This window comes from Tachysurus vachellii, chromosome 5 (assembly GCF_030014155.1).
Source record: "Tachysurus vachellii isolate PV-2020 chromosome 5, HZAU_Pvac_v1, whole genome shotgun sequence".
NCBI lineage: Eukaryota > Metazoa > Chordata > Actinopteri > Siluriformes > Bagridae > Tachysurus > Tachysurus vachellii.
In genome coordinates, this window is record NC_083464.1 from 28,428,317 (window position 1) to 28,499,759 (window position 71,443).

A 71,443-nucleotide genomic window follows, 5' to 3' on the forward strand; every position below is an offset into this window, starting at 1 on the left:
CCCGGAGACGAACAATAACCAACCACCAGCTGTTATACTGCTTCCTACTGCTACTACTTCTACATCCAACCAACGGACAGTTTACTCTCCAGCAGGATGTTGGAGTTCAGCTCTCGAAGGTGTGAGACCAGATGATCCTCTTTCCTCTTTTTTTGCCCTAAGAAATATCGAAGGGAAATCAAGAGGCCTGAGGTTTGGACGGGTCTGGGATGGGTGAGCACCCAGGGAGGGTAAGTCTGACTCTTTTATGCAATGCAAGGAAGAAAAGCTTAAGCTAACTGTTCCATTTCCACCTGTTACTCAATGCCTAGCAAAGAATCAAAAGTTTGATATTATATCTGTGAATGAAAGCTATGCTAAATATAATAAGCCCAGGTTTAAAGAAATGCCTGTGATTACATTACTAGTCGAACAAATACCGATACAGTTTCTAGTTGACTCAGGAGCAGAGCACTCTCTGATATGATTGTGTAAATTTTCTATTTCACCTAAAATGAGTAATCACTCCCTGTTTACTACGTGAACATCAGGAATGTCAGTCAATGAGACATTCTCAGTGCCCTCAGATTCCCGCCTCCACCTTGTGTGTGTGGAGTTTGCATGTCCTCCCTGTGCCTCGGGGGTTTCCTCCAGGTACTCCGGTTTCCTCCCCCAGTCCAAAGACATGCATGGTAGGTTGATTGGCATCTCTGGAAAATTGTCCCTAGTGTGTGATTGCGCGAGTGAATGAGTATTTAGTGTTTTTGTCAGCAAAATGTTTACTTTTTCCTTTTTTTCCTCTGCATGCTCTTTTAATGAGTCCAATTTTTCCACAATTATGGCACTGTGCACTCTTGAAATGACACACCTGCAGGCTGTGATCAAAATGGCTCTTTAAAATGTTCACAATGTCTTTGTATGACTTATCTTTTGGCTTTTCTAGTTGTACCAAGTTCCTCGGTAAACCGTAGGTTGTTGCTCTGGAGGAAAAAATCACAAACATGACCTTTAAACTAGAACAAGAACTAAACCTCTCGAGGTCACATGTCTCATTCAGATTCACGTGATTAATTCTGAGGTACTGGATTGTAGTTTTTGAACAAATATTTGCTAGAATAATAATACGGAGGTAAATTTACCGGTTTGTTTGATTGTTTTTTTAACTGTAGATGTCATTTACAGCCTCTCGGTTGAGGGTGATCATGAGGTTAAGATCTGTACGCAAAGACTTGAGTCTCTCTTTCATACCTGAGGCTCTTCTTGCTCGTTTAGGGTGAGGCAGGGACGCACCAAACACAACCGGCTCTGTTTCACCATCTCACATGGATTTATTTGAGTGTGTTCTGTAGAATTGATAAGTGTGCAGTAACCTGAAGTCTTTATTTATGTTTTCTACAAAACAATGAGATGAGATCTGAGTGTACAACTGTTCTGGATATACTGTATACAAACAGTCTAATCCCAGTCTATTCTACTATAATATACACAGTGTTTAATACACACCATGAAATCAGATACATGTAATCAACAAATGAGTGTGTGTATTAAGTTAATAACTTGTAGGTATTGTGTGTCCCTTTGCTGGTGTCAGGTTAAAGGTCACATGATCATTTATGCAGAAAGTGTTGTGTTTAGTCTTTTCTCTGCCTCCACCTTGGATCAGAACCTGATTAAAGCTTGATCTCTTTTCACTGTGTTTAGGGAAAGTCCCAACACAATCCCACAGGGGTTAATAAAGGACTACTGTGATTATTTTTTATGCCAAAATATTTGATGAGTCATGTCCTACCAGGAGAAGAGAATTCAACACATTCACATACACACTTAAACACACACTGACTGATACCACTGCATTAATAAATGCAGCTGAAGCTTGTAAATCCTCAAAGGTGTTTATAAGAAGTCTGATAAATAAAGAGACTGATAATCTGAGCTCTTCTACCGTACAGTATGTGCTCTATCTACATGATGTCCAGCTTCACCACATGTTTTGCTTTTCCCCAGTTCTTACACATGCCCAAGAAGTTAGTGAAGTCATGAGAAGTCTTGGGAAGCTAATAGGATAGAAAGGTCAAAATACAGGTGACAGAAATAAACCAGGATATTGCACAATTATTAAGTGGAGCGACAAAAAGGAAATCCAAGAAAAGCTGTAAGCAAAGCCACTGTTTTTTTTTGAGGCTGTAAGTGAAGTCACGTGCCTGTGGGTGTAGCGTAACCTCACGCCACCTCGTTCCATTCTGTCACCACATCAGGCCATGTTACGCTGTAATACAAAAAAGGAAACATAGACATGTTAACAAGAAGAAATGTCATTATTTATAATCGCTTCAAAATAAATCATTCTAACATGTGTACAATCTCACTGTTTCTTCACTCTTTATGATATCAGCTTTTAACCCATTTTTTCAGTTTCAGATCTAATTCTGGCAGACGCATATCATTGAACACAATTGTGGATTGAGCTGATTTATCCAAATTATAATTGGAATAATTATTTTGTGATATCTTGCTTTAAGGCTGGGTTTAATACAGAGGTAGTGTTTAAAGTATTTAAAAAGCCTTTGTTCTCTGTTATATTTCCAACCTTTCAATCTCATTTTTCATCTCATTTCCTGGTTACACTTTCTTTTCTCACACCTTCTTCTTATTCTTTTCCCTTCAGGGGTAGCCACAGTAAATCATCTCTCTCCACCTATCCCTATCTTCTGCATCCTCAACACTTGCACCCACTAGCTTCATATCCTCATTAATTACTTAATTACTACGTAATTCTTAAAGTAAGTCTTACTACGACTGACTTTCATTCATCTTCTCTTCAGCACACACCTCCACCTCTCCAGGTTTTCCTCCACCTGCTCCCTGCTCTCACTACAGATCACAATGTCATCTGCAAAGATCATCGTCCAAGGAGACTCCTGTCTGACCTCCTCTGACAACTGGTCCATGACTATAGCAAACAAAAAGGGGCTCAGAGCTGATGCAGACCCACCTCCACTTTGAACTCCTCTGTCTGACCTACAGCACACCTCACCACTGTCCTGCTCCTCTCATACATGTTCTGCACCACTCTGACATACTTCTCTGCTACTCCTGACTTCCTCATACAGTACCACAGCTCTTCTGTTGGCACCCTGTTATAAGCTTTCTCCAAGTCTACAAACACAGTGCAACTCCCTCTGACCATCCCTATACTTTTCCAGCAAAATTCTCAGAGCAAAAATTGCATCTGTTGTGCTCTTTCTGGGCATGAAGCCATACTGCTGCTCACAAATTTCCACTACCTTCTGTAACCTAGCTTCCACTACTCTTTCCCACAGCTTCATTGTATGGCTTCTTTCTGGGCATGAAGCCATACTGCTACTCACAAATTTCCACTACCTTCCTTAACCTAGCTTCCACTACTCTTTCCCGCAGCTTCATTGGCTCATCAACTTTATCCCCCTATAGTTGCTGTAACTCTGCACGTCACCCTTATTCTTAAGGATCGGCACTAACACACTTCTTCTCCATTCCTCAGGCATCCTCTCACTCTCTAAAACCCTGTTGAACAAACTAGTTAAAAATTCCACTGCTGCCTCTCCTAGACACTTCCAGACCTCTATCGGGATGTCATCAGTACCAACTGCCTTTCCACTTTTCATCCTCTTCAAAGCCGTCCTGACTTCATCCTTTCTAATCTTGTCTACTTCCTGTTCCACAGAGTTCACCCCTTCTACTCTTTTTTCCCTCTCATTTTCCTCATTCATCAGCTCCTCAAAGTATTCCTTCCATCTCCTCTGTACACTCTCCTCACTTGTGAGCACCCTTCCATCTATATACTTAATAATTCTAACTTGCTGCACATCCTTCCCATCTCGATCCCTCTGTCTAGCTAACCTGTACAAGTCCTTCTCTCCTTCTCTAGTGTCTAACCTAGTGTACAACTCGTCATATGCCTTCTGCTTGGCCTTAGACACCTCCCTCTTCACTCTGCACTGTAACTCCTTGTATTCCTGTCTATTCTCTTCAGTCCTGTCCATGTCCCACTTCTTCTTGGCTAATCTCTTCCTCTGGGTACTATCCTGAACTTCCTCATTCCACCACCAAGTCTCCTTACCTTCTTTCCTCCTTCCAGATGACATACCCAGCATCTTTCTCCCTGATCACTTCTGCTGTAGTTTCCCAGTCATCTGGCAGCACTACCTGACCACCCAGAGCCTGCCTCAACTTCTGTCTAAATTCCTCACAACATTCCTCCTTTTTCAGCTTCCACCACTTGGTTTTCTTCTCTATCTTTGACCTCTTCGTCTTACAGACCATCAGAGTCTGTAAGACGGACATGTTTTACGCCGGATGCCCTTCCTGACACAACCCTATTTATCCGGGCCTTGGGACAGGCACTGTCTGTCTGTATCTCTCTCTCTCTGTCTGTCTCTCTCTGTGTCTGTCTGTCTGTCTGTCTCTCACTTTGTCTGTCTCTCTCTCTCTCTGTCTGTCTCTCTCTCTGTCTGTCTGTCTCTCTCTGTGTCTGTCTGTCTCTCTGTGTCTGTCTGTCTCTCTTTCTGTGTCTGTCTCTCTCTCTCTGTCTCTCTCTCTCTCTGTGTCTGTCTGTCTGTCTCTCTCTCTCTCTTTCTCTCTGTGTCTGTCTGTCTGTCTGTCTCTCTCTCTCTTTCTCTCTCTGTGTCTGTCTGTCTGTCTGTCTCTCTCTCTCTCTTTCTCTCTGTGTCTGTCTGTCTGTCTGTCTGTCTGTCTGTCTCTCTCTCTTTCTCTCTGTGTCTGTCTGTCTGTCTCTCTCTCTCTTTCTCTCTCTGTGTCTGTCTGTCTGTCTGTCTCTCTCTCTCTCTTTCTCTCTGTGTCTGTCTGTCTGTCTGTCTGTCTGTCTCTCTCTCTCTCTCTCTTTCTCTCTGTGTCTGTCTGTCTGTCTCTCTCTCGCTCTCTCTCTCTCCTCTCTCTGTGTCTGTCTCTCTCTCGCTCTCTCTCTGTTTAGGACTGCGTAACATACTAAAAAAGGTTGAGGTGTGAAGTAAAGAGAGGTAAAAACAAACAAAAAAGAAGGTTTAAATCACTAATCGGTGCAATACCAAATAATGAATCGATTCAATCCAATAGATTCGAATCGATTCACTTGATTCACCTGCCGTCACTGAAATAGGAAGGCGCGTCTCGCACTGTAGACATTCAACAACACCGTCTCCTAAAGTAAAGAGGTCTGAGCACCAACATACAGACATGCAGCTTTTAAAACCCCTCTTGGCTCTCGGTGAGTATTCAAGCTTGCAATTTAACTTGTTTAAAACAACTTCATGGATCTGTAGCACTTTATAAACTAAAGTTTATGCATTAATAACCAAGGCTTTTGGTAGACTCGCTTCCGGAGACTAGACTTTAGGAATGTCGTGTTGCGCAGATATTGCGCAGGCTATTAATATATCATTATAAAGTCATTATCGTCTTTACGGAGACTTAAGGACAGGAGAGAATAAATAAAAAATATATATTTAATTAATTAGAAACTCCGGTTTCCTCCCCCAGTCCAAAGACATGCATGGTAGGTTGATTGGCATCTCTGGAAAATTGTCCGTAGTGTGTGATTGCGTGAGTGAATGAGAGTGTGTGTGTGTGTGTGTGTGTGTGTGTGTGCCCTGTGATGGGTTGGCACTCCATCCAGGGTGTATCCTGCCTTGATGCCCGATGATGCCTGAGATAGGCACAGGCTCCCCGTGACCCCGTGACCCCTGTCAGATTTTTCTTCATCTCGTTTTCACAATGAAAGTTTTTCATTAATATTTATAACGGATATTTCTAATTTTACTGAAAATAAAATTAGAAATATCCGTTATAAATATTAAGGAAAAACTTTCATTGTGAAAACGAGATGAAGAAAAATCTGACAGGTTTTCCTTCCTTTAGCTTTCCTGGGTCTACAGTTATGTGAACTTTATTTCTAGACACACTAAAGTTAATGCTTGCAAGACAAAAAAGCAACCACAACTTCATAAACAAACTATTAGTATGTTGCGGCCACAAATAACAACATATCAAATTATAACTACTAAAACAAATTATTTTAATTTTGCCAAAGTAAATGTCAGACATGTTGTAGAAAATGGCTTAGCATTTCTCTTGTGTTTGTCTGTGTTAGCATGTTTCAGGAGGTCTGAATGGTGAGCACGAATCTCTGCCTTACAGAACCGCCACAAAGCTTTTCTTTTATCACCAACAAAGGGATGAATCCAGTCTTAAAATTCTTTTCCCTTTTCCCAGTATATTTTTTTTTTCATATTTTTTTATTTGGATCACTTTATTGGCACCATTCTTATTAAACTTGAGATTGAGTGTGAATGATGTGAATAATCTAGTTTCTAGATCAGTTTCTAGATTTTCTGCTCTATAAGTCACGAGATTTGGGGCTAAACCCTTTTTTAATTGCTACTGGGGTCTAAACAATATCCAGATGTATTGACAGAATTGTTAAGATGGCCACAGTTTCAACTGTTATGAGTTTTAGGTTGTAAATCAGCCGTAATATCTCTACCAGCAGTCACCAGGACTTGTTTATTGACTCGCCTCTTTACATATCTTGTAGTTACAAGCTAGTAACAAGTTAGAGAAAAATCAGAGTTTGTAATAATGCCTTTATGAAGAAGTGAAATTATGTCAACTTGTTAACACTGATACTACTCAAACACTTCTACTGCTTTCACTGCACCAGAGATAGCGGTGTTAGCTCAGTAACATTTTCATTTCGAAAGGTAACAGAAAATCAGAAAGTTCAGTGAGTCATCACAAACACGGCTATCTACAGAACAATCAGCTAAAAAAAGCTGGTAAAATAGCTTTAAAAAAAGAACCTTGGGGACAAGACATGAAATTACTGTAAATTACGATAACGATAAAGAGGATATTATTTACACATTACACGCTACATTATCTCTATTTTGTGGTCTGTAATGTTGATACATCAAACATGAAATAAAACACACCCACATTAGGTTACACAATCTGTAATGTGTCTGTTCAAGTAATGATAAAACACTAATCCCTTACATTCCTCCCTGTAGTTTACTCTCTGCTACAAGTGGCACAAGTGGTCTCTGATTACAACTTCCAGTGCATCGTGAATGCGTTGGAGAACGGATCTGTGTCCTACACGCTGAATGACACCATTTCTACTGACTGGACCACACAATGGACCAAAAACGTACGTAAGACTTTTACTGCTTAGCATAATTAAAGTGGCATTTATTTATTCACACACCCGAGGGAAACGCTCTGTCTATCGTGTCTTAACACGATTCAAACAGCTTAACATTCACTGTTCTTTAAACAAACACTGTCAAGAAATTTTTCTGTTTCTGAATTTGGAAACCATTCACTTCGCTCCAGGTTCGTGTATACACACACACACACACACACACACACTTTTTTGTTTTTTGTTCCACTGTTAAAGCCTATGATGAAGTCATCCAGCACTTCGACCAGTGTTACATTACATTACATTACATTGTTATAGTACACAGTAACTTCCTGCTAACTGTCAGCTCTTAAAAATAGATTAGAAGGAAACTTTAGGTAAACATTTTAGTTCAACTCATATCAAATCAAATTTTATTTGTTACATACACATACATACAGAGTACGACATGCAGTGAAATGCTTTTTGCATCTGTCTGGTATTCAAGCATAAAAGGAACGCAATTAGGGATAGAAAATAAAACCTAAAGGAGGTAGATAAATAAAAAGTATAAACTATATAAAAACTATATAAAATATGAAATATTCGTGATTAATAATGTGGTCCAGTGGCAGGATCCCATGCTCTCAAACATGTTCACTTTGTGTGTTTGTGTTTGTTTGTGTTTATTTGTGTCTAGGGTACAGTTATTGTAAGTGAGGAAGGAGAAATGCATACAGACTACATTGTGCATCCAGTAAAAGATGGTTATATCCTGAGGGAATGTTACAACATGGTTGTGTGTACCATTGAGTACCCTCGGAAAGGGGTGTGTCCGTCAGATTACATTCATTTTCTTCAAATTTCACCTTCCTAACAGTCTTTACATTCTCACATTAACACTGTTGTTCATTTTAAAAACAGATTTCCAAGAACATTCCATGTACAGGTAATTTATTATCACTATCTCCAAAATCCTTCTGAGGTTTCCCTCAAAACCACAAATGATTAAAAAGAGCTTGTTTGAGGATTTGAATTAAAAAGGCTGAAAGATTTTGAAAATGTTTAATATAATAAAGAATATATTCTGTTTTTGTTCCTGCAGGTGACTGTAACATCTCCGCAAACACATCAGGTACTGTTTCAGTTTTCACTCGTGTTCTGGGTTGTGGGGGGGACAGTCACCGGGAGGCAGAGTTCAGTAAGGAAAATGCTGTTCCTCAGTCTACTGTTTTTGTCCAGAGGTGCCTACCGGAGCGAATGGGGACAAACTGTCTAAGGGCAGGGTGGGAGGAGTTTCCTTCCTGGAAGTAAAGATCCTGTGATGTGATGTGATGTGATGTGATGTGTTGTGATGTGATGTGATGTGATGTGATGTGATGTGATGTGCTGTGTGGTTTTCACCATGCATTGCAGTGCCTTGCGGTCAGTTGCTGTGCAGTTCCCATAGATCCATGCACAGGCCTGCAGTCATGAGCAAAGATGGAATAGAGGAATGGGCTCAGCACTCAGCCCTGTGGTATACCTGTGTTAAAGGGGATGGTGGCAAAGTGAATGTGGCCTGACATGCCTGGGTCTGTTGGTCAAAACATTTACTTTTTTCGCATTTATCAGACACCGTGACCAGAGTGACTTACATTTTATTTCAATTTATACTACTGAGCAATTAGGTTAAGGGCCATTGAACTTATGACATTTCTTCCAGTAGTCCAACTCCTTAACCACTAGGCTATCATAATCCTGTGACAGAGGGAGGAGTTGATGCCTAGATCCCAAAGTTTGGTGATTAACTTGGAATGGATGACGGGATTAAATGCTGAGCTAAAGTCCTCAAACTGCATTTGTGCATATGTGCTATTATTGTCCAGATGTGTGAGCACAGAGTGCAGTGCTAAAGAGAGTGCATCCTCTGTGCTCCTATTGCTGTGGTAAGCAAACTCATGGGGGTCCAATGTGGGTGGAAGGCAGTTATTAAGGTTTGCGAGGACCGGTCACTCAAAGCACTTCATAATATTGGGTGTGAGTGCTACTGCACGGTAGTAATTCAGGCACATTGGGTTGGAGTGTTTCGGGAACTGGAACAATGGAGGTGGATTTGAAGCACATTAGCACAGTCGCTAGGGCAAGGGATGAAGATTTTACAAGTCCATAAAAACCCATGCGAGCTGTTCTGCACATGCTCTAAGCACACGTCCGGGATGCCATCTCATCCAGCAGCCTTGCGTGTGTTGAACCTGCCAATTGCAGCATAGGCTTTGGAGGAGGTGTGTGTGTGTGTGTTATTTATTTATTTATTTATTTATTTATTTATTTTGGGGGTGTCTGGTGGGTTTTCGGCTGGTCTGGTTTTTGTGGCCGCCCCTCTGTTGTTACATAAGTTATTTAGCTCGTACAGGAGTGACACGCCTGTGGTTTATGGGGGAAGTTGCTGGGCTTAATAAACACCAGTGGTTTGGTGTAAGATATCAGGTTTTAAGTGCTTAAAATATCAAAAAGTGAAATGTGTTTTCTGTGTGTGTTTGCCACTTCACACCACAGGGTTTGATTCTTGTTTCTCTTGAACAAGAACTTGTGTTTATATTATATTGAATTTGTTTATATTGTTATTATTAGCTCTTAGCAACTTTTTTTAAAAAATGAGATGAATTCCGTGACCCTTACAGAAGAGCGTACTCAGAATACTCCCGGAATACTTATCAGATTAATGTAGCTTAATTGTGTGTAGTATATTATTGTATAGTCTCTCTCTCTCTTTTAGCAGATGGGATCTCTTCAATCAACATCGGTATCGTTATAAGTATCTGTGTCATCTTCTCCATCTTACTCCTCACTCTCATTGGTTTCTTGGTTTGCAAGTACTGTCAAAGGTATAACTATAACACACACACACACACACATAGCAAACACTCCCACAAAATCACTGCTATCTAGTTCACTATGTAGTCTGGGAGATGCGTGCATGTGTGTGTGTGTGTGTGTGTGTGTGTGTGTGTGTGTGTGTTTCAGTAATCACTTTATTTATCAGTGATTAAACTCTTTCTATTTCTCTGTCCATTACAGGAGCCATCACATTGTCAACAGCTCTGATGTTGAAATGCAGTGAGTTCAAATGATGACCCAGAACCAGACATAAAACCAGGAAGATCCAGACATTGGATCATAATGACATATTATATCCATATATTTATATATCTACATATAAATGAGTACAATCTATAAAATATATATGTGTGTATACATATATATATATATATATATATAGTACATATAAAACTCTATGGAGAAAAGTATTGGGACTTGTCAGCATTACACCTACAGGGACTTTAATCACTTCACATATATAGTGCATATATATACATGTGTTGGTCCCCTGTGTACAGCCTTCTATAAGATTTTGGAGTGTTTCTGTAGGAAGTTTAACCCTTTCTCATAGTAGAGCGTTTTTGAGATCACGCACTGATCCAATGCTGGAATAGAACAGGACCTTCTCCAAACTCCTCCCACAATGTAGGAGGAATAGAAATGTCTGAAATGTCCTGGCAAGCTGAAGTGTTAATTTTTTTATTGCAGAGGTTGCGTACCATGTACCATGTACGGTGCTTGATTTCATACACCTGTGGCAGTGGGTCTGTTTGAAACACATGAATTAAACTGAATAATTAAGAGGTTTGTCACAATACTTTGTCCAAATGTGTGTTGTGTGTATATATATATTATCTAACATTATTATCTAATATTTTATATTATTACTTTATATATTATATATTATAGTAATTTATAACACTCACGTGCAGTGAGTAAAAGTATTGAATAATATTACCATTAATAATATGATATTTGTGAGTATTTCCCTTCCATGTCATTAAAAATATAACAGCAAATATTATGTAGCAGTTGCATGAAATAACATGCAATATTTAAAAAGTAAACTTTGAGGATTTTGCAAACCTCTGATTTGTCAGATCTCGGGTTCACTGTCAATGTTTAGCAGTTCAGATGTTTCTTCCTGATGAAGATTTGTCTCTATTGTAATGCTGTTAATTTTGAACACTTTGTGAAAAGGTGTTTCTGGGGCCAATATACACATACATATACAGTCGTATGCAGAAGTTTAGGAACCCCTGACAATTGCCATGATTTTCATTTATAAATATTTGGGTGTTTGGGTCAGCAATTTCATTTTGATCTACCACAGATGTTCAATGATATTCAGGTCTGGGGACTGGGATGGCCATTCCAGAACATTGTACTTGTTCCTCTGCATAAATGCACGAGTAGACTTTGAGCAGTGTTTTGGGTTGTTGTCTTGTTGAAATATCCAGCCCCGGTGTAACTTCAACTTTGTGACTGATTCCTCATTATTCTCAAGAATCTGCTGATATTGAGTGGAATCCATGCGACCCTCAACTTTAATCAGATTCCCAGTACCGGCAGTGGCCACACAGCCCCACAGCATGATGGAACCTCCACCAAATTTTACTGTGGGTAGCAAGTGTTTTTCTTGGAATGCTGTGTTCTTTTGCTGCCATGCATAACTCCCCTTGTTATGACCAAATAACTCAATCTTTGTTTCATCACTCCATAGCACCTTATTCCAAAATGAAGCTGGCTTGTCCAAATGTGTGTTTGCATACCTCAAGCGACTCCGTTTGTGGTGTGTGTGTGCAGAAAAGGCTACTTTCACATCACTCTCCCGTATAGCTTCACCTTGTGCAAAGTGCACTGAATTGTTGAACGATGCACAGTCACACCATCTGCAGCAAGTTGATGTTGTAGGTCTTTGGAGGTGGTCTGTGGTCTCTCCATCCTTCACCTTTGCTTCTCCAATATTTTACGTGGCCTGCCACTTCTGGCTTTAACAAGAACTGTGCCTGTGGTCTTCCATTTCCTCACTATGTTTCTCATAGTGGACACTGACAGTTTATATCTCTGCGATAACTTTTTGTAGCCGTCCCCTAAACCATAATGTTGAACAATCTTTGTTTTCAGGTCATTTGAGAGTTGTTTTGAGGTCTCCATGTTACCGGTTACAGGTATTCAAATCAACAAAATGGCATGGGTGCCCGAATTTATGCACCTGTCTAATTTAATTTTGATGCATATTGCGCATTTCTGTTAATCCAATAAGCCTCATTTCACTACTGTAACATTAATGTGTCCTTCAGTTATTTGATAGATCAAAATGAAATTGCTGATCCAAACAACCAAATATTTATAAATGAAAATCACGGAAATTGTCAGGGGTTCCTAAACTTTTGCATAACTGACTGCACAGCTGTTTTGAACACGTGTTCAGTTTTGTCTACATGTGAACATAAACAATGTCCCCTGATCACACAGTTTTGAAAATATTCAATATGAATTGTACTTACTTAATTTTGTTGCCTTATACTTATTGCCTTGTACTTATGTACAATCAATTTAAATCGAATTTGGAGATTAAAACTCAAACTACAGCCACCAATACTATACAAATACTAAACATACTGTAATAATAGACATGTTTACAACAAGAAATGTCATTTTTATAATCGCTTCAAAATAAATCATTCTAACATGTGTACAATCTCACTGTTTCTTCACTCTTTATGATATCTGCTCTAAGACAGAGATTATAAAATAAACACAACACACACAGGCCTGTATATCCAGGTTTCTCTTTTATTGCTCCTTCTTACCCTTCCACCTTTCTTTCCATTCTTTCTTCACTTCCACAGTTCACTTTTCCACCTCCGTGAAGTTGGCACCCCATAAAAAGAAATAATCACCAAAACTATGCCATTCGTTTGTGCTGATTTGTGCCGCAAAAACGAACGTTTGTGCTGGTTTGGTGTTTGAGATATTAAACATTATTTTTTTGACCGTGTGACGTCACTTTCCACCCCACATCGCCCAAATCGCTCAAAACCGGCTTAGTTCGTTTGTGCTCGATTTGTGCCGTTAAAACAAACACTGTATCTGTTTTCCTTCCTGAGATATAACCAAAATATTTTCGGGAACCGTGACGTCACTCTCCACCCCAGTTCGTCTAAATCACACAAAACTGGTGTCATTCGTTTGTGCTCGATTTGTGCCGTTAAAACTAACCTGGTATCTCTGAGCCCTTCTTAAATATAATGGGAAAAATACTTGTTTGGGACTGTTACGTAACTCTCCACCCACTATCGTCTAAATCGCTCCAAAATGGTGTCATTCGTTTGTGCTCGATTTGTGCCGTTGAAATGAACGTCATGTATATTTCCCCTTTTTAGAAATAACAAAAACAATTTGGAGCTGTGACGTCACTCTCCACCCCGTGCCGTCCAAATCGCTCAAAACCGGCTTAGTTCGTTTGTGCTCGATTTGTGCCGTTAAAACACTGTTTTCCTTCCTGAGATACAACCAAAATATTTTCGGGAACTGTGACGTCAATCTCCACCACAGTTCGTCTAAATCACACAAAACTGGTGTCATTCGTTTGTGCTCGATTTGTGCCGGTTCGCGCCGCTAAAATAAACATTGAATCTTATTCTCTTCCTTATGTAGCAGAGCGGTCGGGGGAAAAAAAGAAAAATGCGCGTGTGTACGCTGATAAAAGTTTACATAACACTGCAAAAAGGCCCGTAAGGGCACCAAATTCGACTACGCCACCCCTTATAAGGGGAACAGTCCCACTAGGACACAGGTTCGTTACCCAATAAGACTGAGCAGGAGACGAGGGCAAGAGAATAACAAAATGAAGCTTTATTATGACAGTTGTGCAAGATTAAGATTTTCAAAATGAATATAAAATCCGTCACTTATACAAAAACAAAACAAAACAAAAAAAAAAAAAAAAAAAAAAAAAATTCTTGTAATGACTAGGCCTCTCAGGGAGAAGATGAAAATACCCAACCCAGCTACAGCACAGTGTCAAGCCACACCACTCACGTGTGAAAGGTTCACATCAACCACAGCACCCAATGTAAAAGTCACCCTGGATAGGTACAATCACTTCCTTCCCCTCCAAAGACAACCCGCCCAGCACAAGTATATCAAAAGTAAATTAAACACAACAAAAGAATTAAATACAAAAAAAAAAAAACCGAATATTACAAAACAGAAATTCCTCTCAATTTGAATTAAATATACAATATAAAAACAAAATAACAAAACTAATCAATATAAAACCCAAATAGCCCAGATTCAGAGAGAGCAAAAGACATACTGATTAGCAATATGAGCTGGTGTCAATTAACGATAGTTAATACATACAGATTTGCTATCAGTTATACTAATACAAATTTTGTACATGTAGATTTAATGGGACATACTTCCATTCAGCCAGGACCAAGGGCAAACTAATAATATTAAATCACATCCATCGAATAACCAAACAAAATACACAGAGAGGATTATTAAGACAAATAACTACATTAAGTAAATAAAGAAACAAAACTAAGACATCGACAAAGTGACTCGCCGTTCAACGCCTCAGCAGAGGGAAGAGTGAACATAAAACAAACGAAAAAGCCGACTAAAATACCGGTACACGGCGTGAAGCCTTGTTGTGCCGGGTTGGAGTCAGAACGACTCACGACAGTATTCTCAGAGGCAAAACAGCAGCGCAGTCATACCCATGGACTTAACCCTCTCATCCCTCAGAACGTGGTCGGACAACCAGATCACCCTGCTGAGCATGTAACAGTATGTTATTACAAATCAATAAATAAACCGCAACAAACAGGGACCAAAATAATACGTACCAGCGATTAGCAGTTTTAACTCACACTAAACGCAATCATCTTCACTAGATGGACTTTTCTGGTTCACAAACTGGATGCCAGCACACACTGAGATAGCAGGCTGCCCACGCCAACAACAGCGGGACAATATTGTCCTATAGGGTTAAACAGAGCACCTGAGTAAGGACGCATATAAATACACATACATAAATACACATACATACATACATACTGTGAACTGTATATATCTTGAATTTTTATTATATTAATTCTTTATACTTCTCCTTATGTTTATCTTTTGTTTTATGTTTATGTTCTGTAAAGCTGCTTTGTGACAATGTCCATTGTAAAAAGCGCTATACAAATAAACTTGAATTGAATTGAATAGAATAGAATATAAAGTTTGCCGGGTTACCACGCGATTACACACGCACATACCTGGGGAAACCATGAATGGGGTCCCACGAAAGGGCGGTGCCAGCAATGACGCATAGGCAGGTAACCCGAACCCTGCCTTTATATAATTTATTTACTTATCACGTGACTGGACAAGCAATTTCTCTCATTCACTCTGCTACACTTAGAAATAACAAATACAATACGGGACAGTGACGTCACTCTCCCATACATGCTTTTGTTGCCATAAAATGTGCATTGCTGTGCATACAAGCTTCTTTTATGTCATGGCATAAAATGTTATACCATTATTATTATGACCAGTGGAGGATAATTAGGATGTGCACATGACATATTTTCTTGATTTGAAAAAAAAGTTTGACTTTTGTGACATCTCTTGTATGTAAAGTATCCTGTAAATTATATTGTGCTGCACACATGCTTTGAAGTACATTTAATTTGAAATAAAATAAAATAAAAAAAATCTAAGAGCACATGCTTACCTTGTTCCTCTGCCAGAAGTTAAATTCCTGTTTTGTTTTCCCACTATGCAGTGCTTAAGGTAAATAAATGTTTTTAAGGGGACAGAAACATGTTAAATGTCTATTGACTGTTAAAAGCATTCATAAAACTTAAGACAATACACAGGTTAATAGACAATTTATTTCACATCATTTAATGCCATTTTGAGATTTTTCTTTTTTTTCTTTCTTTCTTTCGCTCAAGCTTGGCCATTAAAGTGTGTAACTCTCCTCCATGTGTTAAAGTGTGTACAGTAACTCTCCCCCATGTGTTTGATCTTCATCAAAACTAATTTAAAATAACAAATGAACCATTTTAACTCTATGATATAGAGGCTTTTTTGAGGTTTGCTGAAAGAATCAATGTTTGTAAGTATAATAACTCATTTGCTGCACCCTCAAGGAATCTGGCATCTTTAATTCTACACCAGTTTATTTAGAGCTGTTAACAAAGACACTTATGCAGGATTCTGAGAGGTCTTAGTCATGACAAGATATGACATAACATGAAGTCTTGTTGGTGTGGAACTGGGAGTGTTGAACTGATTTGGAAAGATTTGAATAGCAAGAAATACATCAGATCATAAGGAGAACTGTGTGCTAAAAGATTTCGGTGTTCAACATTAAATGCTTTTATATATCCTTTTTCTCTTACACACTGACAATCCTTTTACTTTTTAAATAATTGCTGTTTTGCTTTTGTGTATTATCTTTTGTATTGTCTTGTAGTGTTTTGTATAGTTTGTATGAACTTTCGTTTGCCTTGACTTTGTCTTGTGTAGTTGTGTGAGCAATTGTGTGTAGTGGTATGCAGTTGTGTGTGTAGTTGTCTGTCATTGTTTGTTCTTGTGTGTGTAGTTGTGTGTAGTTGTGTGCCATTCGTATTTTCGTCCTAAACAATGTACTCAACACTTAACTGTTCTTCTTGTGAGCCAAAGGTGAACACAATTTCTGACATACAGTCTTCAGACATCACTGTCTGACTCTCTTCTACTTTGTTTTTTCCTCTTAGATGGTACTTTAAACACTGGCTCATCTTCCATCTCCACATCTCTGTTGTGTTTTCGGGCGACAGTCCTGCACCTCTGTCTCATGCCCCACCACATTACTGACCGTTAAAACACATTCTAAAACACCCTCCTACATATCTCATTACAGAGGTGCTGCAGTGTATCTTCAGAGCTATTTATGATTTCATTTCTTTATCTTTTTTTTTTGTTTTAGTGTAATGAATAATCTGAAACTAAAACCCAGTTAAAAGTGCACTGAAAGTGTGTGTTTGAAAATAGACACTAGTGTCATGATCACTAGTGTCACACTAATGATCATGAGGGAAATCAATATAATCTCCTGTGAGGTTGAGCTCTCACACAACACCTTAGTCCAACCAGTCTTAACCACTAGGCGTTCTCTCTCTCTCTCTCTCTCTCTCTCTCTCTCTCTCTCTGAAATTATGGCTTTAAACAGATGACTATGAATTAGAGAGTGTTGTCTAACTTTGTCCAGTTCGTTCATCTGTTAATGGACACTGAAAAGTGGCTGAAGTAAACACTGACACTTGAATTGGCACAAGACATTTTTGTGTGATGTCCAATGATGTTAAAAGCATTAGAAAATCATCTGTAACACATTTTATATTCCATTGTTCCATTATATTCCATTCCGATCTGTTTTTGTTTTTCTCTGGGTGCTTCAGGTCATTTTCTATAAATCAAGGCAGGTTTTAGCCTGTGATGATAAGACTGACAAAGAGTTACAGTATGTCCCTGAGGATGAACAGGAACTTGAGATTTGGCATCAATAATCGTGTTGCTCATTAAAGATCAAACAGGTGCTTGATTGTTCCCTTATATACCTTGAGGCATCTCAGCATGGATTTTTTCAGTAGCCAATGGAGGTTAGCTGCCTTTTCTTCATGACCTTGCTTCTGTCTTGTCAAGTAACTCAGCAATCTTTTGAAAGCACCGCCTGTTTCCTCTCATCTGTTGCTCCTTTACCTCACAATAATCACTCAGTCACCTCATCTGAAATCTGATTTGACTTCTTGCCTCTCTTAAACTTAATGTCTTAGAACGGAGCTCTGCCTAGTTGTTGATAGCGAGCTATTAGATTCAGTTGGTCCTAGAGCTGTATTTTAACTCTGGTCCTGACCAGCATCTGTCTGTACTCCTGTCTGTCCCTGAAGACTCTTATGACTCAGCAGCATCCTGCCTCTCGCCACAGTAACACACTTTATGCTCCACTGGCTGCAACACATAATCGTTTCTGTCATTTTCATTGTCCAGAATTGTAGGTTTTAAATCTGAACTCTTTCAGTTTTAGCAGGCACTGTTTACTGTACAGAACACATAACTAATACTGCTTTTTTCCCCAGAGAGATCAGAGAGACTTCCTGACTTCACCACTGAAGACTTCCTCTTGCCAGCAGTCCTTTACAGAGCACAACAGCTTCTGCTGACACACACCTCCTCCACACACACATACCCCTCCTACACTGACATACCTCATCCACACACTCAGGACCGTACTGCAAGCAGCATGTGTGCGATCAGGAAACTTTTCATTACATGTAAGTCTGAGCTGAACTTTAAAGGATGTGGAAGTTATAACTTTTAGTAACTTTTAGGCTCTATAAGTTTTGGTCTTTAGACTCATGGACTGCTCTGAGCACCCTGCTCTTTTGTTTTTGTGTGTTTGTGTGTGTACCTTTCTCTTGTGTAGGTGTGGTTATGTTATGGATGAACTGGACTCTCTCTGAAGTTCCTCCATGGTGTTGTATTAAAAGCTTCACCAATAAATCAGTGATGTTCACAGTGAACACCACAAAACACTGTAATGAATACATCTGGAAGAAGGAGGTGAGAACTGCCTATATCTATAATACAGGATTATTCATCTAAGTTTGTCAAGTTTCTTATTGGAACACGATTTGTGTGTGTGTGTGTGTGTGTGTGTAGGAAACACCCATAACTGATGAGAAGAACAATGAGGACTATATTGTCCTTAAAAAGGGACCAAACTGGATTCTTCTTAACGGGAACTTCTCAGGGATTAACTTCAGGTGTTTCGATCTAGATAACAAGGTGTGTTAATTAGTAACTCTTACTTAATCCTGATTTACATAAACCCTACAAATCACCCTAACACTCTTTTATTAATGCTTTTAAACAGTTTACCACACTTCAGTGCACAGGTATGTTCTTCTTCTTTTGCTTCTTCATCTTCTTACAAGTAATATTTGTATCTGTAATGTAGAAGACACGTGACTTGTGTTAAAACACTGTCTTGTTGAAAACACTGCTACTCTAGTAATAATACAATTCACTTGAGCATTAAAACAGAAGATAATGTGGCTAAGGGATATTCATCCAGCTTCACTGTCTCAGACACTGCTTAGGATTTAAAGCATGACCTGTTGACTCAACACAGTCTTTTCTTTGACTCTGGAAAGTGATTTTTTTTTTTCTTCAAAATTGCAAATTACTCAAAATCATTCATCTTAACACTAGTTTCAGTTACAATGAATAAACTTACTCAAGTATTCTAAGAGAGAGTGTGTGTGTGCCCTGCGATGGGTTGGCACTCCGTCCAGGGTGTATCCTGCCTTGATGCCCGATGACGCCTGAGATAGGCACAGGCTCCCCGTGACCCGAGGTAGTTCGGATAAACGGTAGAAGATGAATGAATGAATGAAAGTATTCTAAGAGGACATGTCAACAGCTCAGACTACTATTGTTATTGGTATCTGGTTTTTATACATCAGTTATCTCTAAATGGCAATGATATGCATGATAACGAACCCCCCCTGCTCCGGGTGTGTGTTCACAGTGTGCGTATGTTTACTGCTGTGTGTGTGAACTTTGGATGGGTTAAATGCAGAGAACGAATTCTGAGTATGGGTCACCAAACTTAGCTGTATGTCACGTCACTACCTATGAATGTTTGTTCCTCCTCCTGCAGATCCGTGTGACTCTGGAAAGGCTGATACTTTCATGGATGGTGAGTTTCAGCATTTATTACTTGTTTATTAAAACTTCACAGTAAAACCTAAAGAATGAATCTGGCACAAATATGTATTCTAATATAGACTCATTTGCCTAAACTATAACAATGCTGAACTTTATTCAGATGATAGCGACCATGACAAAGGCGATGGTGGTGACGGAGGACGTGGAGGTGATGGAGGTGACAGAGGACCTGGAGGTGATGGAGGTGAATATAAGTCACTCATGTGTTTTTTAAAGGACAGTCCAGTACAGAAGTTCGAACCTGAGGTAAAATTGTTAGTGCTAGACCAGGGGAATTTCCAAATAAATAGAAAGCAGAGTGAAATGAGCAGTGAGATTTTAACACGTCTGTGATCAACATAGTTTGATGTAACCACAACATTTACAGTACTTTTACAATATTTGGCAGAAGCATTATCCAGAGTGACAAAGAGTTTATTTTATACAATTTTCAGATCAGCAGGCCAACACCTCAACCCCTGAGCTACCACATCCCTCATGTGTCACACTGAAATTTAGAACATGAAAAATAATGAAAAATATTAGAGCTGGATTAAGTGCTATTCTGTGTGAGGCTGTATAATCAGTGTGGAAGCTGTTGTGTTGAGGGAATCCAGTGATTAATGTGACTCTCTCTCTCTCTCTCTCTCTTTTACAGTCCCTGATTCCAAGGCTGCAAAAATGTCTGTCATCAGTGTACCTGTCATCAGCGTAGCTCTCGCCATCATCATATGGAAATCAGGATGTTACAGGTTTAACATCCTATTGTGCAAAAATATAGGAATCTGAACAAAGAGTGTCACTGTAAACATGGATGTATGGAGTGTTTAAGCATGTTTTTCATTTGGTACAGTACAGAACAGTAAAGTTCACACAGTTGTGTGTGTATGTGAGCTTAGTCAGCAAGAGGGAGTAGAGTGTTTGTGTGAGGGGTGTGTGGGGTGAAGAGTGTATGAGAGGTGTGTGAAGTCATCCACAATGCTGTTAGCTTTGAAGATGCAGCGTGTGGCAATCAGAAAGTAGAAAAATGTTCACATTATTTTCCTTGTGTAGTGCACTAAATAGGGAGCAGGGTAATAAATCATTTCCTGTGTAGTGCACATACATGTTTAGTGAATATAAATATATATTAAAAAAAATATACAATAAAATTGATGTAAAATATACATCTAGTGCACTGCATAGGGTGTAGGGAGCTAGGGTACTGCTGTAAAACACGATGTTTCATCTCAGTATGTTTCTGTGTATCTCTTAATTACAGGAGATGCTGTGCTAACAGACCTGAATCTAACCATGCTAATGGAGGGTTCCAGGCTGTAGGTCAGGTGGACCAACAGGAGTCCATCGTGTGATCTACTGGAACCTGATTTAGAGTTACACTGGCTGTAGATCATTAGTGCTCTTTCCTTTGTTTACCTGTGATTTTGCATGCAGCTGTGCACAGCTGTAATCTTGTAGAAGAATGATGAGTGAATCATCAGTTTGTTTCTCAGAACAGCTTCAGTAGCTCTTATTCTTTTACACACTGTGATATAAACTATGTCTATGTATTGTGGAAGGTATTATATAATATTATATTATTATATTATATTATATTATATTATATTATATTATATTATATTATATTATATTATATTATATTATATTATACAGCACTGGTGTGAAGTCAGTACTAGATTTGAGGTTAATAGACAATTTATTTCACATCATTTAATGCCATTTTGAGATTTTTCTTTTTTTCTTTCTTTCTTTCGCTTAACCTTGGCCATTAAAGTGTGTAACTCTCCTCCGTGTGTGTGTGTGGTTTATTTTTATTTAACACTACATTTATCTCCATCATTAAAAACAGTAATATTACAATTCCTTCACTTCCTGAACACCAGAATAAAGACCACAGAGCTAACAGGAGCTATGTGTTCTGTACTGTACACACATTACACACTGTACTCTCTCTCTCTCACACACACACACACACATCTGGATCCTCTGTTCAGATTGTAGGATTACACAACGGGCCAACACCCAAGGAATCTGGCACCTTTAAATCTACACCAGTTTATTTAGATCCGTTACCAGAGACGCTTATGCAGGATTCTGAGAGGTCTTAGTCATGACATGACATGACATAACATAACATGAAGTGTTGTTGGTGTGGAACTGGGAGTGTTGAACTGATTTGGAAAGATTTGAATAGCAAGAAATACATCAGACTCCACATAGATGAAGCAGATCATGAGAACTGTGTGCTGAAAGATTTCAGTGTTCATCATTACATGCTTTTATATATCCTTTTTCTCTTACACACTGACAATCCTTTTCCATTTTAAATAAGAGAGACTTTTAAAAAGTCAACAGGAAAAGAAAGTGGAGATTTATTGTCACTCGCAGAGTGTGTGTGTGTGTGTGTGTGTGTGTGTGAGAGAGAGAGAGAGAGAGAGAGAGAGAGAGAGAGAGAGAGAGAGACCTCACACCATTTCTAAGAAATTGCCTGATTAGTTAAACAATGGTGCTGAAGGGGACATTTTTTGTGTGTAATTGTGTGTAGTTGTGTGCCATTCAGTCAATTGCTGTTTGCTTTTGTGTATTGTCTTTTGTGTATTATCTTTTGTATTGTCTTGTAGTATTTTGTATAGTTTGTATGAACTTTCTTTTGTCTTGACTTTGTCTTGTGTAGTTGTGTATGCAATTGTGTGCAGTTGTGTGAGCAATTGTGTGCAGTGGTATGCAGTTGTGTGCAGTTGGGTGTGTAGTTGTCTGTGTCATTGTTTGTTGTTGTGTGTGTAGTTGTGTGTAGTTGTGTGCCATTTAGTCAACATTACATACTTCTATATATCCTTTTTCTCTTACACACTGACAATCCTTTTCTGTTTCAAATAAGAGAGACCTTTAAAAAGTCAACAGGAAAAGAAAGAGGAGATTAATTGTTGTCACTCACAGATGAATGGCTGAAGGGATGTGTTATAGTGTTATGAAGGTTTTCACGAAACCTGAGTGGGGGAATCACCTGTAAATCATCAATCATCAAACAATGGTGCTGAAGGGGAATTTGTTTGTGTGTAGTTGTGTGTACTGTAGTTATGTGCCATTCAGTTCAGAAAACTTTCTTTTGTTTTGACTTTGTCTTGTGTAGTTGTGTGTGCAGTTGTGTGTAGCTGTGTGTGCAGTTGTGTGAGCAATTGTGTGCAGTGGTCTGTAGTTGTGTGTGTAGTTGTGTGTAGTTGTGTGTCATTCAGTCAGTTGCTGTTTTGCTTTTGTGTATTGTCTTTTGTGTATTATCTTTTGTATTGTCTTGTAGTGTTTTGTAACATTTGTTTGCATTGTCTTTTGACTTGACTATGTTGTGTAGTTGGTGTGCAATTGTGTGCAGTGGTAAGTGTAGTTGTGTGTAGGTAGATCAGCAGAATTTTTCTACAGAAAACCTTCTGAATCTCAGGAAAGTCAAGACAAATTAAAAGAGGCAACACAGATGCACATCTCATCCCTGCTTGCTTCATATAAGGTATTTTTGCTTGTAGCCAAATCGAATTTTTTTTCTGAGGCACTAATTGTGCCTTGTGCCCACAGCTTGCCATCCTAGTAGATACTGTATGCCTTCAGACTGACGCTATGTCTGCGACACCGGGCCAACGCCCACTTCCCCTACACATCTTGAGCAGAAATGAATGCAGTGAAAATTAATGCAATGATGAGCAATGTGTATTATCTTTTATGTATTATCTTTAGTGTATTATATTTTGTATTGTCTTGTAGTGTTTTGTATAGTTTGTATGGTCTGTCTTTTATCTTGACTTTGTCTTGTGTAGTTTTGTGTGCAGTTGTGTGCGTAATTGTGTTGCACAGCTCTTCCCTGCTTGCTTCATATAAGGTATTTTTGCTTGTAGCCAAATCGAAAAAAAAAGCTCACAGCAAACCGTGGCATTAAGACAATTCACTGCATAAATAAAAGGAAAACTTTAGCTTCGAAACATCTGTGCCCCAAATTACAAAGTCCCAAATTATAAAGTCCTTAATTATGCTGTTAAAATCATCAGATTCATTAAATCCCGACTGTTGTGTGACAGAGCAAACTCTGAACACCAGCAACTATTGCTTCATACTAATTTACACTGCTCTCAAGGGACTGTCTGAGTTACAGGAGGAAGTCAGTGATATTTTCTCTCAGCACTTGCATACACTTGCACCACTGATGAAAAACTGGCTGTCCTATTTAGTATGATTGAAGTTGGAACTGCAAGGTAAAGACACAACTGTCCTAGACCTCTGGTATAGGCAATGCCAGGACGGAAATTTCAGTAGAGAGTACAGGATATTTTCATATTTTCCTGACATCGAGGTTCACTATTCTGCACTTGACTGGATAAGGAACCCTTTTGTGGCTACCTGCATCCAGACTGCTACTGTTACTCTCCAGCTGAAAGAGAATGTTGTACTGAAATTGATAATAATTGAGTGATGGGTTGTATAATTTCACATTAAACAAAAGAAAGTAACATTCAAATGGAGCTTGTTGAACCATTAATCTGGAAATATGGTGTTGTTTTACAGGCTGAAGTAGAAGTTGAAATTGTTCTGAAAAGTTCTGAAATTGACAATGTTGTTCGATTTTAAATGGCCAGAAGCAATTCTAGTTGTCAGTTATTAAAATAGTTTAATAATTACTAATGCCTTCATTATGTATTGCATTCATTCTCTTAATTGAGCTTTTAGTTATGATTGGATAGAAAACAGGGGATGGCAGGTGAAAGCAGGGGAAGGGAGTCCCTGAGGCTGGTTTGAGATGTGATCTTTCTATCTAAATGTATAAAATACAGCATTGCCGCCACCTACAGTCACAGTACAGTCATTGCACTAATTACAACAGGCTTTTGTCTTTTCAAAATAAAATCTTATTAAAAGTCGTCACTTTCGACAATAATCACTTCTTTTTGTGCCCAGGTGGCTGATTTACTTCACCAGCTTATCTGCCTTCTCGTTAAACAGCTGACACAATATTGTTATTTGTGAATTAAAATGTTAAATGAAATGCTAAAATTATTTAATTTTGAGATAAAATGTTATTCGTGATGTTAAAGTTATGACATGGTTTAAATGAGATGCTGTAGCTCTGGCCTCTGACTAGCATTAGCTTGTGTTAGTGTTAGCATAAATGAACTAATTAGAATTAGCACAGCTAACAACATACTGCTTTAGTGAGCAGATATGAGATGATAACTATTAAATAGTTAAATAATAACTGTTGGTATGAATGATATAGAGAACTGTAAATCAATATAAAGATAATTTCCTCAAAATCACCAGCTCAGATATTTTCAGTTTTTCACTGCTCTGATTAGCATTAGCGGTTAACTAACTAACTAACTAACTAAGTAAGTAGGTAAGTAAATAAATAAACACCAGCTCATTATTGAGGCTAATTTTGTAGATAAAACTATTTTCATGAATTAAAATTTGTCTTTTTAACAAAGCTGAGCTGTTAATTTATGTTTTTCACAAAAAAATATTTAATATTTAAGATTTAATTTCTGATTTTTGTGTAGAAATTTTGTAACGTTAGCTATGTAGAGATAAACAAACCCAGGATAATAATATTTTTTATCAAATCACATTAAAGGTCTCAGAATCATTTAAACTGACTTTTCATGAGTGTTTAATATTCAGTACTGTCTGGAATACTAAATACACAAAATGTGGTATTTTTGTCCTTACATTTTGTCCTGAGAGTGTAAACATTTGTGTGTTTCTATATAAACTCTCAGTTGTTGTTTTTTTTATCATTTATGACTAATTAATGTTGCATTGTACAAAGGTTTCCTAGAAAAAGAGATTAAAATATTGGAAATAAAATAATCCACAGAAATACAGCTCATGTATAAAAATAGCTTTATTATTATAAAGTGTTTATCATGATAATGACACAAATCATCTGCTTAAAAGCTGAGGAATGTAATGACACAAGCTGATAACCCAACACTAACAATATGTATTTTAAAAACGTACGTGGAAAAAATCTAAACATATAGATGAGAGATCAAACATGAACTCATTAAACTTTCAGTCCACTGTGAACGTGACCTTTGACCACTGACACACTGCATCCACTTGGTCGTGACTGGTGTTCTTTTATGATGCCAGGGCCTGGGAGAGGTCTCACACACATGCACACACCAGAGGAATTTGTCTGACACTGCTGAGCATTAGGTTGGTGAAAATTTAGAACAGCATGTCCAAGTATTTCATTCTCTTTCCATCTCTCTGATTTCCATCTCATTGATTAGAGAGAGTCAGTGTGGTCCAGCTCAGAGAAGACCTGCTTACTGAGAGGATAGAAATAACCTCATTGAGTTGAGAAGAACAATGTGTTAGAAAGATGTGATGTGATGTAATTTACTCTTCAGTACTTTTAGGTGTTGGATCTAGACATCTAGAACCAAAGAGAGAAAATTTTCTTCCTGTGGTTATATTTTGGATCATTAAGAATAACTGATGCTGAGCTAAATAACTGTCACTTTAAAAGCACACATGGTGTTTTACATAATTTCAGGGCAGAGAGCTGAATAAAACAACACTATTTTGTTTAATGATGAGACTGACAAGAATGATTCACTTTATTAATTTTTTAAAGCTGTTTATAAAAGAAAATAACTAAAATAACAAAATAGCTACAAAGTGTTTGTGGAGTGTTGTTTTACAGTCAGAGTGAAATAACACAAAACTGATGCTACAGTATGAGTGAATGTTGTCTGTGCTGTTTTAAACAAATCTCTGTGATTAACTGCGCGCAAGCCTCTAAGATTAGTAAGATTTGTGTGAATTATGATGTCTCATGGTGCCGTGAACACTGTGTGGTTTAAACTTTTACTCGGGTCCTGGCTCCTGTCAGGTTTCACCTCGGTGGAAGCAGTAAGAGAATCTCTGTGTTTCTCCACATGACTTCAGCGTGTGAGGAAGGCGGAGTGTCCGATCTTAGGTCCGTGCTGTGAAACCCTGTCCTCAGCAGGGCAGTTACGGTGGCATGCACACGTACGGATAAACATGACAGGTCTCTTGAGTGTGGCTCCGGTCGGGCAGCGAAACCTCACAGGTGCCGTCTTGGTGGCGTGAGGTGTACAGCAGCGACCATCTGAACACCGGCCACAGAACCGAGGACGAAATGCCTGCACACTCGTGCAGTTCCTGAAAGTGAAGTGCACAGGTCTGGGGCTCTGCGTCGTACTGAGACAAGCCCCCACTTCCTGTGGAGGAAAAAATCACAAACATGACCTTTAAACTAGAACAAGAACTAAACCTCTCGAGGTCACATGTCTCATTCAGATTCAAGTGATTAATTCTGAGATACTGGATTGTAGTTTTTGAACAAATATTTCCTAGAATATTTAATAATAATAATAATAATAATAATAATAATAATAATAATAATAATAATAATAATAAATAATCAGTTTGGAGGTAAATTAACCGGTTTGTTTGATTGTTTTTTAACTGTAGATGTCATTTACAGCCTCTGGGTTGAGGGTGATTTGAACGCAAAGACTTGGGTCTCTCTCTTTCATACCTGATGCTCTTCTTGCTCGTTTAGGGTGTGGCAGGGACGCACCAAACACAACCGGCTCTGTTTTACCATCTCACATCGCCGGTTCTGATTGGTCACTCGTGTGGACACTCCCATCCCACATGACCGAGAACACGCACTCCACTCAGTTGTGTGCTCTATACACTCCATGCTGGGATCGAAGCCCAGCGTGTCTTCCTGTCTGTATGCTGAGATTCACAGAAACATTCACATTAACCGACTCTATACCATCTACTTTCAATACTCCAGTATGGTGATTAAAGGTCCTCAGAGCTCACCTGCCATTGCCACGCCCCCCAGCACGCTGACCTCGGCCTGTTCATCACACACCCACTTCTCACAGCATTCTCCAGGAACCTGCACCTTACGTGGGAATGGACAGTCCGGACCTGGGAGCATCACGTCCAGGTTACAGCGAGGGACACAGCTGATCTGCCCACCGCGACACACACACTGATAACTGCAGCTCGGGAAGAACGTCTCGCCGCTGTGGTACACAGAGCTGCCCATTGCACAGGGCTCTGCATCAGGAGCTGCTCACGAGACAAAAGAAAAAAAGATGAGCATGAAAATGTGAGTAAGATTATTGTCCTTGACTATGGACCAAACTGGATTCGTCTTTTCTGGGATTAACTTCAGGTGTATGGATCCAGACAACAAGGTGTAATTATTATCTTCATTAATCCTTACTTACTTAAACACTGCATATCGCCCTTACACACTCTTACACACGCTTTTATTAACGCTTCTAAACAGATGAACCCACTTCAGTGCACAGGTATGTTTTTTCTTCTTTATCTAAATACTAGTACTATTTGTCTCTAATCCTTGAAAATTAATGACAATGATATTCATGTATGTGAGAGTACTTGTGAACACATGCAGTACTGAATCCTCAGTAGTGTGAGGAAACCATGAGATCATCACACATAAACACCTGAACCAGTGCTCAACTCAGACCCTAAACCATGCCCCAGACCCTAAACCACGCCTAAGACCCTAAACCACACTCTGGTCCCCAGACCACACCCCAAACCCTAAACCACACCCCAGATTCTAAACCACGCCCCAAACTCTGAACCACGCCCCACACCCTAAACCACACTCTAGGCCCTAAACCACATCCAGAGCTCAAACCACGCCTCTCAGTGGCCCTCAGACCAGCCTGAAGTACACACTCACCATCACAAACTCCGGTCCTGTTCCTGCTTCCTCCCATGTAGTGACAACGCAGCTCCTTCTGACATGGTTCTGTGCGTGAACACGGTTCTCCTCTCTGTCTCACACACATCACTGCACAGAATAACAGAACCTGTACAGAGAACCCAGAGATCACTTTCAGAGATCCAGAACCTCTATAAAGACTCCACCATCACACTCTTAAATACCAAAGATTTAACTCTGTTTAATGTTTGCTTGTTAACACAGCTTTTTGTTACTTCCTTCTGGATGTGTGAGCTAGACTGAAACCTCAGTCAGGAGTTCTATTTGTTAAAATGATCAAAAGTATACACACCCTTTCTGTTGCTCAAGGTAATGTATATTATTTATTAAATTATGCTGTTAATTACATAAGTTTTTATTTAAGTAAATAAATATTCTCTCATGTCCTAGACCAGAAAATATGTTGACAAAAATAATTTAAAAAAGAGAGTCTAAAAGGTGATTATTTTGTTTTTCTATGACTAAACTAAACTTTTGCATGCAGTGGTACAAATGGAATTAAAAACAATCACCTGTGCACAGACGCAGAGAGAAACCTCCTTCTTCATTAAATTATCAACAAACATCATCAGATTGTGTCCTGGCCTGGTAAAGTCCTTCTCTCTGCTGAACGCCGCTCCCCTCCAACTCATTTATACACTCCCCCCAAAAAAAATAGACAAGGGAAAAGGGGCGGGATTAGACAGGGTTCCCAAACAGCTGATTGGACAGCAATGTATTAGCAGGTCACATTTTACTGCCAAAGAAAAAGTATAACCTCTTGACCCATTATGCATGCACACACACATACACACACACACACACACACACACACACACACACACAAACACACAAACACGCATACACACACTCCCTCTCACTCACACACACAAATTGTTTATAAGTTACACCTGATGTGGCTTCATGAAGAGTGAGATAAAGTTCTGTTTGTCTTACACAGACCAGACTGTACGCTTCACAACACTACACAATCTCACATGATTGACGTCTCACTAAAGGCCTGTTACGGATCAGCGGAGCAAAGACAGAACAAAGAGGCAGCAGAACCGTTAGCTGAGCAAACACTTGAAGGTGCTGTTAAACATTTCTTAGCTTTTACTGTGAAACTATTTGACGAGACATGAATCACATCCAGGGCTGTAATTTATATACAGCAATAAAGCTGCTCTAATCCATGTGCACACACGTCTCCTGGCAGCAGAAGACTACACACACACACACTCACTGGATGGACACAATGAGTCAGTAATAGCCAGTAAAATCTAATGTGCTAAGCTCTTTTCATTCTTCTCAATGATTGGATTACGTTTTTTAAACCGATTACATGGATTCAGGGGCGGGACTATACATGAGTTCATTTTGTGATGTCACAACATGACTTCAGAGTTTTGGATTAGCTAATTTAGTGATGTTAAGGCTTTATTGATGACATGGATGTGTGTTTTTTCTCTGTCTTTTTTTGTCTTTTTTTTTAAGCCATTTAAACACAAATTGTGATGAGGTTAACTGGTCTGTGGTGAAACTGTTAAAGAACAACTAGCAGACTCAGAAGTAAAAAATATTACCTGAACACACAATGTATAAAACAATAGAAGAAGCTGCACACGGTCAACTCCCAGAATGCACTTCAGTTCCACCACTTTCGGCAGGCAGACAAACGACATTGTAGGTCATTATAACAGAGTGATGAAAGACGTTTACAATCAAAATTCATAATAAAATAAATCTTGGCAGCTCACAGGTTTTCCTTTAATAGAGAAGGTTATGGTTTTTTCAAGCTCTGAGATTGTGAATAATTAAAAGTTTTAAAAGGTTCCTCTGGGAGGAAATGGGGTCGGTTTTTGGAGGACTCTGGTCACCGCTGGCTAACCTGTGACACACACTTCGCTTTCCGTTATGTTCTGTGTGAGGAATTTTGTTTGCTGCTGATCAGAGTTTAAACGATCCTGATTTTGGCTGCTGCTACAGAAACACTTTAATAGGCCGTGTCTTTTTGGCAAGGTTTTGGCACTTTGGTGTAAGGTCATGGCCAGACCACTCGGGATTATTCAGCTCGTTTGTAAGGGTTTATTAGAGTTCTGCTCTGAATTCACATCCAGATCTTCAGTTTGTTCTCCTTCACTCCAAATAAAAAAAATGTAAAAAACCCATCAACTTTTATCCATCAGGGTTTTGCTACATAATCCGTCTTTCATCTGTCCATGTCTGTTTAGAAATGTTTAAAAAAATGGAAAAACTAACACAACAGAACAGATTTTCACGTGTTTTGACCTGAATGAAAGGAGGTGAAGAAATCCTGCTGGACATATGATCAGGTCGATAAATGAGGTAAATATTTTGACCCTAATATATATTTTTTGGTCTAATTGTTAAAATAAAAAGCTGCCAAACTTCAGTCTACATTTGGAACAAGGATTTGATGTTCAAGTTGTTGTGTAAAGCGTGTGTGTGACATTTGCTTGCACATCCAGATGTTCCAGAGAAAAACCACATGACGTCAGATTGGTCCAAGTGAGTCTGAAAAGCTGTTTTGAATCCATTTCTAAAACACGTCATGTATCATATTTGATTGTGTTTGTTTGTTTTTGTTGTTCAGACTGAACATCTGTCCATAAGATGAAGGTTTGGAAATTTGTTTTAATGTTGGGTTTAAAGCACCACAGAACTTTAAGACACATGACACAAACATCTGTAATGTTCTGATGGATAATGATCAGTTACTGTAGAAGGTGATGATGATGGAGAACCCACAACATAAGAACCCTGATATTCCAACATATTTAAAGTCATGAGTAACAGAAGCTGCTACCCAAAACTTATCCAGATGTTCAAAATGTTTACATCCAGATGTTCAAAAGGTGGCAGATCTTCAACATTTTTCTTCTAACCGTAGCTGTGTGTTGAGCGATTTTCAGTGTGGGACATGGGACTGTGTGCTGTTTGTTTTCTCTTTACAGAGTTCCAGATGTTTACACAGAAACAAAGACCAGCTGAATTTATGAAGCAAATATTCACCTGCTTTTAAATGGAACCCGACAGATGTTGATGGAGGGTGCTGAGTGTTTCACAAAAGGATAAACCTAAACCCCTTCTCCAGGTTCTGACCTGCTGCATCATCACCATGGTGCTCTGCTTTCTACCGTGGAAAACAATACAGAAGAACAATAAAATACAAAAAAAAGTAGTTCTATGTCTAGATTTTTTTAAACATCTGCACTGGTGATCTGTTGGAAAAAAATATTATTCTTGGTAAATCTCTCTATTTTATTGATGACATTGAGTTATTATTATAATTGGACTGATCTTCCTGCTTGCTGCCGCTCCGGCTCATAAATGAAGAGATGATATGAGAAGCTTGTAACGGTGGTCTTTGTGAAAGCCGTGTCGTAATAACACCAGCACATGGAATGTTGCACCTGACCTCTGGAAGCCTTCGTGCTCATTCTCGTCATTCTAGTGTTTTCTGCATGCACCAAGCTGGAATGTGCTGCTCTCCAAGGAGAAGTTCAGAAACGTTCCAGCGCTCTGAGAAAGTGTGGTTTGGATGTGTAGTCAGGATTTACAGCTCCTCTTCTGTTTGGTTTGTGCTTGGTTTGCTGCGGTGATGAATGATGGAGACCTGGCCTGTAGATTTACTGCTGCTATCCTGACAGTGTCACGGTGCCAGCCTGCTGCATAAATCAGCACTGGCCCAAAAAGCCTCTGATGTTCTTGGCCGTTCCGAGCGATTTGCAAAGACATACATAACGGTGGTCCAGTCTTTATTTTGGTGAAGGCTTTCTGCCTGACAGGAGATCTCCAGCCAAAACCAATGGATGTAAAATAGAACTGCGGCCACAGCAGGATGCTGGATACGATCTTAGCCTGTGACACCTGGCAGAGTCGGGGAGCCTTCTCGTTTTTTCATTTTCATGTCTGGAGAGTGGAGCAGTCTTGTGTCTTTAGACGATTATCTGACCTGCCAAAGCCACACTGGCTTCCAGATGAGCTAGACACTAATAAATGCTAAAAACAGAAGCTTCCTGTTTGGCTCCTGTCGAACATCTTGAGCGGTGAAATTAATCAGCTGCGTGTCCTTGGCGAACAAGCAGAATTTAAGCTCGGGGACTTATAACGAAACGCTTATAAACCTTATAGAACCTTCTGCATGGGAACGGACTTCCTCCTGCCCTGACATGTTCTAGCCACGCCCACTGACCTGTACTCTCACTTGTATAAGCTTTATATCAGCTGTGAGATGTTTATTAATACAAAATGACACAAGAACTATTGATTGATTCTCTGGGATGAAAAAATAAATCACAACTAAAAAAATTCTATTTTAATTTGTAAAAATTTCATGGATATATTCATTTGAAGACTGAATTTTCTCCACTGGGGAAAATGTGAAAAGATTCTAAACCTTATTTTATTGGCTGGATTTGTTTTGAACTAAACTCTAACTCACCAAATTTACTAAACATTGATTAAAAAATTAAAAATAGAATATATTTTCCTCCAACGACTAAAAAACTAATTTGTTGCCATTAAAGACACTGCAGGTTTACTGGTCTGTCTGGTTTTGGATCTTGCTGCAGATCAGATTTCGTCTCCGTTCCCTCGTCCTCCTCGTTCTCCAGCTGTTGTTGTTTTGGAAAAATGTGACTTATTTTAGATCCAATTCAGCTTCAGCTTCAATAGAGTCTCCATCTTTCAGGACACATTAAGGGCAATACAGTAAAGAGGATCAGAATACTTCATCATCATCATCATCATCATCATCATCATCATCATCATCACCATAGCTGGTCTTGTATACATAAAGGGTACGTTTAATTTCGCTGTCTTCTTCTTCAGTCTTTCAGTGTGAGTTAAATTTCACATTCACACGTGACCATTTCCCATCATGCAATTTATTAAAATCTAATTTCGAAATTATTTTTGAAGAAATAAAAATGCAAATAAAATGAACTACAAAAATAAATTCATTAAAAACACAAAAAATTCATTGTTTTATTGACAACAATAAAATAAACAGATTATATTAGACTCAAACTGAAACTGGACATTAAAACGTTTATTAAATTACCTAAAAATCTATTTTTAATCTAAATATTCTCTGAGGTGTGATTGCAAAAGTTTTTACACCCTTCAGAAAACATGAAGACAAAATGTGATTTACAGCTAAAAAACATGTTTAGTTCCTTCAATTTTCACAAGTAACAAAAATGCAAATGTCAAGATATTAAAAAAATGTAAATATCACATCAAATGTTTGCACCCCCTTTTAAAAGGATATAAATGTAAAGGAATAAACATTATTATTATTATTATTATTATTATTATTATTATTATTATTATAGTTGTTATAATTATATTATTATTATTATATATTATTAAGTTGATGTGGAAATTTTTTTTGTCTCATTTTAAAATTATTTTCTTTTTCTTTTGTAGATAAAATATAAACCAGATGGACCGGTTACTTGTTTTGGTTCAGAAATCATGAAGGGGTACAAACTTTTGCACACTGTTGCATACTAACAGCACACTGAATTGTGGAGTTTTTCTGAAGACTATCTAACACTTGTGATAGAAATGTTTTGTGACATTACACAAAACTTAACTTTACAAACTGAAACCTATAATACACTAAACACACATGTCTATGCTGAAAGAGCAGAATCCTCTGTGTGTGTGTGTGTGTGTGTGTGTGTGTGTGTGTGTGTGTGTGTGTGTGTGTTTGTGTATGATAGTAAACGTGTCACCAGGGAGCGTCGCTGTGATGCCGTGACTCTCAATGTCACTTCCTCCATCGCTTAAAGCCCATGAACATACTGCAGCCGTAGCACACGGTCACAAAGAAAGCAAATATCTGAAACATCAAAACATACGTTACGTCAACACACATCACTTTAAATGACATCACAAATAGTACGAACCAATCGTCGGGCGATATGCAAATTCTTACGGAATCACACCGTAGAACCTGAACATGTTTAACCTGTTAGCATGCTAATGCTAGTGATGAACAGATTTCTAATACCAGTGATGTTAGGCTGTTAGGCACAGCAGGCGGGCATGTGGGGAGTGTCCTAATTTGCATATGGCTGCATATTCCTACATAATTTACATAAGTAATGAGGATGGAGGTGAAGAGACATCTATAGATGTTTGTGTTTCTGTAACTTAGATAAAGTATTTGAATAAGTTGCTGTTAAACACACTCTCTCACTCACTCACTCTCTCTCTCTCTCTCTCTCTCTCTCTCTCTCTCACACACACCTTTTGTCATAATGGCAAGGCAACAATGAGTTAATGTGAGAAAGCATGTCTGCTGCATGCAAGCTATAATGTGCAGTATTGTACACACTCCTTAGACACACACACACACACACACAGAAGACCTTGATTAAAAAGAAGTAAACAGGTTCTTCTAATAGTCTGTTACTTTATCTTTAGAGTTAGTTAGCAGGCGTGTAAACACAGTTTCCATGGCAATAAAACACCTACAGCACTGCTGCTCTGTGATTGTGAAAGCATGCTAGGCTAACAGCTATGCTAATATTGAGATACCACAGTCTTATAAAATAAAAGTTCTAATGAGAGTTAAATAAAAAAAATACACACAAGCACACACACACACACACACACACACACACACACACACACACACACACACACACACACACACACACTATACAATCTTATACTAGATTAATTTCTGCCCATTTCTATGGAATCATTTTACTCATGAATAGAGGAAACAGTATTTAATAAATATTTACAGAAATATTAAATGTCATGTAGACTGAAGTTTGTGTGTTTGTTTGTGAACTCGGTTAATGATGATGATGATGATGATGATGATGATGATGATAATGTATTTCAGCACATTGTGAATGGATGAGTTCAGCAGCATTGTGTGACTCACCGTAGCAACCACATTAATACTGTACTGTCTGAAGTCCATGAAGGTGATGATGTTCGTGTCAGGTTTGGACAAGCACATTGTCATGTTCATGTAGTGTTTATGAACTCCGGACGTTGCTGCTGCTTCCAGCACAAACGCAGAGAAATAGAAGAGCAGGGCCATGAAGTGGTACACCATATCCTGTAGGAAACATGGCACTGGGAATCAGCAGAGAACTCACTCCATGAAGCAAACAATAAACACCAGTTATATTTGATTTTAAAACATTTGATAAACTGTAAATGATTTATGTAAACTGATAGAAATTGACTGAAGGTTAAACACTAAAGAAAATAAAAGTATGCGGTAAGATTATTTATTTACATTTTTCTTGTAGTAATTAATCCACTGAATGTCATTGTTTAATCTCGTCATAATTAATGAGTATACACATGACTCTGCCCTTTGTACTACGCCATTCTGTGCCTGAGGTCATTAACGAGGAGCCAGAGGTGACACACCCTCCAGACTCTGCCTCCACACAGACCGGGGCACAGACGCACTGCCATCACAACAGTCCACGCCAACCTGACAGCTCTGAATAACTGTCATTAATGTGTGTCTGTGTGTGTGAGAGAGATAAGATAAGATAAGATAAGATAAGATAAGATAAGATAAGATAAGATAAGATAAGATAAGATAAGATATACCTTTATTCATCCCAAAATGGGGAAATTTCTTTGTTACAGCAGCAAAGAGATAGAAATGCAAATATATAAAAGAATAGAGACATAATATAATATAATATACAGTATTTACAGAGAGATATAAGAGAGATAGATAGTGTGTCTGCGTGTGAGAGAGAGATAGAGACAGATACAGTGAGTACATTTGAGAGTGAGATAAAGTGTGTATGTGTGTGTGAGAGGGAGAGTGTGTGTCTGTGTGTATCTCTGTGTGTGTAAGAGAGTGTGGGGGGGGGAGTGTGTGTGTGTGTGGGAGAGAGAGATAGAGAGAGAAACAGTGAGTGCATGTGAGAGTGAGATAGTGTGAGTGTGTATGTGTGTGTCTGTGTGTGTAAGAGTGAGAGAGAGTGTGTGTATGTGTGTCTGAGTGTGTGTAAGAGTGAGAGTGTGTGTGTGAGAGTGTGTATATGTGTGTCTCTGTGTGTGAGAGAGAAATAGAGTGTGCGTGTGTGTGAGAGAGAGCGAGAGGGTGTATATGTGTGTCTGTGGGTGGGCGTGTGTGTGAGGTAGATGTTCAGCATTAAAGTTGAGTGAAATTCTGCATAAAATCCAGCCATGTTCTCTTCCTGTTCTCTTCCTATTCTCTTCCTGTTTTCTTCCTGTTCTTTTCCTGTTCTCGTCCAGTTCATGTTAAGGTTATAAACACTCACCATGAAGTTCCAGTCGGTGTTGATTCGGTCTGCGAGGCCGAGCAGGAAGAGAGCGAGGTAGGCCAATGAACAGCAGAACAAAGTGACAGACACGAACATAACCCAGCCCTGGAGGATTGGCACGGGGACGTTTGAGGAGGCCACGAGAATCCAAACCAAACCCCCAAAGACCTGGGAAACAGAACAGAAGGTACTTTTAATAAATAGTAAATTGAGTTCCTGAGAGAGAGCATTCACATTCACAGATTTAACACTGTGTCTCTGTCGAGTTTGTGCTTATGTCTTTGTCGTCTGTATCTCTGTCTGTGTTTCTGTCTGTGCCTTTGTCTGTGTTTGTCTGTGCCTCTGTTTGTCTGTGCCTCTGTCTGTGTTTCTGTCTGTGCCTTTGTCTGTCTGTGTGTCTGTGCCTGTGTCTGTGCCCCTGTCTGTGTTTCTGTCTGTGCCTTTGTCTGTGCCTGTCTGCATGTCTATGCCTCTGTCTGTGTCTCAGTCTGTGACTGTGTCTTAATCTGTGTTTTTGTCTGTGACTCTGTTTCTGCCTGTGTCTCTGCTTAGTTGTGCCTCTGTCTGTGCTTCTGTTTGTGTATCTGTCTGTATTTCTGTCTGTGTCTCAGTCTGTTTTTGTCTGTGCCTCTGTCTCTGTCTGTCTGTGACTGTGTCTCTGTCTGTGTTTCTGTCTGTGGTTCTGTTTGTTTCTGTCTGTGTCTCTGCTTGTTTGTGCCTCTGTCTGTGCGTCTGTCTGTCATGACTGTGTCCCTGTCTGTGTTTCTGTCTATGTCTGTCTGTCTTTGTCTGTGTCTGTCTCTCTGTCTGTGCCTTTGTCTGTGTCTCTGTCTGTGTCTGTCTCTCTCTGTCTGTGTTTCTGTCTGTGCCGGGTTTTCCACTTATTCTTATTCTCAGGGTTGACGTGTTTGTGTGCAGCTTGTAGTTTAAATGTTTTGTATACATTTGCTGATTACAGATGAATGATATCAGGGTGTGGAGGAGAAACAGTGGAGCTGGAGATTTGCTTTGAAGTTCAACAGTGCTGCTGTATGAGGGCTGGAGCTCTAACAGGAGAACAGGTGAAGCAGGAAAAATCAGATAATCCCATGTAAATCTAGTTAACACACAGTAAATAAACTAGCAGCATGTTTTATTTGTTTTAGTGTTATCTGTATATTTATTTAAACATTATACTCTTTGGAAACTTCAGTGGTTTTGATTCTGGTTGATGATAATTAACTGTTCTGTTGATGAGTAAACAATACACAGTATCCAATTTTACTCTTCAACCTTCTCATTAATTTAATAATTATTCATTTCTTTATGTGTGAACAGGACAAATATCATTGTACAAGGAAAGCTTGCTCGTCACTATAAAGTTCTTGAATCTTGAAATTGGGATTTTAATGAGATTTGGTTTCAAGATCTAAAGGTTTTATAGACAAATAAACAGCAGATTCAACAGATCATAAACATTTCTGTTCATAAACACTGCAATATATTCCGCATAACAAATGACAGAGCTGAGGCTAAGAACACAGCTAGTGTCCTTTGAAGGAACATCTGAAGAAGTGTTTTTGTCTGTTATCTGGTAAAGTGTAAAAGCTCAACATTATTATCTTCTTAGTATCTCAATCTGATTAACATTTAGCTCTTGGGCCTTTTTAGAAAAGAGTTCCTTTAAGAAATCTTTTGCTTGCTAACTTTTTGGTGTGTGACCGAGATTTTGACGTTCATGTGACGTTCCTCAGAGGAGAAGCGCGAGTGTGAAATCATGTGTGTGAGCACCTCGGTATGGTTCCCTCTTCACCCCCTACAGGAGAACACACACTTACTATCTCCAAGCAGATCAGAGCTCCTGAATAGGTCCGGATGACATCCAGCCCCAGCGGCAGGGATATGGTGGGTGCCGGTAAAGAGGTGGCCGCCGGGTTCGTTGCTTCTGCCATCGTTCTGCAGTTCAACAGCAAGCAAGTGAGTGAAAGAGAGAAAGAGAGAGAGAGAGAAAGAGAGGGGTGGAAGAAATTCCACAAGTGTCACGTGATATGCAGAACCGGTCCTGCAGGTGTGTGTGTGTATGTGTGTGTGGAGCCACTCCTGCCCTCTGTCCTCAGTGTGGAATGCAGGAGAGGACAAAAAGGCGTCTCAGGTGAGATCATACACCTGCTCTGCCGTCTGCCTCTCTTTTCTCTTGCAGCTCTGCCCGTGTTTAATAATTCAGGAGAAGCTGATTGTCTCTGTGTGCTTCATGTTCTTTATGTTCTCTCATCGGGCAGCGTGTTAATGATTAACACAAAGCCTCAGCATGGAACGGCTCTCGGGTCAACATTGTGTTAAGAGTATCGGAGGAGATAACGAGCTCTCAGAAGGTGCTGACGTCACCAGGTGATGCTGAAGGACATGGACTTCGGGATGAAAAAAATTTAAGACTTAACTGGAAAAAACTGAGTAAATTCAGTCTGTATGAGGATAAATAAAACCCTTCATGCTGTGTGTTATTATTATTATTATTATTATTATTATTATTATTATTATTATTATTATTATTATTATTACACTTCTAACATCTGTGTTTGATGTGATCATCTTTTCTTCATATATAACTTAAACATAGCTGAAAAACAGTTAGAGATTAATTAATTATTAGCCAAAATCAACTCACACAATGTGTCATTGAACTTTTAACCACACACACACACACACAGATCTCAACATGATAAGAAATGATCCACTATTTCCTAAACATTTTACAATCTAAAAAAAACACAAAGGTTTAATCAGTCTTGATCTCCACACCTTTTAATCTCCCTCATGAATATTAATGAGAGGCTGTATGATCCAGGCTGTAAAATAAATGCATTCAATCTGTAAATCATTTATCGGATCTTAATCTGTCTCTGACCTGCTTAATCACACCTACTGTACATTACTACATGACTCAATAAACAAAGGAACAGAAGAGAAAATCTTGTGTCAATGTAATAAAATAAAGCAAAATAAATAGAATATTATTCTCCACCAATTACATGACTAAAAATGTCTTTATTTCATAATGAAGGGAGAAGTCATGTAGTCAATGTCATGTAATGCCACTATGGTCGACTTCCTGCAATAAACCATGGGACTGAATTACAGTTAATAAATAAATAAATAAAAATAAATAAATAAATAAATATAATAATAATAATAATAATAATAATAATAATAATAATAATAATAATAAACAAGAGTATATTGAATATATATATATAAATATATATATATATATATATATATATATATATATATATTCTTTTCTGAACATTCATAAGGAACATAAGGAAGGGGCACTAACTTTTGCACACAACTCTTCAGAGGTTAGTAGTTACTTTGTGATCAGTGGTAGGATGACATCATAATGACCTTGATAATTACTTCTACATGATAAGAGCACAGTCAGGGGCATGTAGGTCAAGGTCATATCATTTTATTTATATATTTATTTATTTAATAGTGTGTTCTTTATAGATTAATGTGCTAATGTTTCCATAAACATGGCATTTTAAACCTGGGTGAAACACAGAGATGTTTAATGAATTAACTGTTTTATATGTTTAAACTGAATATGCAAAAATATGCAAATGAGGAAAAAACATTTTCTCACTGCTTTATTTAACAGTAATCAAACCTGTCTGAATATAATGCTTCGTTACCATGACAACCACCATCTAGCCATGGCTATTATTAGCTAAGTTATCAAACTAGCGTTGCTTAGCACATAGTTCATGTAGCTAGATGCTGTGTAGTTTATATATTGACATCAGCAACAGGTCATGTAGCTCCGCCCCCAAATAGTTTCTTACACATGTAGCTACATGTAATAGCACTGTTTTAACAAACCAATTTATATTTAAATATTAAAATGTTTAAAGAGATCTGAATCCTCTATTTTTATTGATTCTTATCTCAATAACACAGTGGAATAAAAATACAATATACAAAATACAAAAGAGATAAACAACATAAACATGAGTGGAAAAAGGTCAAGATTTCATCAGAAATTACAACTAACAGAACGCTAGCTTAGTAAGTCATTTATTATGCTATTTATATGTTATGTATAATTATATGTAATACAGTCATTTTAAAATAAGTCTTAAATTATTTTAAAACAGATTATTTTACAATTTCCACACATTCGTCAAAAACACGTTTCCCATCAGAAAGAGTTTCCAGAACTTGAGGAATCTCTAAAAAACTTGTTCCTCTCCAGTTGTCTTTCTGTATGAAGATTTTGCGCTTAGTTCCTAGAGAACTCACAGATGTAGAACTTCTGGGCATCACACTCAGTGGGGCTCAGCGCTCCATTAGATGCCAGGTGTGTGCAGCTGCCACCTGAAACTGTGGAGTTTCCCACATGCTCGTGTTCTCCTCCGGTTCCGACAAGAACGTGAGTGAGACCTGCCTCGCTGATGTAGGAACCCAGCAGTGTGCTGATGTTCTCGCTGTCAGCCACTGCCAGGGTTCCACCTCTTAGCCTGCAGGTCAGCTGAGCATCACTGTGTTTGCGCTCCTCCTTCACCAGCAGGTAGAACTTCTGCTCCGTCTCCTTAACACCCAGAATCACTGAGCAGAAAAATATAACACAGCCCATTGACAGCAGTGGGGTGCCAATAGAGGAGAGCAGAAGTATGGTTTAAAATATACTTATTTAATTTAATCCTGTGGAAAAGAAACCAGCACTAATTCAGTTTGAGTACATTAATTATGCCTTTGATTTCTCCTTCAGGAAATGAAACCTTTACAAAAAAACTAAAAAAAAAAACATTTCTACACCATTTCTAACATTATAATTAGAAAAGTAAAAAAAAAAAAAAAAGAAAACGTCTTACACAAATAATACACAAAAAAGTATTTGGTGTCAAAGTCATACCGGTTTTCAGGAACTTGATGGTGTTTTTCAGTTTGTTGATGTTGATGTCCATCTGTCCAACTACTTTCCTGTATCTCCCACAGTCACACGTCGAACCTCAGTTCAACACAGACAACCCAGAAGTGTTTTGATTACTGCTTCAGTACTGCACACTGAATTTCTGCTTCTCTACAAACACCTCAGCTACTCATCACTGATTAATCACTGAGTAATAACTGAATAATCACTGACTAATCACTAACTAATCACTATCATTCTCATCTTTCTCTCATTCTCTAATTACAGCTCATTAAAATGAAACAAATAAAATTCAGTCTGTGTGAAAAGCAAAATGATCACTGACAGAGCTGTTAGGTTTAAAAAAAAATGTTGGAAAATGAAAAATAATTAAATATTAAAAATATGAATAAAAAACAGCAATAATATTCATAACTATTACAATAATTATTTGAATGTTAAAAGTATACTAAAAATATGATATATTAAATATTATATATTATTATAATATTATTATTATTATATTATAATAAATTAAAAATGTCATATTTTATATCATATATTTTTTTTTTATCTCATATATATATATATATATATATATATATATATATATATATATATATATATTTCATTTCAGATGTTTTAAAATATTTCTGAAAATATAGAAATATTGATTAAGTATTTTTAGTATTTTGGATAAATAAATAAAAATATTTATTCATCGCATTTATATTTTTTTTACAAACATCTGCCAGTAGAATAAAACACCTGATCAGATGTTACAAATTATTATTATTATTATTATTATTATTATTAGTAGTAGTAGTAGTAGTATTAAATATATGTAAAAGAAGCCTATGTTCATTGTTCATTGAAATTTAAATAAATAAAATACATAAATGAAGTTTTCCGATCATTCAAATTATTACCTGTTTTCCCCTTTAACCCTGAATCTCCAGCAGTCCCTGGATCCCCTGTTTTTCCTGTAAAATACATTATTCACAATATTCACAGGTTCAACAGGTTTATATCTCTCATTTTTTGGATGTGTTTAGATTTATTTGCGAGAGATGTCCAGCAGGGGGCAGCAGAAGTCCAGATCAGGGTTTTAAACGCAGTTGCCACAGTAGTGCTGAGACTCAGAGCATTAAATTGCAGCTGACAGAAATTTACGGACATTAAAACTACAAAAATTTCGTTCGTGTTTACGAAACTCAGATTAATTATATTTAGTTTTACTAAATATTAGTTTTACAAGTATTGGTAGTGGAAGTAAAATGCGATCACATGCATGTTTAAGAATCCACTTTTTCTCACATTTGATTTATTTCATCATGTGAGTGCTCCAATCAGTGCGTCAGTTAGCTACGATGCTAATTTCGCTGCATGTAAACTGGTTAGCATTACTGAGGGATAAGTTCCTCAAAGTAAACAACAACTTTGTGTTTTTTTATGTTGTATTTACTAAACTGTGTGAATCTGTTGATTTGAACAAAGAATACTTCAGAACTAGTTTATCCAGATTATTTACAAGTTTACATTTTACACAATAGTATGGCTAAGTATGCTAAGTGTCTAATAAACACTTTAGTACTGAATTAATTCAGTATAGTTCAGGATTTTGAGGTATAGAAGCAGACTCACTGTTTGTTTATTAAAATATAAAAAAGTTCAATATTAATCAAGACATTTTTTTGCCATGGCCTAAAGGACCACTAGGAAAAGGAGCAATCTAAAGCCCTATTCGGACGGGATTAGTTTTACGTGGGGACGTGGAGTAATGCAATTTTACATCAGGACGTCTGTAATATTAATTGGCCAATTCGCACGGGACAAGACATCTCAGTAAAACTAGCAGAAGTGGGAGGGGTAACTCGCTTTATGCACCACAGTAACCTCCTTGTCGTCATGTGCGTATGACGTTGCTTCCTGTTATCACGTGCGCAAACAGACAACATGGCGCCTCCATGCTTGCAAAACGCGCCAAAATCTACTTTTAAACAGGAAATGATGGAATTTTACCGTACATATTTACAGCGGGTCTATTCGGACGGGATTAGTATTACCTGAGGTAATTTTTCCGGACCTTTTTACAGAAGGTAAAAGTCGCCGTAATCTTTACTGACATTGTCTGTAATGATTACCGAGATGGCACATTCGGACGGGACTAAAATCACAGAGAAGCTCTGGTAATAATTACTTTACCCCCACGTCCCCACGTAAAACTAATCCCGTCCGAATAGGGTTTTAGATGTCTAAAGCTAAGAAATCTTTAAATAATACATTTAAAAGGTAAATGTACGAGCTGTGCGTAAGTACTCACACCCTTTACTCTTAGTTACATTTTGTAATGAATTGAATTTGACTCTTCATCTACACAAAATATCCCATAATACTGATATACTGACAGACCTAACAAAAACAGTGGGATTGCATAAGTATTCACCTCCACTGCAGTGAAATAAGGAAATGAATTCTAGTGCTCAAATATTCTGGTCTCTACACGTTTTCCTGCCTTTAACTAGTCATTAAAAAAAATGACAGATAGTCAGACAGAAAGAGGTTCATTTTGGACAGGAAGTTAGGTCTGTGTGGGAAATGCTTTCTTGAAACCAATTGAACTGTTCAATAGCTAGTTAATCATATGAAAAACGTCCTGAATGTTTATCCATATAAACTCTGAGATGCTGTAAATGCTCTAAGAGTCTGAGGAGAACACTTAATGCAACAGCACAGCATCATGGCTGCAGAGTTCTCACCTTGTTCTCCTGCAGGTCCAGGTTTCCCAGTTCTCCCAGTGTCTCCTTTCTCTCCATTTTCCCCTGGGACTCCTGCAACACAACACAACAAGAAAAATTGCTGAGAAATGAGAAAGATATTAAAGTGCCGATCGATGTCAAGCATGCTTATTTCATCACTTTGCTCCAGATGTCTGCAGTATGAATCAGGTGAAACTACATGTTCTGAAACATCAAATTTTTCTCCATTCTGCAGTTAAAGGTTCTTAGCTTATTAAATGGGTGCGACATGGAACCTCCTCTCTGATCAAGAAACACTTATTCCTGGGGTTCAACCTGGAACCATTTAGTATTTCCTGAAAATGACAATCACAGCCCCAAGAGTGTTAGAATTCTTATTTATGTAAAGAACCTTTGAAGGACCATTCTGTCACAGAATTTTCACACTTTTATTGAACTTTTTTTGTTTTTATTACACAGTTAAATTGGTATTCCAAATTCTCATGGATGAACCAAATTCTCACATGAAGGTGTTCTCCAGAGTTCTTTGGCTAGTCAAGTGTTTGTAGGTTCCTAAAAGGGTTCTGCTAGTGAAACACTCACAGGCTTTATCATGGAACCTTTAACGGATTCCTCATATTCCTAACACCCTCTAACAACCATGAACAGTTCTAGATTAAACATTGGTTTCTGCTTTTCTGAAACAACTACTAGAACATGTCAGCGAGATATTGTCCAGCAGGTGTTCATACCACTGATGAATGATCTTCTAATATTCATGTTCCAACATCTATCAAAGTTTTTCAGTTTTGGCCTCTAGACTGATGAGAGAACCGCTCATATTTAATCAGGGATAAATATTTCCTGAGCTCAGGAGATGGATTAATGTGGGTTCTTGCACAGTGGAATCAAAACTAAGCTTTCTTCTTTCAGTGTGCCAATGCGATCGTGTGTGTATGATGAATTGTGCGGTGCAGAACCCATTGCTCATTTCTTATTGGGGTTTGTGTCTTGTGTTAAGGGAAAAAAATAAACTGAACTCGGCTTTGATTCCACTGTGGGTCTAAGTGAGAAAGCAGGACAGTGTTCCTCTTTTATCTTCAGACCCTTCCCAGCATCTCATTCTCACTTTGTGTGTGTGTGTGTGTGTGTGTAATTAACACGTCTGAGGTGACTTCCCTCAGAAGGAGATGTGGTTTGGCAGAAACTGTGTGCCCAAAGACACATCAAACATTCACACAGACACACACACAAACACAGGACACTAGTGCACAGACTCGCATGCCATCTTTACTGCTCTCAGTGAGTTCTACATCAGAACATTTCATCATGGCCTTTTCATTTCATTTCTGCCACTGAGGCATGTTTAAAAGTTTTTTATTAATTTAGAAATCTTGTGAATTTAGAACCGTGAAGAATTCGCCCATTTTGCAGGAATCTTTAGTTTTTGCTCAGTTCTCCATCTGAAGGGTGTTTCTCACAGAACATTTTTCCATATCAGGTTCCAACTTTAAACTGTTTTATAAACCCAAAGAACTCTTTAAGAATCTTGAAGAAGATTGTACCAAGTACCAGACTGTTAATTGACAGGTTCAAGAAATTAAGCAATAATCTGGACTTCTTACTTTGTTATTACATAAATAATAGGTTCTCCGTGGGTTCTTTGAAAGATTTTAGTTTCCTAACAAGGATAAATTGATAGGGAAACCATTCTAAAGATTTGTCCAATGGGACTAGAAACTGTCAGGTGTTTAACATAAATCCGAAACCCTTAAAGAGCACTTGGATCTCAGAGTGTCTGACAGATTCTAAGTATTATGAAGAAAATACGGAGCAACAATCTATATATCCAAAGAACCTTAGAAGTATGTTGTATTAATATGATAATAACTCCTATTATCCTATTAATACTTCTATAAAGATACATTAGAGTTGGGTCTGTGCCACAATCATGCACACACAGAGCAAGTTTAAACATCTCACTATTTCAGGTTTTCCAGGATGATGAATATGACTCCCAAATTACTTTAAAATCACTGTTCTAAGAGTTCTACAAAGTTTAGGAACCTGGATGAATCTGGGAGCATGTGAGAATTTAAGTCCTGAAAATAGAATGATTGGGAAAAACAAATTATGCTTTAATCTCTGACAAAGGTGCTGGGTGTTTATCAGGGTGTTGATGATGTCATACAGACCACACTGATGACGTCATACAGACCCGCTTGTCCCGGTGGTCCGGTTTTCCCGAGTCGTCCCTCATCTCCTGCATCTCCGACCTCGCCGGGATCTCCTGTGGAGAACAGCAGGGAGGACATTTTACATCTGGAGCTGCTCGTGCTACGAGCTTCTCGTGCTACACACACACACACCTGTGTTTCGTTAACACTCTTTATTCAGTCCACACTAGACAGACGACAGAAATTTAGTTTTTCTCTTTTTCTTTCTACAACATAAAAACTCAGAAAAAAACTCCTAACTGACAAGTGAAATGCTTCTTATGATCTGGATCAGCAGCTCAGAGCAGCAACTTTCACACGGCTGCGTTTGGTGAGAGCAAGGCTGTAAATGACGGAATGGAGCTGGAACTCTGGTTCTCTCAGCAGGGTTTCGGTTATACGAGCTCCAGTAGCTGAGCAGCAGAAGAACACATTACTGAACCTCTTAAATCTTAAAGATTGTTTATAAGGAAAAGCTGTGAGTTTTTTATGAGCTCGGATCTACAGTAGCACTAACTCTACTGGACCTTCTAAACTCACTCATGAACTTTACGAGTTCTCCACCGGTTCTCTTAGAAGAACATTCGGGAAATTCATTCTAGTTCCACTTACATTTTTTTTGCAGGATTAGATGTTCCTGGTACATTTACATCAGTTTGGATTTGTAAACTAAAGATAAAAAAATAAAGCTTTAACTGAATTCCAGTGCTCAGATCCTTCAGCTAAAATCTTTTTTTTTTTTTTAAATTAGAAAGAATAAAGAATCACTGAGCTGCAGAAGTTTTTCTGAGATTTTGAGACTCATTAACATTTAAAAGATTTATTAATTTTGTGTAAAGTGATAAAAACTACACAAAGAGTTGCAAAGACAACCCTGAAGAAAATTAGATAAACATTGCTTTAGCTAACAGAACCTTAGAACATGTCTCTTATATCCAAGCGATTACCTTTAGAGCCGGGTAGAATGGTGTTGGAACAAACGTCCATGGAGAACCCTGAAGAAATGGCGTAAAGAACCAGAAAGAACAGCAGTAACAGCCTTTTCCTGAGGATCTGCAGTCCAGCCATGTCTGTGCAGCGCTGTGGTAGAGTGGACGGAACAGAACCTCGGCTCTGCTGGTGTTTACACAAACCTTATCACTTCACTGTCCAGCTGTCAAACAACACTGTCCAGAGCATCACGTTGCCCTCAGAGCTTGCAGAACAGCCGCTGTGCTGTTTACAGCAAACTTCTCTGACTTCTGAAACAAATTAAATCAGATCCGAATGTGTGGGTTCAATCTCACTGAGTGCTCCACTGGTAGAACAGTTAGAACTTCATTTTCATCCGTGGTTGGTGGCATGATAAACTCACAGTTGAGGCAATTGGGGTCTTGTGCAGAAGGAAACATAATAAAATATGTCGCTTTATAGCACCCTTTATCCCGGAGGAGATACTAATCCAGAAGGAGGGACCAGAACTCCTCCGGTGGAACCAATTCTCTTCCTCTCCTGCCAGAAAGTTCTTCTTAGAATTCTACATTTTAGGCCCAAGTCTAAATGTGAATCATCCAGCAGGTTCTAGATTTGCAGTTAGTCCCGTGAGCCTGATAATACTCAACTGTCTTGGTTAAATTTCTCATATAAATTTGTATGTTCATCAAACATTTTATCAGTGAATAATTCTCCAGGACGGGGAGTTTGGAATTTAGGAGTTGAGGAACACATGATGGAAATAAAGAGAATCTCTGTGGTGCTGGAACCCGTTGGAGTCTTTTCTCCATTTCATAATCACTTGTCATATCATTAATTTTTTTTCTCAGCATTTGAAGCTCTCGAGCTTTTGCTCTGCATCAGAACGAATCTGCAGCTGGCTGAAATCTGACCTTTGACCTCTGAAGCATACTCCAGTGAGAAGTGAGAAGCTCTTATATAACTTTTTCGGGTGTTTTTGAGGTTCCGCAGTAACGGTTCCTCACGTGGTTTGGCAGAGCTGAGCTTCCTCAGAATCCCGTGTTTCCTCTGCCGCTTGTCGGTGATAAATGGAAGGCAGCATGCGGAACACACACGGCGTAGAAACGCTCGAGAAATGTTGCCGGTGCTGAGCTGGGTCTTGCTCATCTCCCCGGAGATTTGGTCTCAAGTGAAAACCTCAGGCTTGTGGTTGTCTCCGAATGCAGCGTGACTCGGACTCCATTACTGCGAGGGCTAATTGTTTACATGTGGTTTAATGGGTGTCTTTTCGTTGTGCCGGTGCTCGGGAGTGATTCACACGGCAGCGGCGAGGACATTTATAGGACTGGAAGTAATGTCACGCCGCAAATTACTTGCAGAACGTCCAGTGGCTTTACGAGAGGTCTGAAAATGGCATGAGCTCAGGAGAAGTGAGTGACGGATGGTGGCCAGGAGGCCTCATCCAGCTCCATGCCGGTGTTTTATGATTCCAGCATGTTAAACCTGTCGGCCAGTGACTGTGTGTTCGCAGAGACTTACAGAAACATGATAGCTTGATTGTTATTGTGGGAAAGGAGGAGGTTTGACTGAAGGGCTTCTGTGTCTTCATGTTGTTCTGTTTTGCACAAATCTGGTGTCATGTTGAGAAAGCTGTAGAAACTCAATTGCCTTCAGACCAAATGGGATCAGATGCTTTTTCATCAATCAAACCATCATCACCGCCCGCTTTTCTCAGCACCTCATTAGGACCTTACTGCTTTTTTAATGCTCCGTCTCGCTTGTTTTGTCCTCCAGCTCTCACTCTGATCTCTTGAACTTCTTCTCTTCTGTTTCTTTTCCCTGAGCACTGGAGGTTCTGTCAATCTGGAAATCTGGAAATAAACTTACTGATGTGGTCACTGGGATGATTGTCAGTTTACACAATCTGTTTTTGTGCCTTGAGGTCTGTGTGTGTTTGTGTGTTTTGACACAACTGAAAATCTTGCCCTTTTCCATTTTCTGCTATCGCTCTGTCTGCGATTTCCGTTTTTTTGGCCATGCTGTGCTGGAGGGATGGATTAGAGAGTGATGGATCTTCTCTGTGCTTCTTGGTGTGCTATAAGGGAGCAGAGGAGCCAAGGGAGGAATCAAAGAATCAGGGTAGAGACATTCTCACTTCTAGATTCTGAACAAGACGTCCTATATCATGTTCGGCGCATGAACCTAAAGTTCCCGAGTGCTGTGAAGGAGAGCTGCAGCTTCTGGACACCGTCATGTGGAAGTGACATCACAGAGTTCCAGAGGAATCTGATTTTTACTTTGTAGATTGTTGGATGAAAATGTTTCTGGATTCTTTTTAAAAATGTTGTGTTTTTATTGAGAAGGAATGAGTAAACCTGCATTAGAAAAAAAATCTGTTTTGTGACAGAGAATAAAGGATGAGTCTGAACAGAAATGTACTGGAGTGTATGTGTGTGTTTATGTGTTTATTAATTGTGCATCACTAATCTCTGGCATGTGTTTCAGTCTGTAAAGAATCCTCCGTGAATTTAGTCACAATTTGTCAAATTGGGTTTAACATCAGACTGCCAGAGTTTCATCATCTCTGTTATTTTTGTCTCGACAGGTTATTTGTTGGGAAACATAAGAATAACGCCCGAAACCAGATTCCACACTCAATCGCTCCGTTATTATCGTCTTCTCTGAAGCTGAACTTTAATCCAGACAGATTTCTGAAAAATGGAGAAACAGAGTGCAATAAGAGCGAGCGTTTGTTCAGTGAATTACATTTCACACGCTTCATCAAGATCAGACACACAATGTCCTCCAGCGGTGTTTCATCAGATTTAGGCCCGGGGATAGATAGGCTCATCCTTCTTTCCTTGGGATTTGCAGACAGCGTGACTCACACTGAGTGACGAGTGTAGTCCCTCACCTGACGCCTCAGGAGGTTTTAGTCTTTCCTGAAGCGATTCACAATCCTGAATTGTGACTTTGCGTCTCAGTTCACTGATCTGAAGATCTGGAGATCCAGAGAAATGACCTCTGGAGCTCTGAGAAGTCAAACCAGAAGAAAACACATCTAAAAAGGTCCACAATTAGAGACGACTTAATTAAGTCCCTGGATTCGCTTTGTCACGACTCTATTGTGATGGAAAGCAGTGAAAGCACTTTGTCGGGAATCTATTGTCAGAGAAAGCTGTGTTTTTTTCCTGAGGATCAGTCATTGTGGCCAAATGAATTAAAAATGAAAATTCCCCGCCCACTGTAGAGCATTGTGAAACTCTCGTTTCCCGCTTGTTCCGTGTCTTCGGCAGGCGCAGGACTTTTTTATGGGCCGTGAATCGGCTTTGCTGCATTCCATCTTCCATGGCAGCTCATCAATGTGTGGAGCTCGGGACACAGGACAGGATCTATAAATACCAGAACAAATAAGCTACATTTTAAAGACCATGGAGCGTTTCAGAAGTAAAATATTAGCATAACGATCTGCTCCTGGTTTTTGCTCGACGTCCCCTCGCTACGTCCTTAGATTTATGGCCTGTGTTTTAATCGGATAATTACACATGTAATTTGCTTTTGTTTTGACATCCATTGTGCAGATATTCTGCTCTCACTTTCACTTGTCTTTGTGATACAAGGCCCCAGGTGTCCCGGCGCACTTTTATACGTTCTCCTGATTAAATAAATTAAGAGCAAAACTTGGATTGTGGCATTAGATTTATGAGCGGAGCGACGCCGCTTGGATCCAATTCCATCAGGCTTGGAGCGAACCGTGTTGCTTTAGGCAGCCCTGGTCCGGAGGAGTGAGCAGCAAACTGTGTGAAACCCTACCTTCCGTGTGGTTACAGGGGCCGTATGAGTTATGAGAGGGGCCCGTGACACAGACAGCCTCGGAAATGACCTGGGGACCCTTTTTTTTTTTGTTTTTTTTTACATCCCAGGATTTCGGAGTGTGCGGTTTGCCTCAAGCAACTGGGTCAGGAACTTTACGTAATGAAATAAGCCTGTAAAACAGACCACACGGGCACAAAACCGGACAAAGGCACAGAGTAACGACTGCAGCTTCATATAAAGCTGTGTACAAACTCACATTAACAGATCAGAGCCCTTCGTTCTGACCACCTTTTAATATAAATATCAGCAACAAACACAAAGCAAACACAGTAGCAAAGTAATGAACTTTGTCCTCATCATCTGCCTTTCAGTCTCTCAACCGTAAATTATAGCATACAGCAATGTTGCTCCTTAAGTGTTTCTGTTTGATCAGCCTGTATATTCTGTCATGTTAAACCCAGTGCTGTGCATAAGTATTCGCCCACCTTAACATTTCTGTTTTTTAACGTTACACTTTGGAGCTGAAATATAAAAGTGAAGACAACCACAGTTGAGTCGATGACCAGGACTAGCCAAGAGCAACTCACGCTCCAGTCCAAATAAAAGCGAGACTGATGTACATGCACCATGACATGTAACTGTAACTGCTCCAACTAGAAAAAAAGCAAGGCTGTTTAGAAGACTGCACAAAAACACAGCAAGTATTCTCTGAGTGCTCACATGACATGAGAGATGAGAAGTCAACACTTACAGATATAGACACAAAAAGTGAAGAACAGAAGCTGAAGGACAGTCAGAGAGACGTGGAGTAGATAAGCTGAACCGAACAAGAACACACTGAGAAATCAGTCTCCATTTCTGATGTGTTCTATATTACATGTCCATTTCTGTAATGAAGTGTTCTCTTTTCTTCCAGCAGAAGATTTCAGCTAATCAGTGTGTGTATGTGTGTGTAGGAGTTTGATTACTTCCTGAGCACTAATACATTATTGAAATCTGCTTACGTCACTCTTTACACACTTTTGATTTCTGATGCACTTTAGTGACGCTCCCTAACAATTCAGTTACATAGCAGTGTGGAGTTTCCTAACTGGATTAAAAGGGTGTAGTTGCTTCTCCTGTCGACGTCAAGTTCAAATCACGTAGATACAATTGTTGCAGTGTTTGCTACAGTTTGTGGTGTTTTGCACTGTTCCCCAAAAATACCACAGAGTCTGAATGTGAAAGTCCATTTTTCACAGCAGAGGTGACACAATGCCAACGACATAGCATCACCTCACAACACACACACACACAAAATACTGTGTACTATGGTCTGTAACAGACAGTGATGTGTTCTCTACAACTGTAGCTAGGATAAAGCAAGATCAGTTTCATGAAGGTCCTGAAGTAGAAGCTACACTCTTCACTATCAGATCCTCTCTCTTATGGCTTCTTTACTTTTCTGACATCACAACTGATATCAAGAGCACACAACACAATACAATCAACACGAAAACTTTATAAAAAACTCTCCATGGAGACCATATTTCCTGATCCCACAGAACACGATGCTCCCACCACCATGCTTCAGGAGGAGTTTTACAGTAATACAGGTGAACCCCATTATGCTATATATATTCCACTTCAATATTATGGGAAGTTTAATGCACAGTATGATGTGTGTGAAAGGTTTTATCCTTCAGCATGTCCTTTAACATCTCTCTTTATCTTCATTCAGCTGTGTGATTGCTTGTTACATGTGTGCTGATGTGTGCACATGTGAGCTAATATTTACATGTGTATGTGATAGCCTAGTAGTTAAGGCGTTGGACAACTGAGCTGCCACTTATGGACCCCTGAGCAAGGCCCTTAACCCTCAATTGCTGTGTTGTATAAATTGAAATAAATAAAAAAAAAAATCTAAGTCACTCTGGATAAGGGTGTCTGCTAAATGCCATAAATATAAATGAAAATGTGTGTGCTGATGTTCACACTGTTCCTGATCTCTAACACAAGCCTGAAATCTGATGCAGAGGAATCGTTTCAGTTATTACTAGAAAAAAGAAAAATAATTGTGGAACGAATGCACCCAATTAGCACCACAGAGAAAACGAGCCAATCACAATCTTTCAAACTGGGCAACGTTTGGTGTAATTCATCTGCTCCATAATTTAGAGGATGAAGAAAACAAAGTCAGTAAAGAAAACCATGTTCGTTCTTGAGTAAACAGAGTTTAGTGGACTTTACTGAGGCTTAATAGTCTCATTTAAAACTAATTCTTCTCGTTTTATTTGGATCTTGTATCTACAAACAGATTAGCGAGAGCAATGATTCATGATGTCACCGCCGTCGCCTGCCAGATGGCCGCACTTTCTTAATTTGTTTTTCATTCATAATACAGCTCTGTTATTCATTGTTAGTTTGTTTAGATTGAGGTCCGGGTTCTAAAAGCTCTGGTTATGAAAGTGACAGGGTTTTTGGAAGCACTCGCTCGTGGAACACTGCGCTACACCCCGGACGTGAAACTAGACGACGAGCCCGATTCATCAGCTGTGGGTTAATAAGTAAAGGGACAAATAAACAAGAACATTCCCCCCCTCCCTCTCTCTCTCTCTTTCTCTGTACTGATTAAAAAACAAACATAGTTCTGGCTTAATGTTCTGTCGCCTCTGTAGGGAAACAGCGGTTGTCATACGCAGTGTCTTACTCCTTACTGCGTCCGTACCAGGAAAAGCCCTCCCTGTTCCACTGAAGCGTGTCTCACTTCCAGATGCCCAGGGTTTTAAAGCTGTCCCTCTGAAGTAGGGTAAGAAAAGGTCATGTGGTGTTTGTGAAAATTACAGCATTCTGCATTTCCATTTTTCCACTTTTCCACGTTTCCACGTTTCCAGGCCATGTTTGTCATATTAGTTTTGAGATTATGATCATGACCCTTGTTGCTTTTTTCTTTTTTGTTCTTTTTTTATTTTTTTGGAAGGGGGGTTGGTTTCGCTGACTCACATTTGTGGCGAGGTGACGTATAGAACAAAAATGTCCCCAGCAGGAAGGAACAATATGTTAAAAAATAAAAAAAAACAGTGCAGCAAGAGGAGAGATGTTCGTCCAGAGAACATTTTAGCTTTCATTTGTGTGTCATTTGCTTGCTGATGCGTGTCGATGGAAACGTCAGTGTTTCGATCTGTTTACACACCACACACTTCACACAGAGAAACATTTTTCCCGGCATGAGGAGCCTGGGTGCACGCTTATCTCAGAGCATTTACTCACATGATAAGGTCAGAGCAGGAGGATTTTGCATTGTGGAGATAAAAGTTTGTGTTAACGCCAGTGTTTGAGTCGTAGTGTGTACAAAGAATCTATTCATGCAGCAGCAGCAGAGGTGTGGAAACTCCCGCGTCACAGCCAGAGCTGCAGCTTGGCCTCTGATGGCAAAACACACGTCAGACCTTTAAAAGTCTCTGACACTTCACACACAGCCAAACAAGTGTCACGGCTCTTTATTTATTCCTTTATTTGCAGGGACAACTGAGCAGCACTGTGCCGCTGATAGTCAAGCAGCTATAAATCACAGGATAATATGTGTTTCTACGTTCGTGTAAAAACATTTCTCTCGTTCGCAGGTCCATACTCTGGATGTTGTGGTGATGCTGCTTAAGTTTGAGGAAGGAGTCTCCAGTGTCAGAGCTTGCTTTAGACAACAGTCCATAAAAAGTGTTTACACTTGTCTTCTTAGAGAGAGTCTGGTGAGGGAACAACTCATTCCAGCTGCTGTGACGTAAGCAAGAACAGGAACATGCTGGTTTGGCACGTTTTTACAACATAAAAAGATGAAGCCAGTTAATAATTGTGGTCTAAGAGGGATAATAAAACAAAACGCTTCTTCTAGGGAAAGACTCTGAATCAGGGTGGTGACTGTGACTCTGCCCACATCCCACTCCAGCACTTCCCACATATGAGTTTGTGTTTGTTTGTTTTGTTTATCCATTTATTGTGTTTATTTAACTTGAATTTAATCTGGAATTTGAAACGGGAACATCGAGTCTTCCATCCAGTCTATCATTCACTTGCTGTTGAAACAACATGAAGAGCTTTACTCTAATGTTGGTGCAGGTGCTTTAGAGCATCGCAGCACGTGACTGAACAAGTCGATTTACGGAACTGCACTGGTTTTGTTTTGCGAAGAGAAGAGCCAAACTGTGTGATGATGGAGTATCTGCCTCCTTTTCTGTTTGCCTGCTAGATCTTATTCAAACTCTGGGTGAGTAGAAAAGCACCAGATGAAGGCTTGACTTATTTCTCCTGCATGAACCCAGAGGATATTGCCAGCTCTGGGAACTTATAGGTGTGCTTGGAGGGCGTGGAGGTTCACAAACGCATTCTTGCTGGAGTTTTGGAAACGATGAGCACAGTCTCCTTTAACTGGGGTTTGTACGACTGGAATTTTACAATAAACTCTGGAATTTGTCATTTTGAATCGTCTTTCAGTCTTTTTGCCAGACAGATATTTCGGTGCCAGTTGACCTGGATGACATCCAAGCAGTATCTCAGCAGGATGTCTGTTGTTATTTTCCCTGTAATTACAGTTTGCTCCAGTCATTAATAATCCCCCTGGAGATCTGTCTATGTTGATTGTTTAGCGATGACCTACGTTTACAGGGTCACTGGTTTCCACACCTTTACCTGAACATTTGTCATCATTCATATGTTTGGAGTCACCTTTTTTCCAGTTTCCCAAAAACTCTCACATCCAAGAAGTCTTCGCCCCTCACAGACCAATATTATGATTTCACACACACTTCAGGCATTTTGTTTGGCGGCAAGCTTTGCAGAAACTGCAGGGGGAAAAAGGGAAATTGAAACAATGTGCAGCCGCAGAGTGACCACGACTTTAGCCGTAGTAAACGGAGCCGCTGGAAAAACAAACTCTGCACGCCGTAGCGTCTCTTACAACATACAGTATGTAAGGCTGCAGGATAATGTGTGGAGGGTATAGAGATCCTTCTTTGGTTGGGAGGTTTGGTCTTAGGTTTAAGGAAGCCTGTGATCTCTTGACTACAAGGCCTAGAGGACAGAGACCTGATTCAGCTCTTCACTGGCACCTTGCTAGCCTGAGGTTTCAGGAAAAAAGATCTGAAGTATTCCTGGTGATCAGTGACCGGGGCTCAGCTTAGATATAACAGAGATTATAAAAGAAACAAGAGTCAGACCTGCAACATGAGCCTAGTTAGATTGCTACTGAAACACAGTGAGAGGTTTGTTTTGTAGATTAAACATGTATCTTTAATTTTTACTTGATGGATTTGGTTTTCAGAGTCCATAGGATCAGACAACCTGGTGCATTAGCTCTAGCGCTCTTCGTCGTGATCGTCTTCATCCAGCTCTCTTTCCTTTAACGTCTGTGGCACTCAGGTTCTTTATGTGATCGGCTTGACAGATTACAACCTGTTTAAAGTCATCACAGTGAGGACCTGTAATTAAGAGAGCTGGCACGGCTGCAGGTTCCGCGCCCGCAGTTTCTCAGTTGATGGGAAATGACCACGGCTCGGGGGAATTCGTTCAAACCCCAGAGTGCTTTTGAAAGGAACTAGATTGAGAGAAGGTTTGGAGTTTCATTTATGCCCTGGTTAACCACAACTAACCACACATTGTGCTCTGAAGTTGCCATCAAGGCCCAGATGTTGATCGCCCTTTTTTTCATCTTTTTTTTTTTTTGAAGTATATCAGGACATAGTGGCTTGAGGAAACGTCATGACCAAGCAATGCATTTGATGTAGGATCTGGAAAACATGGAATCTAAATGTTTGATCCAATTTCGATAAGGCATGTATGCCAATGATTGCAAGTTTCTCTTTTGTGGCTTGCGGCAGATCAAGGCGGTTTTGTGGCAACAAGTTTACTAGTATTTCTTTATTGTTAATGACCTGCCTGCTGGATTCTCCTGCGAGATGCATAGGAATGACTGAGCAGTGACTCGTTACCTGTTCTCACAGCTCTGACTCGAGGATGAATGTGACTCACACGGCCACAGGATTCCTTAAGCATCTCCAGCACCAGATGTGGGAATTTAAGACCTGCTGTAATTTGGGGGGCTGAAGCAAGTTCCACATTTATACCTACACCAGCCTCCTTTGACCAGTAGCCCTGTGAAAGACCTGGACCTCCCACTCTTCGGTTTCCCACAGTAGGTTAAAGTGTGCTGAGCTGACCAGCATTCCTCTGAGCGGCATCGGAGGAGTGTGTGCTTTCCATCAGGGTTAAAAAACCCTGACATTCTTGAGCAGAAGGCCAAAGTGTGTGGAGAAATCAATGAGGTGTTTGTTTAACATTTAACTAAATGTTATATTTACACTCTAGTCATTTTGGCTTCCTCAATGGTTCCTCTGGAGATTCCTTGGACAGTGAACAATTACAGCTTTAGAAATATTTTACTGAAAAGGGAAACCTTTCCCCCATGGATCAACCATGGAACACATTAACACGCTCCGACTCGGGAAAGCTTCAAGAATCCTTAACAGTGTGTAATGTTTTTGATTGCTGATGATTGGTTTCTTTTCTAAAACATAAAGAAGACCTGACTTCCGCAAATCTCATTGAGCTCCATGCCATGACCTTCTCGTGGCTCTTTTATGGTTTCCATACAGCTGCTTTCTCCCAGCATGAAGTCAAGGTCACTTGTGTCACGTTGTGTGGATGGATGGATGGATGGATGGATGAATGGATGGAGGAGAGGAGCTCCCCCAGATGTTGTCACTCGAATCCATTTCACATGGCTTTGATGGTTACTGGAGAAGCCCTTCATGTGGTGGACTCGTGACTTCCAAGATAGATGATCTGGTCTGTAATGTGGCCGCAGAGTGACCAGGAACGTCCTGCTCATCAGGAGATGCACACATGGAGCTGAAGAACATTTCACAAACACATATTTGGTGAAAAATAGAAAAGTAAAAACGAAACAACAAAAAAATGGAGCAAATTGATTGATATTTATTTTTCTCCACTTTCACGACTGGAAGTCTTTTTTAAAACAGAAACCCTATTTCCATTCCACACCTATCAATTTCCACCAAAGCATTAAAGCAGTTCCTCTGTTCTCCTTCCAGCCGTGAAACCTCAGTGGACAAATATAGAAACCTGCTTCCCTTTTACTGGCAGTGAATTGATTTTATTTAGCTTTCTGTGTGTTTGGAGCTTCAGTTCAGCCTCAGCAGCTGTCTGTCTAATCTTCATCCTGCTGCAGTCACGGCTCTCTTCATCATTCCAGGACCAGTACGAACATGCGGATGAGGATGAGGACTCATGTCTCAGGCCACCACTGAAAATGCCAAAAAGCTCAAGTCTAATCTCGAGAGCTTTCAGAAAAGAGGTGTTTATGTGTTGGCATGTTATTCTTTTCAATCGTTTTCTTTTTCAAAAAGTGTTCGATTTACATTATTATCCAACAATTAATCGGCTTGTTATGTTTACTGTAAATCGCTTCTGTTTCTCTGAGGCCCAACAGAATTCAGTCACTGAGATGAGTTTCATTATCAGTTTACTCCAGTCATCACCACCAGAAGTGATTAATTAATTCCTCCTCTTCCTCCACAGCAATTCCACTTTACTATTTATTATAGAAGGACATGCAGTATGTCTGTGTTGTTGAACATCAGTGAAAGACATTAGTCTGTTTTTCTTTCTCATGAATTTAATAAGAGAAAAAACCCACCGCAGCTTGTCATATTACAGAGAAACTTTTGTAATGATACCATTTATCATCTGTGTCTTTCACAAGTGATTAGGTTTACTGTCTGTTACAAAATTTACTTTTTTCCAATCAGACGGACGGTTCCTGGAGTTCATTGTCAGGAAAAGCGGATATGAGGTGATAAATATGTTTGGAGGACATGAATGAATTTAACTGATGTTAGTTAGCGACGCAAATCCGCTTGTGTCGGACCTAACAGAAGGAAAGCGACCAGAACTCACTCTCTGGTTCTCTGGCACAGGAAATGCAGAGGTTGTGATGTATGGAATAAGAAAGTGGAAGGTCTGATGGAGGTCAGGATGGCCCAGCATGGAGGAGTTTCTCAGCACAGAGATGGAGAATGTCTAAGTGCCTCGTGCTGATTTGGTCAAGAAGTTGTTTGTCATTTTTTTTTCCCTCATGTAATAAGAGCTGCTGGAGATTTACTGTATGGAAAATGCTTACAAGGATAGTGTTGGAAAACAAAACAAAGGGGAAAAAAAGCTCTGTGCCATTTGGAAAGTTCATCAGGCTGCTTCTCTTGCCTCAGATTCGACTTGCCACAAAATGGAAAGGGAGTTTCAGGACGGGTTTAGTTTCAGGTCTGGGAATACCTGGGATTGTTTAATAGCCCATCAATATTTCCTCTAGAGAGTTTACAATTTAATTAGAGACTTCTAAGAGTGTTAGAGTGTGTGACCAAGTCGGGAACCACACACACCCACTCTAGTGAAGAAAAGACAATCTTCTAGGATGTTCTGAAGCTGATAGCAATGCCACAATGTGTACAGGAGAGCCGTGAGCACGGAGATGGAGTCGCTGGGCCGCACGCTTGTTTTGGACTGCAAACACTCTGCACAAAACACACATTCACCAAGCTGCCCATGAAATGGATAAAACAAACATCAAACAAGCGGTTTGTCTGCGCCTGTTTACTTTCCTCAGCCGTGAGTTTCCCTCCTGGCGACCAAGCTCTAAACACATAGAAATGGAGCTGTGATTGGACTCTGATGAGAAACGTTAGTGCGTTCCCGGCAGGAATCATTCTTTTTTTTGTAAGACGTCTAGACTCTGTAAATGTAAATCGAAGATGCTTTCCCAACGTACAAATAAAGCCCATTGTTCCAGAACACACCGACAGAGAAGCGGGCAAAATGTGGGCACGGTTGTTTTGTGGTTTTTATGTTTCTGTATTATTACAGGTAGAATTTTCCGGAAAATTCTCAGAATGACAACATTTAAACATTGTGTTTCACACCTGCAGCTTTGAGACACGACTGATGATTTGATGTCTGATTCTCTGGTAAACATTAAAATTTAGCCAAAATCAGCTTTCAGACCATTTTATTATAAAAAAACAGTTAGCCACTGACGCTGATTGTTTTCCTCTAACAGCACATCCCCCAGTGTTTTCATTCCTCTCACACAGCTCGCTGAGCAACGTACAGTACACTCCTTTTCCACTTTAACTTCTGAAAAGTTCCCCAGCTCTTCCTCTGATACCGGAGACTCCATATTTGTTTCATTGTAACAGAATCTTCGCCCTATTTACATCTTCCCCACGAACAAGCCGTTACTATAAAAACGCTAACGTAGTGAAGGTGTGTTTTGCAGCCGTACAACTGACAGAACTCTAACCAATCAGAGGCTCGTTTTGGTGCTGGCGTTATATGACAGGTTGTTAGGAGCTAGTTGGTATTTCTTTCTCTGACCAGCCGATTCACACCCTTAGGCTCTGAAAGCAAAATGTCTTGTCTTGAGGAGTAGAGCGGAGGAAGAGTGCACGCCTTCAACTTCAGAAGGTCATGTTCCTCATGGTCGACCTGTTCTGAAACAACTCTTTTTGAATTACTGATCCAGACGTTACCAGTTCAACCAGTATCACTGTGAGGGCACGCTTATAATGTATAATAATCAATAATAATGACAGCGGCTGTACTCTGTGGGCGAGGATTTGATAAATATTGGATGTTTGGATGGATTACTCGTCTATGAAAGAGCAACACAGGAGTTGGATTGATGTTATTATCCTTTCAGTTGGGAATTCATCCCGGGAATGTTTGCCTGCCAACTTTCAGTTCAACTTCCTGTTCTTTTCATGTGATCATTCAGGTCTGTTATGGAAATCAGTTGGGGTTTTTTTTGGAGTTTTTTTTTTTCTTCTGATGACCCTGTCTGTTAGCGGCATGTCGGTGCAGCGGTTGAGGGCAGGGAGTGGAGTCTTATGCAAATCACAGCTTTATGGTCTTACACCTGCTCATGTGGGAGATCTGTGAAAAAACACAGAAAAAAGGGAAATCAGTCTCACAGTGAAAGCTGCAGTGAGAGAACTGATCCTCACTTACACACGTGTTTCAGAGAATTAGGAATTAAAAATGGGATTTATGATATGGGGTTAAGGGTGTGTATTACAGTACATTCATCTGTTTCTTAAAGAGATTGATCTTCTGTTCACACTGTGTTCTGATTTCTTTTCTCGAGGTCTGATGTCTGAGACATATCGTTTGTTCAAGCATTATTTTTACTATTTTTAAAAAAAAAAAAAAATGTTTAAAGGATTTTAATAACTTGTAAAAAAAAAAAAACAGAAATGTGATTTTAATACAGTATTTTCCAAAAACTGTTGTAGAAATTGTCTGTAATACAATGAAAACTGATCTGATGATGCTGTGCTTTTGGTTTTATTTTCTGATCCATCACAGTCTTCTCGACACTATTTAGCACTGTGCCATTTTTAGTTTTCTGAAACCTTTTGTGACCTTTGTGAGAAACCTGATGTTTGAGTCACCTCACTCATCAGCTTTTGTTTAGTCTTTGGTGTTGACCTCAGTAAGTCTTGGAGTCTTCTAAGTAATCTTATGAAAATAAAGCGTAACCTTTATCATACCGTAACCTTTCTTTGAGGAGAGAGTGACGACGAATGCTCTGGTTATTCTCCACAGAGGACAAGTGGAAGGAGCAGGAGTTGGATGTATGTAGGAGGAATCATGGACTGAGAAGATCATGAGTCATGAATGGAGAACATGTGGATAGAGAAAGACATGTGGATGCAGCAGGACATAAGGATGAAAAATATGTGAACAGTGGAAAACTTGTGAATGGAGTACATGAGAAAGGAGGCAAAGGTGTGGGTGGATGAGGTGTAGATGGAGGGGAAGGTGTGGATGGAGGACGTGTGGATGGAGGGTAACTCATAGCCGTTGTGCAGCTGCTGTACATTGTGGTATGTTGGTGATGGATGTGTGGCCGTGGGTCTTTGAGTCGGTTAGCGCAGCAGCCACATGGCAATGTCTCTGGTTGACCTCTTAACACCCACATTGTATGTGTGTGTGTTTGTGTTTGTGTGTGTGTGTGTGTGTGTGTGTGTGTGTTTGTACAGTAGAGAACTCCACCAGACCTCTAACCACAGGACAGTAAAAGCAGTGTGTTAGCATCTTTATGATGAGACGTGGACTTCGTCCATCCTGTAGGTCACTGAGCATCACATGGTCTTTATTATAACAGCTCATGTGGCTTTTCATGTTCAATTCACTGATTAGGCAGCATTTCAAGTCGACAGTGAAGCAGAAGCACTTGCTGCTGTGTCCCTGTGTTCCTGATGGGACAGACAGAGATGGAGAAAGTGGAACAGTGACGAAACGATCACATCTGTGTCCTCACATTCACATTTTAACACAGTTTAATACTTTTATTTCATTTCTTTTATTTCTTTCTCTTTTTATCATTTAAACTAGTCACATGAATTCTGAAGAAATCTGAGTCATATCTTATAGAACTGAATAAATAAACTGTACAGAGAAATATTATTGTTACTTATACAAAGTCTTGATATTATTATCAAGACTTTATTAAAAATATTATTGACATTATTGACATTTTCAGTTCAAATTTCATTTAAAAGACATGATAATAAATGAAAATAAAGACAAAAAAAGTGACGTATGTCTGTATTCAGAAATTCGGTTCATTTGCCTATACTTGTTGAGCTTCTCGTGAAGTATGACATCATCAAGATGCAGAGCTGTGATTGGTGGGGCTCCTGCTGTTGCAGCTGCTATGATGGGAAATGACATCAAGGCGAGCAATAAAGATTATTCCTGATAAATATCCAGATCAAAGGCTGAAGTGAGATGATCAGAATTGGACTGTGGAGAAGAGATGTCAAATTATTTTATTTTCTGAGCCTTGACTTACACATAATAAGATTTCTAAGTAAAAGGAACAGTTTGGATGTTCCAGCTAGCCCATGAGCAGTCAGAGGAACATGTGCGTCCATCAGATGGAGGCGTGAGCTGCTGGGAACAAGGACATGCCCGGAGACGTCATGGCTGTGCTATGTTTAGGGACCACGTCGACTTCACACACACACATGCTCTGTGGTCGTGTCGTTAAAAAGCTGGAGGGATTTTAGACGCTCCGTAGTTCCCTGTGACCTGAAATAAGCAAGTGTCCTCAAACCACGTAAACACACACACACAGGCTTACATCACTTGGTCTGAAGAGGAATCTGGAAACGACATTCAGATGTCAGAGAAACTGTCACAAGCTAAATTTGGAGAGATGACTTTTCTTTTTTTGTAGAAGCAGCTGGAAAAGTAAACCAACACTCTAAAAAAATGAAATAAATGAAGTTAAATGAAATGTAAATAGTCTAAACAAGGTGCTTGTAAAGCTTATAAAGGAAATGCTTAACCGTGTTAATTCAATTTTCTGAGTCTCGAATTTAATAAAATAAAGAAAGAAATTAGATCAGTGTGTTTTTTCCCACTAACAAAATACTAAAAATACAAAATACAAAAATTATTAAACAACTCCATTTTGAAAGTGACCCCATCTGCAGAAGATGTTTGTCGGAATCAGACATGTTGCTCCTTTTAGCGTCTGATTGTGTTGTGTTTAGTTACAGCAGCTGATTTTCCCCAATTTAGCAGTAAAGCTGTTTCTCCTCTGACTCGATCGTCTCAGCTAAAGCTCCTGAACACACATCACCCAATAAACCAAACCTCAAGAATTTGCATTTATTCCTGTGAAATATTCAGAACGTGTTAAACTCTCTGTCTATCCAATCACACAGCAGTAAAAGTGCATTCTGATGTCAATCTCAATTTCACAGATATTTCCCCTTGGAAAAAAAAGGAGCTGTAAAAAGAAAAATGAATAAAATTTTCCCCAAACTGGACCAAAGAGGAAACCGTGTGTTTATGGGTGAGATGTGAGATTTTCTCCAGTAGCACTGAGGCGAAGACGCAACACACACACACACACACACACACACACACACACACACACACACAAAATGCTGGTGAAAATCTAAACATTATCAAATATGATTAATAAAAATATGCAGTGAGAATTAATGAGAGACTGAGATAAGGACAGAGATATTGTTTGTTTTCTTGCTTGTTTGTTTGTTTGTTTTCCCCTTTTTTTCTTCATTATTTCTATATTTGATGCTTTGGTGATATTGGTGAAATAAATAAAGTACTTGAAAGAGAAAGATAGAGACTGTGCGTGTGTGTGTGTGTGTGTGTGGCAGACAGACAGAGGTGGTCGGAGTGGGTGGGCGCGGCTGCCTCGCGCTCTATAAAATGCTCCGCTGCCGGCCCTCTCTCACATACACACGCACACACACACACGCACGTACGCGCGCGCGCACACACACACACACACATATACACGCGCGCATACGCGCGCGCACGCACGCACACACGTACACGCACGCGCGCACACACACGTACACACACACACACACGCACTCACAAACGATAATCCTAGGAGCGCGCGCACGGAGAGAATGAGGATGAGCGCGTGCGGCACGCCGCCGCGGGCAGCAATGAGACTTCGCATGGTGAGTGACAATCAAATGAAGGTGATGATGATGATGATGATGATGATGATGATGATGATGATGATAATGATGAATTTAGGTAAACGAATGAGTAAATGAGTGATGGAATGTGCGTAGCGAGTGGCTCGTGCAGGTGAATTAAAGCGAATCGACTCCGAGTTGAAGTGAATTAATCTTCTCTAATAGACGGAGAAGGAAATTATTGGAAATGTTTTTTAAGGTGCATTAAGAAACATCAGACAGCAGAGTGGACTTAACACCTACACAGTGTATTTCTGAGTGGTGAATTCATTCAGTGTCACATCAATTAGTGTAGAGTTGAATGAATGTGTGTAGAGTTGAATGAATGTGTGTAGAGTTGATTTAATTAATGCAGTGTTGAATGAATTGATGCAGTGTTGAGTTATTTTTTTATTTGGTGCATTGTTGAATTAATTAATGTGGTGCTGTCATATACTGGTATAGTGTTGAATTTGGCCTTACATTTTTAAAATAATTGCAGTGTTATTTATGTATACTGTTACATTAACTTATACACTGTTGAATAATGGGATTGAATTTGGCCATATATTATTGAAATGAACTTGTATAATGATGAATGGACTTGTATAGTGTTAATTGAACCTATATAGTGTGCACCTGTTAAATAACCTGAAGCGGTGCTCCAACACCTTACATGCCAACATTTAACTTTTGCAATTCCATGGCTGATCTGAACTCAGTTAATTCACTATTATTTCAACACAAATTGTTTAAGGTGTTAATTCAGCGCTTAGCTCAGTGTGCATGCAGCAGTGATTCAGCCTTGGCATGAACAGATGTGCTTGTGGAGTGTTTAATAAAGCACTGAATCATTCGGCTGTGGTGTAAAGCAGCTCAACACACGTTGTTTTGAAGTTCAGCACTAAATTAAATTGTTCCGTCTAGAATATCCTAGAGTCCCACAGAGTACTGTAGAGTCCCACAGAGTACCCCAGAGTATTGTAGAGTTCCAGAGTATCACACAGTACTGTAGAGTTTGTTATTTTCAGAATACTGTAAAGTCCCACAGAGCATCACACAGTACTGTCTGAGTCCTACTGAGTATCATCTACTACTGTAAAGTCCCACAGAGTACTGTAGAGTCTCACTGAGTATCACCTACTACTGTAGAGTCCCACAGAGTACTGTAGAGTCTCACTGAGTATCACCTACTACTGTAGAGTCCCACAGAGTACTGTAGAGTCTCACTGAGTATCACATAGAACTGGTGAGTCCCACAGAGTAGCATAGATTACTATAAAGCCACAAAGAGAATAACATAGTACTGATGAGTATCTCAGAGTGACATTTTTTGTGTGTGTGTGTTTCTTTCCGTATTTGTATATTGTTTTTTTTTCTAACTGATGATGGTGTTGCTGCATAGTGATGTGACGTGTTTTGCATGTGTGATTTGCATGTGTCCTTGCTTTGATGGCTATTAGATAACAGAGGGATAATCCAGATCCACCATAATGAGACATCCAGAGCAGCTTCTTATATGCCTTTCAGCTGGTGTGTGTGTGGTGTGTGTGTGTGTGTGTTTAACGTGCACGGATTGTTATCACATCATTATCAGGAGCAGGTGAAATGAATCAACTTCCCTAAACCTGCTCTGTCCACTGTTCTGTCTCTTTCTCCCTTTCTGTTCTGTTATTGCAGCCCTTCAGCATTGATAAATAAACAGAAGCCTTTAAATAAACACGATACTCCTCTAACATCGGATTAAACAAGATACAAGCTTAAAAAAAAGAACAAATATGCCTGAAAGGAAGTACAGAGCAACGGCTTCCTCTTTTGTAGAGAACTCAGGCAGTGATAGCTCGTTGTCTCAGATGATAAACGGCCGCTTTGAAACGATTCATGCAAAATGGTTGACTATTGAGCCTGTGGGTAAAGATAAGATCGACAATAAAATTTGCCGCCAGGCATTAATCTGAGAGACACACTGCCGCAAACACCCAAGCAACACCATAAAATCCAGTGGAGACAGAGAGGAATTTCACATGAATCACACTTTCCCTTCTGAAAATGACTGTGAGCAGTGTTACTGTTAGCACCCAGACACTGATTGTTTTTACCTATAACATATCTCTGAGGCTTTAACTCCTTTCATAACAAAGAAATCCTACACTTTCACAGCTGACCGACTTTCCACTGACTGCTGCAAATAACTGACACCAGAGACAATTTTCTTCCTTTACTATATTATTGAATAACAACACGTTTGAACTCATCGTTAGACAGATGATGCATGGAGGTGATCGTCCTCCACACGAGGTCCTGTGACTGAGCTGGTGATGTACAGAATGTGCCTCAGAGTAATCACACAAAACAAACAATAATTATAACCACACCACTTTTATCTGTTCCCTCCCTTTCACATCTCTGGTTTAAGCAGATCTAATATATAAACAACATTCAGAATGTATAACCCAAACATTTCTGGATCTGCAGTTTGCCCTGAGGCTATTACTGTACATCACTGAGCATGTTGGTTCAGATGAAGTTCACATAGTTTTGTTTGTTCTTTTTTTTTCTGGGTATAGAGATTTCTGATGCCTTAGGCAGGATATCATCTAAAATCCTAAAAGCATTAAAGATTTTTTGTATATCTTTGGGTTATATATTGGTTATATATTATTGTTTATACTATATTGGTTAAGAACCACTGCTTTCTTTTTGTTTTTTGGTAGCTAACTAAGCTGATAAGCTGCTTTCCACTACAATTAATGTTTACGTTTATTAACAAATAAAAATCTTTGTGTCTGCTAGATAATGGTGCTTTTGAACAATAAAACATGTTGAGAATCAGCATCATTATAATTGTGTATGGACCACGAACATGTCAGGAAAATTTTTATTATTGGCTATGTATTTGTGTATATTTTTATTTATTTGTTGTATTTTTTTTTTTTTTAAATTGTTATTATTAGTATAATTGTTGTGTTAACCTTTATGTAATGTATGGTTAATTACTTTGGCGGAAAGGGCTATAAAGGGGGGGAAAGCTATAACTGAAACTGTATCAAACATTTTGTTAATGCTTTGAAAAAGTTTATAAATAAATGTTTAAAAAAAAAAAAAAGAGAACCAGCATCAGCAAATGTCTAAGACTAGATTACTAGATCAATTATCTAACTCTACATAGCTAGTTTTTGTCAATACAGCGATTTAATTCTTTTCAGAAAATTCATTTGTTTAATAGCATCTACAAACTCTAGTACAGAGAACCCAATCAGATTCTCATTCATTCTGATGTCTGTTGAGAGAAAGATACACATCAGATATCTCCCTTAATGGGATTTTTGTTATATCATCCAAAGTATTCCACTCCACATTGTGATGATTTGCTTTAGAAATGTTGCATGTGATGAGTCACAGTAAAAGTGGTTTGGTAGGAATTTGAGGAACACCTCATTCAGCAGCGTCTTGGCGCTCAAGGAGCCGTAATAGATGTTTCCGTGCTTCCATGTAGTCTCCTCTACAAACCCTGACGTGACTCGCTTCCACGGTTTCTGGTTAAATCCATGCAGCTTTCTTGTGTAATGAGACAAAGCTCAAGTGAACTCTACATTCCTCAAAGATGGGGTTCAGAAAAGCTGGCTTCAGGCCACAAGAGTCATCCGTTACAAGTTTCCTTTAGATCTCTAAAATGGTGTAATTACAGTCATCAGAAGCTCTGAGCTAGCGTGTAATTTTGGTTTTTAGCACTGTGCCCTACGTTGACATACGGCAACCATATCATGGGCTAAATGTTCATTGGTTCTGCCACTATTCAATGAGTTTGTGTGGTGTTAACCAGTGCTAATGATTTCTTCACGGATTTGAACACCCTGTAAACACAATGTTTGGTCTGGAGAAGTAGCAAAGTCATGATCTGTGTGTAATGTGAACAGAGTGAGTCTCGCCCGTCTGACTGAGATCCAGCACTGAAGTGCTTTTGGGAAACTCGGCTGTGATGATGCTCTGCTCAGAACATCTGGGCTGCACATTAATCTGATCATGCTAACTGGTCATGCTAACAATGGTGTCAACATAATACCCAAATTCAAACTTTATTGGTCACAGAAACAAAAATGAATGAAGTGCAGATGTTTGTGCAGATGTTTGTGCAGTGTAGTGCTGCACAGAACCCAAGTGAGGTAGTGTGTGTGCTGTGTCAGACGAGATCAATCTCTTGTCCTGTGTGTTGGCCTGGTTGAAAAAGCTCCTCCTCATTCTCACTGTGCTGGTCCTTGTGGATCTGAAACTCTTCCTGATGGCAACAGGGAGAATCTGTAGATTGGAAGGCTGTGGTCCTTCACTATCATCTATCCTCTATAGCCTTAATCTATCACTGCTTGCTGTAGGTCAGGGAAACCAGTCTGAATGGTCTGCTCAGGTTTAGAGGTTCCTTAGCAATAGACACTAAGGTTCTTTCCTCACCATGGTGTTGATGTGACTGGACCGTTTCAGGACCCAAATGTTGTGAATACCCTGATATTTGAAATTATCCACTCTTTCTATTAGAGTCTTGATCTTAAGTGGCTGGTAGTTTCTCTCCTGCTTCATGCTGAAGTCCACTACCTGTGACTTTGCTGACTTTTAGGAAGAGGTGTACAGAGGTGTCATATGTGTATCAGTGAGTTCAGCAAGGGTTCAGGACACAACCCTGAAGAGCTCCAGTGCTGAGTGTGAGGGAGGGTGAGATGTGTTTGCACACTCTTCCTGTTTGTGGTTAGTCTGTTGGAGAACAACAAACCCAAGACCTCCAACTTGGAGGAATTATTGTGTTATATAGTACAGGGACCACAAATATATGTATATCAACCTCTAGAGAGACAAAAAGGTTCCACAGAGCATAGAACATTGCTCTTAGGAACCCCTGAACCGATGTGCTAGAACACTGACAGCTTTTTGTATTTTGTTACTGAACTTCACTATATCTACTAAATCTCTCTCTCTCTCTCTCTCTCTCTCTCTCTCTCTCTCTCTCTCTCTCTCTCTCTCTCTCTCTCCTTCTCTCTCTCCTCTTACAGTTCTTCTTTGTGTCCTTTGCCTGGGCCTACCATGAAACCCCCAGGTACCAGCATCGTGACCCATTGACCTTGGAGCTCCTTCTGTGTGATCAGTGTCCTCCAGGCTCAGCGGTGGAACATCACTGCACGTCGGACTCGGCCACCGTGTGCTCTCCATGTCCCGAGCGGCGTTTTGCTGAGCAGTGGCATTGGGGCGAGAGCTGCCAGCACTGCACCCCTGTCTGCAAGGAGAGACAGATTGTCAAGAGGGAGTGTAATGCCACACACAACCGTGTCTGCGAGTGTGTATCAGGATACCACCTCGCTGTGGAGTTCTGCGTCCCACACAGCCCCTGTCCTCCCGGATCCGGGGTCTCCGTACTCGGTAATTAAACATACACAACTTTATAACCTTCCCAGGTGGCTACTGCATTTGTAAGTCTTTTATTAAAGGAAGATCCATTGCAGTACTTCCATATATCAATAGATGTCTTCTGTACATCTATTGTACATCTATTCTGTACATCTATTGTCTATTCTGTACATGTATTGTGATACAGCTGTTGCTATGGAAACAAAAATATTTGTCTAAGTAGTAATGATAGTGCTAATTAACAACATGAACCTCGCTTTTAGAGCTATAACCGTGTTGTGATCATGTTTTCGAGGCTTTTGGTCCAATCCAAGCACAGCTGAGCATTTAAAAGCCACAGACTTGACAGTTCTCTGGCAGTTCCCAATATTCCAATCGCTAGCTTTCACAGCACTAACCGCTGAGCCACGGCTGCACCAGACATCCGTCAGAAGTGGAGATCCCACGTGCCCGTATGAAGAGCAGAACCGCCACATCAATGCTGACGGAAAGGTCACAGAGCTACACAGTCTGTGTTCTGTTCACGCTGTGTGTAGCGGCATTGAGGTGGCACTGGGAGCGCAAGGAGGCGGAGAGGGAAAATGTTTTAGGAGTAGGAAAGTTTTAATCTTACTCAGAGCTCAAAATGTTTAAGGCCGTGACCTTGAATAAATAGATAAACCTGGTCAGCAAAGCCATGAAGGGTTTTACTGTGATGTTGGATGATTCTGATGTTAATAAGCATATTTACTAAGGTAGCATGTCACTTTTTAAAAATGATCTCAGTACAGTATGTTTTTAAGGGTTCAGTTTATAAACACAATAATAATTACAGACTGAATTACAGGATAATTTGACGTTTTAGCTGTGGAATCTGCATGCTAATCAGTGCTATCTAGTCAAATTAGTTGTAGTTAGAAATGTCAGTTGATTCTCATTTGCATAGTCAGGTATATTCATAATTCCTGTATTTTTAATGGTGGTAAATGTGTAGAGAAATTTCTAGACTGATTTGAGTCAATGTTGAAGAAAAGACTTTTCTTATAAAAACTAAAACTAGGCTGGGGTCAAAGGTCATG

The 71,443-nt window shown here is 39.3% G+C and overlaps 5 protein-coding genes and 1 long non-coding RNA gene across 7 annotated transcripts in view; 3 read left to right on the forward strand and 3 right to left on the reverse strand.

Moving 5' to 3' along the window:
* Positions 1–18,283: 18,283 nt before the first annotated feature.
* On the forward strand, positions 18,284–21,114 carry LOC132846068 (uncharacterized). The gene is made up of 8 exons (XM_060870581.1): positions 18,284–18,324; positions 18,477–18,613; positions 18,713–18,838; positions 18,927–18,948; positions 19,716–19,754; positions 19,884–19,967; positions 20,421–20,514; positions 21,024–21,114. The coding sequence occupies exons 1-8, from the start codon at positions 18,294–18,296 to the stop codon at positions 21,112–21,114; spliced, it is 624 nt and encodes a 207-aa protein (XP_060726564.1). The 5' UTR covers positions 18,284–18,293.
* Positions 21,115–25,701: 4,587 nt separating this feature from the next.
* LOC132846312 (CCN family member 3-like) lies at positions 25,702–31,685 on the reverse strand. The gene is made up of 5 exons (XM_060870993.1): positions 29,069–31,685; positions 28,515–28,644; positions 27,611–27,865; positions 27,315–27,520; positions 25,702–26,994 (listed from the first exon to the last, which is right to left on the reverse strand). Exons 1-5 carry the CDS (start codon positions 29,186–29,188, stop codon positions 26,695–26,697), a joined length of 1,011 nt encoding a protein of 336 aa, XP_060726976.1. The 5' UTR covers positions 29,189–31,685; the 3' UTR covers positions 25,702–26,694.
* Positions 31,686–33,519: 1,834 nt separating this feature from the next.
* On the reverse strand, positions 33,520–38,796 carry mal2 (mal, T cell differentiation protein 2). Its single transcript, XM_060871005.1, has 4 exons — positions 38,665–38,796; positions 36,845–37,015; positions 35,470–35,649; positions 33,520–34,410 (listed from the first exon to the last, which is right to left on the reverse strand). Exons 1-4 carry the CDS (start codon positions 38,776–38,778, stop codon positions 34,339–34,341), a joined length of 537 nt encoding a protein of 178 aa, XP_060726988.1. The 5' UTR covers positions 38,779–38,796; the 3' UTR covers positions 33,520–34,338.
* LOC132846329 (uncharacterized) lies at positions 36,899–39,537 on the forward strand. Of its 2 annotated transcripts, none has more exons than XR_009648488.1 (4): positions 36,899–37,034; positions 37,806–37,908; positions 38,581–38,978; positions 39,106–39,537. It is a non-coding gene; the product is annotated as an uncharacterized LOC132846329 (long non-coding RNA). The 2 variants fall into 2 exon arrangements; XR_009648487.1 differs by having other exon boundaries at positions 38,649–38,978.
* Positions 39,538–40,481: 944 nt separating this feature from the next.
* colec10 (collectin sub-family member 10 (C-type lectin)) lies at positions 40,482–47,846 on the reverse strand. Its single transcript, XM_060871000.1, has 6 exons — positions 47,640–47,846; positions 46,695–46,766; positions 44,498–44,569; positions 42,668–42,721; positions 41,742–41,837; positions 40,482–41,434 (listed from the first exon to the last, which is right to left on the reverse strand). Exons 1-6 carry the CDS (start codon positions 47,758–47,760, stop codon positions 41,109–41,111), a joined length of 741 nt encoding a protein of 246 aa, XP_060726983.1. The 5' UTR covers positions 47,761–47,846; the 3' UTR covers positions 40,482–41,108.
* A 16,920-nt stretch (positions 47,847–64,766) lies between these two features.
* LOC132846307 (tumor necrosis factor receptor superfamily member 11B-like) overlaps positions 64,767–71,443 on the forward strand; it is a 15,734-nt gene continuing 9,057 nt past the window's right edge. The window contains exons 1-2 of the mRNA XM_060870988.1: positions 64,767–64,994; positions 70,034–70,397. Coding sequence (XP_060726971.1) covers positions 64,941–64,994; positions 70,034–70,397 — 418 coding nt within the window. The 5' untranslated portion in view covers positions 64,767–64,940. The remainder of the gene's footprint in view (positions 64,995–70,033; positions 70,398–71,443) is intronic.

What these genes read in the sequence shown, in the direction of transcription:
- colec10 (XM_060871000.1), bottom strand. Translation starts at nt 47,760, where the DNA reads ATGGCTGGACTGCAGATCCTCAGGAAAAGGCTGTTACTGCTGTTCTTT. An exon ending in CGGACCACCGGGACAAGCGG is followed by an intron (nt 44,570 to 46,694) that starts GTCTGTATGACG and finishes GTTGTGTTGCAG; the next exon opens with GAGTCCCAGGGGAAAATGGA. An exon ending in CATCAAGTTCCTGAAAACCG is followed by an intron (nt 41,435 to 41,741) that starts GTATGACTTTGA and finishes TTTTCTGCTCAG; the next exon opens with TGATTCTGGGTGTTAAGGAG.
- LOC132846312 (XM_060870993.1), bottom strand. Translation starts at nt 29,188, where the DNA reads ATGAGTTGGAGGGGAGCGGCGTTCAGCAGAGAGAAGGACTTTACCAGG. An exon ending in CAGGACCGGAGTTTGTGATG is followed by an intron (nt 27,866 to 28,514) that starts GTGAGTGTGTAC and finishes TCTCGTGAGCAG; the next exon opens with CTCCTGATGCAGAGCCCTGT. An exon ending in ACGAGCAAGAAGAGCATCAG is followed by an intron (nt 26,995 to 27,314) that starts GTATGAAAGAGA and finishes TTTCCTCCACAG; the next exon opens with GAAGTGGGGGCTTGTCTCAG.
- LOC132846068 (XM_060870581.1), top strand. Translation starts at nt 18,294, where the DNA reads ATGTGTGCGATCAGGAAACTTTTCATTACAT. An exon ending in AATACATCTGGAAGAAGGAG is followed by an intron (nt 18,614 to 18,712) that starts GTGAGAACTGCC and finishes GTGTGTGTGTAG; the next exon opens with GAAACACCCATAACTGATGA. An exon ending in AGGACCTGGAGGTGATGGAG is followed by an intron (nt 19,968 to 20,420) that starts GTGAATATAAGT and finishes TCTCTTTTACAG; the next exon opens with TCCCTGATTCCAAGGCTGCA.
- mal2 (XM_060871005.1), bottom strand. Translation starts at nt 38,778, where the DNA reads ATGGCAGAAGCAACGAACCCGGCGGCCACCTCTTTACCGGCACCCACC. An exon ending in ACACCGACTGGAACTTCATG is followed by an intron (nt 35,650 to 36,844) that starts GTGAGTGTTTAT and finishes TGTTTCCTACAG; the next exon opens with GATATGGTGTACCACTTCAT. An exon ending in GTATTAATGTGGTTGCTACG is followed by an intron (nt 34,411 to 35,469) that starts GTGAGTCACACA and finishes TTGATGTTTCAG; the next exon opens with ATATTTGCTTTCTTTGTGAC.